Genomic DNA, 72,089 nt, shown 5'->3' on the forward strand with positions numbered 1-72,089 from the left:
TAATCCGAATTGAACATTGAAATATTCACTCATCTCTACTTATGACACACCTTTCACTACAGGCAAAATGGAGACTCAACTTTGAGTGCAGAGGTCCGTCATCTGTGTCCACTCTACTAGTGTGATTTGCATCACTTCTGTACTACATTGGCCCAGGCTATGCAAAAGGACATACTGCACCAGTGCCCATCACTGCTGGCACATTTGCTGCAACATGTACATAGTGGAATTCCAATGTGTCAGATCATCGCAAATCATTTACTGGTAGACTGTAAGACCTCTGTAGTGATGCAAGTCAATGACCTGTGGGTTGCGATCGCCGGAATTGAGCACACAGTGACTATGCATTCTGCATCAGTGCATCAAGGCCATGATAGTGGTGGAGAAATTGCTGCTACCTCAGGTTGAGGACGTGAGCCAGGTAAGGCACGTGTGTGAGTTTGTCACCAGTTTTGTACCGTTATTGCACACGGCCTTCCATGTCTCCAGGTTTTGTGGAGACTGCTATTGCTCTATCTCTGCCTGAATAGCTGTCTACAACAAAGCCGTGGAGCTGTGTGACTACGATCTCCACTGCCTGATTGGGGTGAACTATGGCTGCATAGTACGAAGGTGGGGGGATTCTCTCTGCACTGTTGGAAGGCGTTATAGAATAACTGCAAGTATTTTTAACCCCTTCCCGACCTGTGACACAGCGTATGCATCATGAAAGTCGGTGCCAATCCGACCTGTGACTCAAATGCTGTGTCACAGAATGATCGTGTCCCTGCAGGTCGGGTGAAAGGGTTAACTGTAATTTCACCCGACCTGCAGGGACTGGGGGAGTGGTACTTCAGCCCAGGGGGGTGGCTTCACCCCCTCATGGCTACGATCGCTCTGATTGGCTGTTAAAAGTGACGTTTCACTTTCAATCAGAGCAATCGTATTATTTCACTAATGAAAATTGGTGAAATATTACAATCCAGCCATGGCCGATGCTGCAATATCATCAGCCATGGCTGGAGACCGTGATCTGCCCCTCCACCGATTCACCGCCCCGTCCTGTCATGTGCTCCGCTCTCCTCTGTCTTCCGGTCCGCTCCCCCGCAGTCCCCCTGCTCCCCCCGTGGTCCGATCCCACCCCCGCATACTTACCGACCTCCGGTGTCCCTCCCGGTGTCAGTCCGTCTTCTGCAACCATCTTCCAAAATGGGTTAGGGTTAGAACTAGGGTTAGGGTTACAACTAGGGTTAGAACTAGGGTTAGGGTAAGAACTAGGGTTAAGGTTAGAACTAGGGTTAGAACTAGGGTTAGGGTTAGAACTAGGGTTAGGGTTAGAACTAGGGTTAGGGTTAGAATTAGGGTTAGCGTTAGAACTAGGGTTAGGGTTAGAACTAGGGTTAGAATTAGGCTATGTGCATATGGTGCGGATTTGGCTGCTGATCTGCAGCAGATTGGCTGCTGCGGATTCGTAGCAGTTTTCCATCACATTTACAGAACAATGTAAATATATGGAAAGCCAAATCTGCTGTGCCCATGGTGCGGAAAATTCCGTGCGGAAACTCTGCTTTGTATTTTCCGCAGCATGTCTATTCTTTGTGCGGTTTCTGCAGCGTTTTACACCTGTTCCTTAATAGGAATCCGCAGGTGAAATCAGTACAAAAAACACTGGAAATCCACTGGAAATCACAGGTAAAACGCAGTGTGTTTTACTTGCGGATTTTTCAAAAACTGTGTGGAAAAATCCTCACACGAATCCGCAACATGGGCACATAGCCTTAGGGTTAGGGTTGGAATGAGAGTTAGGGTTGGAATTAGGGTTAGGGTAGGAAATAAGGTTTAGATTAGGGTTAGGGGTGTGCTGGGGTTAGGGTTAGGCTTGTGGTTAGGGTTATGGTTAGGGTTGAGATTAGGGTTAGGAGTGTGTTGGGGTTATGGTTGGGATTAGGGTTATGGCTAGAGTTGGGATTGGGATTCAAAAAGTCAAATGGTGCTCCCTTCTGAGCCCCGACGTGCGCCCAAACAGTGGTTTACCCAAACATATGGGGCATAAGCGTACTCAGGAAAAATTGCACAACAACTTTTGGGGTCTAATTTCTCTTGTTACCATTTGGAAAATAACAAAATGGGGGCTAAAAATGTATTTTTGTGGAAAAAAATGATTTTTTATTTTCACTGCTCTGTGTTATAAATTTCTGTGATGCACTTGGGGGTTCAAAGTGCTCACCACACATCTAGGTAAGTTCCTTGGGGCGTATAGTTTCCAATATGGGGTAACTTGTGGGGGTTTCTACTGTTTAGGCACATCAGGGGCTCTGCAAACGCAACGTGACTCCCGCAGACCATTCAATCAAAGTCTGCATTCCAAAACGCCACTTCTCCCCTTCTGAGCCCCGACATGCGCCCAAACAGTAGTTTACCCCCACATGTTGGGTATTGGCGTACTCAGTACAAACTGGACAACAAATTTTTGGGTCCAATTTCTCCTGTTACCCTTGTAAAAATAAAAAATTGCGGGCTAAAAAATAATTTTTGAGGAAAAAATGATTTTTATTTGCATGGCTCTGCGTTATAATCTTCTGTGAAGCTCTTAGGGGTTCAAAGTGCTCATCGCACATCTAGATTAGTTCCTTGGGAGGTCTAGTTTCCAAAATGGTGTCACTTGTGGGAGAGCTCCAATGTTTAGGCACACAGGGGCTCTCTAAATGCAACATGGTGTCCATTAACGATTGGAGCTAATTTTTCATTCAAAAATTCAAATGGCGCTCCGTTCCTTCCGAGCCCGGCCGTGCGCCCAAACAGTGATTTATCCCGACATGTGAGGTATCGCTGTACTCAGGAGAATTTTCCCAACAAATTTTAGGATCCATTTTATCCTGTTGCCCATGTAAAAATGATAAAATTGAGGCTAAAAGAAATTTTTTATGAAAAAAAGTACTTTTTCATTTTTACGGATCAATTTGTATAGCACCTGGGGGTTCAAAGTACTCACTATGCATCTAGATAAGTTCCTTGGGGGTCTTGTTTCCAAAATGAGGTCACTTGTGGGGGAACTCCAGTGTTTAGGCACACAGAGGCTCTCCAAACACGACATGGTGTCTGCTAATGACTGGAGCTAATTTTTCATTCAAAAGTCAAATTGCGCTCCTTCCTTCAGAGCCATGCCATGTGCCCAAACAGTGGTTTAGCCCCACATGTGAGGTATCGTTGTACTCAAGAGAAATTGCCCAACATATTTTTTGATCCATTTTATCCTGTTGCCCATGTGAAAATGAAAAAATTGAAGTTAAAACATTTTTTTGTGAAAAAAAAAGTACTTTTTCATTTTTACGGATCAATTTGTGAAGCACCTGGGGGTTCAAAGTGCTCACTATGCATCTAGATAAGTTCCTTGGGGGGGTTAGTTACCAAAATGGGGTGACTTGTGGGGGCGCTCTAATAGTTAGGCACACAGGGGCTCTCCAAACGCGACATGGGTCCTCTAAAGATTGGAGCCAATTTTTTATTCAAAAAGTCAAATAGCGCTCCTTCCCTTCCGAGCCCTGTCGTGCGCCCAAACAGTGGTTCCCCCCCACATATGGGGTATCAGCGTACTCAGGACAAATTGTGCAATAACTTTTGGGGTCCAGTTTCTCCTTTTACCCTTGGGAAAATAAAAAAATTGTTGCTAAAAATCATTTTTGTGACTAAAAAGTGAAATGTTCATTTTTTTCTTCCATGTTGCTTCTGCTGCTGTGAAGCACTTGAAGGGTTAATAAACTTCTTGTATGTTGTTTTGAGCACCTTGAGGGGTGCATTTTTTAGAATGGTGTCATTTTTGGGTATTTTCAGCCATATAGTCCCCTCAAACTAACTTCAAATGTGAGGTGGTCCCTAAAAAAATGGTTTTGTAAATTTTGTGGTAAAAATGAGAAATCGGTGGTCAAATTTTAACCCGTGTAACTTCCTAGCCAAAAAAATGTGTTTCCAAAATTGTGCTGATGTAAAGTAGACATGTGGGTAATGTTATTTACTAACTATTTTGTGTCACATAACTCTGGTTTAACAGAATATAAATTTGAAAATTGCTAAATTTTCTAAATTTTCGCCAAGTTTCTGATTTTTCACAAATAAACGCATAAATTATCGACCAAAATTTACAAGTAATATGAAGCCTAATATGTCAGGAAAAAACAGTCTCAGAGTCGCTAGAATCCGTTGAAGTGTTCCTGAGTTATTACCTCATAAAGGGACACTGGTCAGAATTGCAAAAAATGGCCAGGTCAATAAGGTCAAAATAGACTTGGTCATGAAGGGGTTAAAGGCAGTTCAGAAACTATAATACATAATACAAATTTGAACAATCGGCATAGGTGCAAAGGATCTACAGCCCCAGGCAAAAATTATGGAATCACCGGCCTTGGAGGATGTTCATTAAGTTGTTTAATTTTGTAGAAAAAAAGCAGATCACAGACATGGCACAAAACTAAAGTCATTTCAAATGGCAACTTTCTGGCTTTAAGAAACACTAAAAGAAATCAAGAACAAAAAATGTGGTAGTCAGTAATGGTTACTTTTTTAACCAAGCATAGGGGAAAAGTTATGGAGCCTGTGGAAAAAATTATGGAATTACCTTGTAAATTTTCATAACCAAAACTAACACCTGCATCAAATTAGATCTGTTTGTTAGTCTGCATCTAAAAAGGAGTGATCACACCAATTTTTGCCAAGGGTTGTAACAGGAAGAGAGAAGAGATCCATATTAAATTTTAATGTTTATGAAATACCAAAATGTTAAAATAGAATGGCTGATTGCCATTATAAAAGATTCTCCTGTGGGTCAATTGATCAGTCAACAACCTGTATTACTTTCCTTAGATTTTTCTATCATTCATCTTTGAAACTGAAGTTGATGCCAGCTGAGTGTCGCTGGGAAAAAAAAATTGGGCTGTTGCATGAGGTATCTATGCTCCCACAAAGAAGGCTTACACTGCTCCCTTGACCACCAGGTCCTCATTGAAACTTGAATTCAAAGGTCTAAATGCTGGCCCAGACCCTGATACCTCATGCATGGCTCATGGCTGACTCCTTCTGTGCCATTATAAAACATGCTGCTGTGTGTCAATTGGTCACTCAACTACCTCTTTTACTTTCCTTAAATTTTTCTACCAATAGTACACTATAAAACGGATGTTTGTGCCATCTAATTTGGTCGTGATCTGCAGTAGCAGCCATTTTAATGGCTAGCTACCGGCCTCGGTGCTTTTGCACCCTGCTCCCTCATTTGCAGTTGGGGCAGAGTGACCATGACCTTTTTCTCCAAAGTGCCCACATCACTCGGATAGCTGTAACTCCATGTAGGGTCTAGGAACTCAACATCCCTGATCTCATCATCACACCTCTCCAGTCTGACCATTACTCTGCTGCCCCACTAATCCACTTCTGTTGTAGCTATTACTCTGCAAATCCCTTCATTGTATCCCAATTTCACAGCATATTGTTAGGAATACCTACCGTGGATGCAATTGTCTCCCTGTCCAGTTTCCAGACTGTTATGTGGGTCAGCCAGTGCTGAAGGCAGAGCTAGCGCACACATGAGTAGTGAGAATAGACACGGTGATGCCTCTTGTGTGGAAGTGGGGAGCACTGTGGGAAAACACAGGATGCTGTGCTTCTGACTGGTTTCACAGCCCGGAAGACAGACATCTAAGAAGGGCTCCGTTCGGGAGTGGGTGAAAAATATCCTGGCCTGTAATGACATGCTTTGCAGTGGTGGCTTGCAAAAAGTTGGTTAATGACTGCGCTTTTGCTGATCCAAAGCAAGTTGCTACAGTGTAGCTTTTCCTGCGCATAGCAGTATTCACTTCAAGATACTAACACTGACATACTGTTTGTGCTAGCGGAACGCACCAAGAACATTGATACGAGGTGCGTTTGCAGTCCGTGGTCCACCGTGCAGAGATACCTGCTGCAAAGTAATGGCGGATGGACACTAAGCTCACAAGTGGGTTAAACTTCATCCCGTGTGAAATGAAAACGAGCTCTGTTGCCTCACAGAGCTGCGCTATACACAGAGATAAATACCCTAACAAGGGTTGTGCTGGCTCTGGAACTCCAATCTAACCAAAATAACAACTGTTGTATGGTATTGTAAAACAAGGTTGAAGGTGTATATAAACTTGTTGAGAATTTAAATCTCCCTTTTTTTGAGAGCCTGAACCAAAACTCAGGCCCAGTGTATAACACTACACAATGTAAGTGGCAGAACGTGGCTGGCTGATGTACGACAAACTAACAGAACTGACATAGATCCACTTTGTGACAATTTAAATCTCCCTTTTTTGGGTGGAGACTGCACCAAAACTCAGGCCCAGTGTATAACACTACACAATGTAAGTGGCAGAACGTGGCTGGAAGATATACGACAAACTAACAGAACTGACGTAGATCCACTTTGTGACAATTTAAATCTCCCTTTTTTAGGGGGAGACAGCACCAAAACTCAGGCCCAGTGTATTACACTACACAATGTAAGTGGCAGAACGTGGCTGGCTGATATACGACAAACTAACAGAACTGACGTAGATCCACTTTGTGACAATTTAAATCTCCCTTTTTTGGCTGGGAGACAGCACCAAAACTCAGGCCCAGTGTATAACACTACACAATGTAAGTGGCAGAACGTGGCTGGAAGATATACGACAAACTAACAGAACTGACATAGATCCACTTTGTGACAATTTAAATCTCCCTTTTTTGGGGGGAGACAGCACCAAAACTCAGGCCCAATGTATTACACTACACAATGTAAGTGGCAGAACGTGGCTGGCTGATATACGACAAACTAACAGAACTGACGTAGATCCATTTTGTGACAATTTAAATCTCCCTTTTTTGGGGGGGAGACAGCACCAAAACTCAGGCCCAGTGTATAACACTACACAATGTAAGTGGTAGAACGTGGCTGGAAGATATATGACAAACTAACAGAACTGACGTAGATCCACTTTGTGACAATTTAAATCTCCCTTTTTTGGGGGGGAGATTGCACCAAAACTCAGGCCCAGTGTATAACACTACACAATGTAAGTGGCAGAACGTGGCTGGCTGATGAACGACAAACTAACATAACTGATGTAGATCCACTTTGTGACAATTTAAATCTCCCTTTTTTGGGGGGAAGACTGCATCAAAACTCAGGCCCAGTGTATAACACTACACAATGTAAGTGGCAGAACGTGGCTGGAAGATATACGACAAAATAACAGAACTGAGATAGATCCACTTTGTGACAATTTAAATCTCCTTTTTTGGGTGGAGACTGCACCAAAACTCAGGCCCAGTGTATAACACTACACAATGTAAGTGGCAGAACGTGGCTGGAAGACATACGACAAACTAACAGAACTGACGTAGATCCACTTTGTGACAATTTAAATCTCCCTTCTTTGGGGGGGGAGACAGCACCAAAACTCAGGCCCAGTGTATTACACTACACAATGTAAGTGGCAGAACGTGGCTGGCTGATATACGACAAACTAACAGAACTGACGTAGATCCACTTTGTGACAATTTAAATATCCCTTTTTTTGGGGGGGAGACAGCACCAAAACTCAGGCCCAGTGTAAAACACTACACAATGTAAGTGGCAGAACGTGGCTGGAAGATATATGACAAACTAACAGAACTGATGTAGATCCACTTTGGGACAATTTAAATCTCCTTTTTTGGGGGGAGACTGCACCAAAACTCAGGCCCAGTGTATAACACTACACAATGTAAGTGGCAGAACGTGGCTGGAAGATATACGACAAACTAACAGAACCGACATAGATCCACTTTGTGACAATTTTAACCTCCCTTTTTTGGGGGGAGACTGCACCAAAACTCAGGCCCAGTGTGTTAGGGGTCGAGTTCCCACTTCTGCACAGGAGGAATCTTGAACCATCTCCGCTTCGGTCTCCCATTCTTCTCCAGCCGCAGTGGAGTCTGCTCAGCGGAAACGTCGGTCCCAGCATCTTGCTCAGTCTCACTCTGTTAATAGAGTTACTGCTGCATTTCCTGCTTCTGTCATTATGGTCAGTGCTGGGCAGCGGCGAGCAGACGCTTTTGGGACTAAGTCCTGCTTTTCGCGTTCTGAGCATGCCCAGAGTGAGATCTCTCAGTGGAGATCGAGGGTCACATGATCAGATACTGCAGCTAGCTCATTGGTCCTTCTTGGAAGGTCCTTGTGGGTGCTAGGACTAAGTCCTGTTTTGTACTCTGAGCATGCCCAGGGCAAGATCTCTCAGTGGAGATCAAGGGTCATATGCTCAGGTACTGCAGCAAGTCAATTGGTCCTTCTCTGAAGGTCCTAAACGTGCTGCAACTATTTAAGGCTAGCATGGCCGCACGGCCATGCGCTAGTATAGTCTTCATAATGTGTGTGTGTTGATGGATGTATGTCGATGGATGAAAGTCGTTCTTTAAAATCCCCTCCCTATTGTATGACTGCTCGCGGAAGGTGGATGATTGCTACCTAGCGCCCGACTTAACCATCAGCACGTTGCACACATTACAGCCTCTAATTGCTGTGACCGCCAGTGTGGCGCCGTGCGCTTTCACAGCGCTTTCCTGACCCAAGCCTGAGTGGTTAGTGGCATTCGCCAGTGTGGCACCGCATGCACTCTCGTGCTTCTTTATTATAATTATTTCAGTCACTCTGACACCTCAGTAGCGGTGTCAAGCGCATGAGGTCTATATGTACTCAAATCCTGTGTCTTGGGATTAAGTTCTAAGACTCCTTGCTTGCGCTTTTGGTGCGGTACCGCAGACCTGTGACGCAACAGGGTTCTCTTCCTTCACACAGGGTGAGGTTAACTCGTGTGTGTAAAAAATATAAGAAAAAATGTATACATCTGCACTGCTAGATAAGTTGGACCCTAGTGCTTTCCTTGCGCTGTAAACATATACCGCATAGAGCCTAGAGAAGCCAGATTCTACCGCCCGGGGTGCTGCTGTTACCACAGTTCAATGAAAATCCAAATAGTAGAAAAAAAGAAAAAAGACAGCGCACTCACCGGTGATGCTTTGGTAGCTTTATTCGGACATCATAACAAACATTGCAGGGAGGGTAGTGAAACACACGCAGACGACGGCCGTTTCGTGCTGATAGCACTTCAACAGGTCCTGTGACGGAAGGAAGCAGGGCGGGCATATATGCACAGAGAAATCTCATAACCCCTCCTACCTCCTAAAGCGTCACCATGGCTACATGGCCACGATCGGAAAAACATGTGAAAAACAAAAAAACACAATGTGCAATAAAAAAAGAAATTTAAAAACAATTACAAAGCCACGAAATACCTAACTGGTTTGTACAAAGGAGCAATGTCATAAATTGTTACAGAAAGACCGACATATCAATTTTCTCATTGAAACCAATTGGTCCCGAGGCACCAGCGCGCAAAATCCATCTAGCCTCATGTCTAAGCAAAAGACGATCAAGGTTCCCCCCCTGTTGAGGTAAGAAAACTCTCTCCAGACCAGCAAAACGTAAAACCTGCGCATTACCCGCATGTACTTCTCCTAGATGTTGAATTAAACGGGGCACCCCTTTCCCCGTACGCATGGAATTAAAGTGTTCTCTAACACGAACAAACAAAGGACGAACTGTCTTACCAATATAGAAGAACCCACACGGGCAAAACAAAACGTAGACAACGTTCTTAGTCCTACAGGAGATGAAGTGCCGAACTGTGTGAGAAATTGGGCCCACTCTAATGGAATTCCCTGTTAAATGGTAAATACAGAAGTTACAATGACCACACTTGTGATTGCCTTTAGGTACCCCTGTCTGTAACCAATTGCCTGATGGAAACACGATCCTATTACGGACCAGACAATCCCTGATGTTCCTGCTACGCCGACAGGCGAATAGTGGTCCTCTCTCAATGATATCTTTTAAGTCGGGGTCTTGGGCTAATATTTGCCAATTTTTTCTGACCGCAGACCTAATCAAAGTGTCCATTGGACCGTACTTAAAACTAAATATAAATTTTTTCCCTTTTTTCTCTTTGTTCGCTTTATATGGGACCGTGTTCGTTGCTCTTTCAAGAGCTGTATTTAATAAAGACCGGGGGTAACCTCTCGTTTCAAATCTGCTGTATAAATCCTGTGATTGCTCAAGGAAACCAGTAGCACTATTGTTTATTCTTCTAACCCTCAAAAACTGGCTGTAGGGTAAAGCCAATTTGGTATAAGGGGGATGGGCACTGTTGAAGTGAAGGAGGGAATTGGACGCGGATGGCTTACGGTATACTTCTGTTATCAATTCACCAGCATTAACCCTTAAGCTCACGTCCAAAAAAACTAATTTGGATTCTCCAAAACAAGAAGTGAACTTCATGTTCATGGTGTTGGACAGCCCCAGGTGCCCCACAAACTTTGTGAAAGACTCCCGGTCCCCATCCCACACCATGAACATATCATCAACGAACCTAACATAGAACTTGATGTGCTTTAAAAAGGGGTTATTAGAGGAGTAAATATACCGATCCTCAAATACAGACAGATAGAGGTTAGCCAGGGTACATGCGACCGGAGTACCCATGGCTGTACCCTCTATCTGTCTGTACCACGTGTTATCAAATTTAAATGTGTTGTTTTTTAAAATAAATGACAAACCCTCACATATAAAAGAGATGGTGTTCACGTCTGTAGGAGTATTACTAAGTACCTCTTTAATTGATTCTGTGCCTAGGTCCTGTGGTATCCTGGTATACAGGCTTTCAATGTCGATCGAAGCCAAGGAAAAGTTCTCCTGCCAATCAAATCCCCTTAGAGCTTTTAAGAAATCCTTCGTATCTTTTATATAAGAAGGTACATCACGCAAAAGGGGCCGTAGCAGCCAGTCTAAATATGCTGACAAAGGTTCTGTGATAGAGCCAACCCCGGACACAATGGGGCGTCCCGGGGGCTCTACCAGGGATTTATGTATTTTTGGTATGTGATACCAATGAGGTTTTCTGGGAAATTCTGGATACAATTTTTCCGCTTGTTTAGAAGACAATGTACCTCTTTCAACATAGCCCCTTAAAAAAGAGCGTAACGAGGTCTGAATCTTAAATGTGGGATCTTCTGTTAACATTTCATACGTACTGATGTCTAATAATTGTCTCTTAGCCTCTTGTATATAATAATCCCTGGTGAGTAACACTATATTTCCACCCTTGTCAGCCCCACGCACTATTATGTCTGAGCGTGCCTGTAACTCTTTCAAAGCTTTAAACTCAACCGGTTTCAAATTACTCAAGGGTTTTTTATATATTAAGGCTTCTACATCTTTTATGACTTGAGCCTCAAAGATGTCTACGAGGTTGCTGGGGACACAGGGGGGACATATGTAGATTTAACACCTCTCATAAAGGGTGCAGGAGGGGCAGTATTCTCAACGTTAATAGACAAGGGAGTATCTGTGAGGCTCAACAACAATTCTACATCCTTCTGTATGTCATCCGAAGGATCTTTTGACAAGGTGAAACCCAGGGGGCCAATTTTGCATGGTTTTTCTCCTGGATAATCTACCAACCTGTCTTCTTGCGTTTTATTTAAACGTGCAGATACCGCAAATGATTTACACAGATGGATCTTCCTGACTGCCTTATACAAATCCACCTTGAAATCGACAATGTTAAATTCCTCAGGCAAACAATAATTGAGACCCTTAGATAAAACAGATAAATGCACCTCATTTAGAACAAAGTCAGTTAAATTAACCACCGTATTGCGCATATCGTCTATTGTAATGGTCTCCAAGAGACCTGTTTCCTTTTTCGACTGTTGTAGCCTGCCGTTTCTCCTACCCCCCCGACGCGTCCTGCGTCTAAAGGGGATGAGTTTATCCGGGATAAATGTGATTTTGAAACCGGCAGAGTGTTCACTTGGAACAAATATGCTCAATCACAGAACACACAGCAATATCCAAAAAGAAAGAATTCTAAAAGAGGACCCACATGGAAGAAAAACCGTTATAACAACAAAAAAGATTATTTGACAACGGATTCCGATTCCAGTGCCACAGAAGATTTGGGAGGACCATCTGGATCCATGACTTCTAATCACCATTCAGACAATGTAGCATCCCCTTTAGACGCAGGACGCGTGGTTAATTTAACTGACTTTGTTCTAAATGAGGTGCATTTATCTGTTTTATCTAAGGGTCTCAATTATTGTTTGCCTGAGGAATTTAACATTGTCGATTTCAAGGTGGATTTGTATAAGGCAGTCAGGAAGATCCATCTGTGTAAATCATTTGCGGTATCTGCACGTTTAAATAAAACGCAAGAAGACAGGTTGGTAGATTATCCAGGAGAAAAACCATGCAAAATTGGCCCTCTGGGTTTCACCTTGTCAAAAGATCCTTCGGATGACATACAGAAGGATGTAGAATTGTTGTTGAGCCTCACAGATACTCCCTTGTCTATTAACGTTGAGAATACTGCCCCTCCTGCACCCTTTATGAGAGGTGTTAAATCTACATATGTCCCCCCTGTGTCCCCAGGCAACCTCGTAGACATCTTTGAGGCTCAAGTCATAAAAGATGTAGAAGCCTTAATATATAAAAAACCCTTGAGTAATTTGAAACCGGTTGAGTTTAAAGCTTTGAAAGAGTTACAGGCACGCTCAGACATAATAGTGCGTGGGGCTGACAAGGGTGGAAATATAGTGTTACTCACCAGGGATTATTATATACAAGAGGCTAAGAGACAATTATTAGACATCAGTACGTATGAAATGTTAACAGAAGATCCCACATTTAAGATTCAGACCTCGTTACGCTCTTTTTTAAGGGGCTATGTTGAAAGAGGTACATTGTCTTCTAAACAAGCGGAAAAATTGTATCCAGAATTTCCCAGAAAACCTCATTGGTATCACATACCAAAAATACATAAATCCCTGGTAGAGCCCCCGGGACGCCCCATTGTGTCCGGGGTTGGCTCTATCACAGAACCTTTGTCAGCATATTTAGACTGGCTGCTACGGCCCCTTTTGCGTGATGTACCTTCTTATATAAAAGATACGAAGGATTTCTTAAAAGCTCTAAGGGGATTTGATTGGCAGGAGAACTTTTCCTTGGCTTCGATCGACATTGAAAGCCTGTATACCAGGATACCACAGGACCTAGGCACAGAATCAATTAAAGAGGTACTTAGTAATACTCCTACAGACGTGAACACCATCTCTTTTATATGTGAGGGTTTGTCATTTATTTTAAAAAACAACACATTTAAATTTGATAACACGTGGTACAGACAGATAGAGGGTACAGCCATGGGTACTCCGGTCGCATGTACCCTGGCTAACCTCTATCTGTCTGTATTTGAGGATCGGTATATTTACTCCTCTAATAACCCCTTTTTAAAGCACATCAAGTTCTATGTTAGGTTCGTTGATGATATGTTCATGGTGTGGGATGGGGACCGGGAGTCTTTCACAAAGTTTGTGGGGCACCTGGGGCTGTCCAACACCATGAACATGAAGTTCACTTCTTGTTTTGGAGAATCCAAATTAGGTTTTTTGGACGTGAGCTTAAGGGTTAATGCTGGTGAATTGATAACAGAAGTATACCGTAAGCCATCCGCGTCCAATTCCCTCCTTCACTTCAACAGTGCCCATCCCCCTTATACCAAATTGGCTTTACCCTACAGCCAGTTTTTGAGGGTTAGAAGAATAAACAATAGTGCTACTGGTTTCCTTGAGCAATCACAGGATTTATACAGCAGATTTGAAAGGAGAGGTTAACCCCGGTCTTTATTAAATACAGCTCTTGAAAGAGCAACGAACACGGTCCTATATAAAGCGAACAAAGAGAAAAAAGGGAAAAAATTTATATTTAGTTTTAAGTACGGTCCAATGGACACTTTGATTAGGTCTGCGGTCAGAAAAAATTGGCAAATATTAGCCCAAGACCCCGACTTAAAAGATATCATTGAGAGAGGACCACTATTCGCCTGTCGGCGTAGCAGGAACATCAGGGATTGTCTGGTCCGTAATAGGATCGTGTTTCCATCAGGCAATTGGTTACAGACAGGGGTACCTAAAGGCAATCACAAGTGTGGTCATTGTAACTTCTGTATTTACCATTTAACAGGGAATTCCATTAGAGTGGGCCCAATTTCTCACACAGTTCGGCACTTCATCTCCTGTAGGACTAAGAACGTTGTCTACGTTTTGTTTTGCCCGTGTGGGTTCTTCTATATTGGTAAGACAGTTCGTCCTTTGTTTGTTCGTGTTAGAGAACACTTTAATTCCATGCGTACGGGGAAAGGGGTGCCCCGTTTAATTCAACATCTAGGAGAAGTACATGCGGGTAATGCGCAGGTTTTACGTTTTGCTGGTCTGGAGAGAGTTTTCTTACCTCAACAGGGGGGGAACCTTGATCGTCTTTTGCTTAGACATGAGGCTAGATGGATTTTGCGCGCTGGTGCCTCGGGACCAATTGGTTTCAATGAGAAAATTGATATGTCGGTCTTTCTGTAACAATTTATGACATTGCTCCTTTGTACAAACCAGTTAGGTATTTCGTGGCTTTGTAATTGTTTTTAAATTTCTTTTTTTATTGCACATTGTGTTTTTTTGTTTTTCACATGTTTTTCCGATCGTGGCCATGTAGCCATGGTGACGCTTTAGGAGGTAGGAGGGGTTATGAGATTTCTCTGTGCATATATGCCCGCCCTGCTTCCTTCCGTCACAGGACCTGTTGAAGTGCTATCAGCACGAAACGGCCGTCGTCTGCGTGTGTTTCACTACCCTCCCTGCAATGTTTGTTATGATGTCCGAATAAAGCTACCAAAGCATCACCGGTGAGTGCGCTGTCTTATTTCTTTTCTTTTTTTCTACTATTTGGATTTTCATTGAACTCGTGTGTGTATTCATATTGTACCGCCATATAGTCCGTCATTACTTGGCAGCAGGTTCCATCTCTGCACGGTGGACCCCGGGCTGCGAACGCACCTTACTCCATCTGTCTTATTATTTGGTGCGTTCCGCTAGCCCTAACACAGTGTATAACACTACCCAATGTAAGTGGCAGAATGTGGCTGGAAGATAAACTACAAACTAACAGAACTGACGTAGATCCACTTTGTGACAATTTAAATCTCCTTTTTTGGGTGGGAGACTGCACCAAAACTCAGGACCAGTGCATAACACTACACAATGTAAGTGGCAGAACGTGGCTGGAAGATATACGACAAACTAACAGAACTGACATAGATCCACTTTGTGACAATTTGAATTTCCCTTTTTTTGGGGGGATAATGCACCAAAACTCAGGCCCAGTGTATAACACTACACAATGTAAGTGGCAGAACGTGGCTGGAAGATATATGAAAAAATACAAGGACTGTAGTACAATTTCAAACTCCCTACAATGATCTCAGGTCAAGTTTGGCATCAATAAAAAGGACTGCTGCACACAAAAGTGTGGACAAATAAACAAGATAACTGTGCAGAAAGGAGCAACAGGATTTTTGCTTTTAAAAAAGCAGTTGGTTTGCACAGCAGCGTATAAACAGCAATGCAGCTATCAGGGAGCCTTATAAGGCAGCCTAATAAGCTGCAGAGCTGATGCACAAAAATATAAACTCCACTGTCCCTGCAAACAAATGGTGGTGTTGGACAGTGGAAATCGCTACAGCACAAGCAGTTTCGAGACTTAAGCTTCCCTCCCTAACTACATCCCTTCTTCTGATGCAGCTGCGGCAACCTCTCCCTATGCTACGATCGGCAGAAGTAAGATGGCGGTCGGCGTGCACGCCCCTTTATAGCCCCTGTGACGCCGCAGAAAGCAAGCCAATCACTGTCATGCCCTTCTCTAAGATGGTGGGGACCAAGACCTATGTCATCACGCTGCCCACACTCTGCGTCCTCCTTCATTGGCTGCAAAATGGCGCTGAAAGCATCATACGAAACGTAACTTTGGTGCATAGATCGCCGACCTCACACTAGAATCGGGTCGGGTTTCACAAAACACGTCTTTGCCTAAAGTCGGAGATTTTTGAATTTGTCCGATTTGTTTTGCTCAACCCTACTCTCCACATGTACAGCATCATGGACTCAATGGTGCTCTAAGAAAAATTATTAATAATAATAATTATCCTCTGCATGATGTTCATCCCAGTGCTCACCCCTGCCCTACTTGCCAGACTACACAAAGCTGAAAGTTGCAGTAGTTGGCACATGTGTTATATCATCAGCAGATATGTGCTGTGGTGGTCCGCTGACAGTTTGCACTACCCATCCCAAGTACTCATACTCCAATAAAACAAGTGGTTGGGCATCAATGCACTAAATCTTTTACAATTGTACCAGGTGGATGGCCAATGGAGCCACAGCTAGAAGAGTCATCAGAAAGCAGAAATCACTGATGCATGATTTGGGGCTCCGAGTGTTTGCCTGACTTGCAAGGGGGTGAGGTGGAAGACACATGTCCATGGGCAGCAGGTATAAATTCTGGACTTTCCGCAGGGCATCGGGTAGAAGACAAAGCAAAAGAACTGTAAGCACTCTCAGCCAACCAATCTAAAATCACCTCTACTTGTTCTGGCCTCTATATTAGTCCAGCGGTACTCGTGCAAAATAATGCATAAAATCCTGTTGCCTGCGTGCACTAGAAGAAAGTGTTTGCTTTGGGCGCATAACAGGCACAGATAGACCACATGTGTTAGGGGTCGAGTTCCTGCCTCTGCACAGGGGGAATCTCGGGCCATCTCCGCTGCGGTCTCCCATTCTTCTCCTGCCGCAGTGGAGCCTGCTCAGCGGAGACGTCGATCCCAGCGTCTCGCTCAGTCTGACTCTGTGCTAAGAGTTACTGCTGCGTTTCCTGCTTCTCCCATTGAAGTCAGTGCTGGTCAGCAGCGAGCGGACGCTTCTGGGGCTAAGTCCTGCTTTTCACATTCTGAGCATGCCCAGAGTAAGATCTCTCAGTGGAGATTGAGGGTCACATGATCAGATACTGCAGCTAAGGTCCTTGTAGCTGCTAGGACTAAATCCTGCTTTGCACTCTGAGCATGCCCAGGGCTAGATCTCTCAGTGGAGATCGAGGGTCACATGCTCAGGTGCTGCAGCACTCCATTGGTCCTTCTCTGTAAGGTCCTAAACATGCTGCAACTATTTAAGGCTCGCATGGCCGCACGGCCATGCGCTAGTATCAAGTCATATGTGCTTTGCGCCAGTGTGGTTATGCATAAGTGTGTTCAGGGACCCGGCTGAAATAAGCCCCTATAATACCGGCACCTCCGGTGAGGAGATTGTATGAGAGTGTTCAGGGACCCGGCTGAAATAAGCCCCTAGAATACCGGCTTCTCCGGTGAGGAGATTGCATGTTGAATAACCACAGACTGCTATCAGCTAGGCAGTAAGCTTGTGCTCCTGTGAGGCTAACAGGGCGCAGTGCTTTCCTCTCGCGGCTGCTCTGTGAGGTAACAGAGCTAGTCTATACCGCCAAACAGTGCCACCATTCACTAGCAGCAGGTTCTCCCTGCACGGTGGACCCCGGGCTGCGAACGCACCATTTATAATAAATATCTATTTCTACTCGGTGCGTTCCGCTAGCCCTAACAGTATACTAGCGCCAGGGTCTGGCTAGTAAATGGCGGACGGTCAGTGTTTACAGCGGTACATCCAGCAGCTGGAGGGTAGGTTGGCGGCTCTCGAGCGCACAACCTCAGCTGTGGATGTTACCGCAGTCGCTGTTCAGGCTGCAAGTGTAGCTGCAGCCAGTTTTTCCTCTGCCACCCCTGCTCCGACTTTATCCCGTCTCCCGCTTCCAGACAAGTTTGCTGGTGACAGTAAACAATGTCGGGGATTCGTGAGTCAGTGCTCCATACATCTTGAGCTTCTGGCTGCACGTTTTCCTACGGAACGGGCGAAAGTGGGATTTATTTTATCCCTTTTATCGGGCAGGGCGTTGGAGTGGGCAACGCCGCTATGGGAGCGCAATGATCGTGTGGTACAGAGTGCTCCTCTCTTCTTAGACGCTCTGAAACAGGTCTTTTTGGGACCTCGTGTCACCCACGATACCGCGCTCCAATTGTTGGCTACAACCCAGGGTTCGTCCATGGTCAGCCAGTTCGCCGTTCAATTCCGGACTCTGGTCTCGGAGCTGGAGTGGCCGGATAAAGTCCTTATTCCGGTGTTCTGGAGAGGACTGGCAGACCATGTGAAGGACACTTTGGCCACCAGGGAGATTCCCGCCACAGTGGAGGAGCTTATTTCTCTATCTACCCGCATCGACCTCCGTTTTAACGAGCGGAGGTTGGAGCGGGCCCAGTGTAGGCAGAGGTTTCGGCTGGCTCCCACCTTTGCCAGACCTCTAGAATCTTCCATTCAGGCGTCCGACTCCCATGAGGCCATGGAGGTCTCTCAAGCGGGACCTAAGTCTCGGACCGCTCGAGTACCCGTGGTTTGCAGAAATTGCCAACAAGAGGGACATTATGCCAATAAATGTCCACGGCGGTTGGGTAAACGACCGTGTCTAGTGACCCTTGGAGGAGGTTCTCTAGACACAGCGGCTTTTTCCTCCAAGCTGTCCTTCAAGAGGACAATCATATTAGTCTCTCACTCTCTGACAGTCGAGCTTTGTGTGGACTCCGGAGCTGAGGGGAATTTCATGTCCTCGGCTTTTGCTCTGCGCCATGCAATACCTCTGGTGATGCTCGCCAAACCGGTGACTGTCAGAGTAGTGAACGGGTCAACACTTCCATCTCAGATCACACACCAGACTGTCCCTTTCACGTTAGCTATGCCCCCATCCCACCAGGAGATAGTTTCCCTTCTTGTCCTTCCCGAGGGAATGGATGAGATTCTGCTGGGAATACCCTGGCTCCGTTTCCACTCCCCACATATTGAGTGGTCCTCTGGGAGGATATTGGGTTGGAGTGAATCCTGTAAGGGCAGATGTGTGAAAGAGTGCGTTCAGGTTTCCACCACTGAGATACCCATAAGAAATCATGCTCAACCCCATAGAATAAATCCCCAAGAGCAATCACCACAGAAAGTACTGGTATATATAATATTTTATTCAACATTAACAGACCATACAAAAACACTTAGATAAAAAATACAAACAAAAATGTTTAATATATATATATGTGTATTTAAAATTCTGTTAAAATATATTTGAATAATTGAATCTATAAATATAGCTAATTATAGCAGTGCCTGTGGCTCTTAGTTGCCCCTATAATATAATTGATGTGTCCATATATAAAAATACAAAAGGTCCAATATGACCAGATCAGCAACGCTGATGAGGAAAAAGGGAACTGTGAAAAAGTGTGGAAATTATAAATTATATAAATAGTGCATGATAAATTTGTGCTTAATTATAATTAACAAAATTACGTGTGGTAAATATAAAACCTAGAGGACCATATAGGAGGACACTTACTTGTATAAAAATAAATGATGACAGCGGGGACCAACCGTAGCACACCAGGGCACCCCGACGCGCGTTTCGGATGCGTGTTCCTTCGTCAGGGGGTGACTAGTTGCTAAATTGCGGGCTTTAAATAGTGTGGAACGCTAATGATTGCAGCCGCAATGTAGGCGGCGCATGCGCAGTCAGAGGACCCGGAAGTCAACGCCGGAGACGCCACGTGACCGGACGCACAGGGTGATTCCCGGCGTTGCCAAGGCCACAATGACGCTCCCGACGCGATCCCCGGACCCCAACAGCGCATGCGCACCACCGCGGCAGCAACATGGGCGTGTGATGCAGGGAATATGTAACATGTGATCAATGATTATAAGGAGGTAGTGTCGTCAAATGGCTGAATCCTGATAATCAGATCCGCCACTCATCAGGGCAATACAAAAGAAGGTGGGATAAGCCTGAGGCAAAAAATGGATACTATATGCCACAGCAAGTATATAGGGGGAGAATAGATAAAACTAAATTATATGACGCAAAACATGGGGAGGGGGAGTTGGAAAAAATATATATCAATATGTGAGTGAATACGGACAGTGTCCGGGACAATATCAATGTGATATATATATATGCACTGTGATAGTGAGCAAAGTGACATAACCTAAGTGGGGTACAATTGGGAAAATTTTTCTATGAGTATAAATGCCCAAAAAATTTTTTAAATTGTGACCATATTAAGTGATCTACTTTGCCCAATGCCCCTGTTCCCTAATATATATTGGGATGACGACACGCCAGCTTAAAATTCGTGTTCGTGAACACATCTTGGGTATACAAGCTGCCAAGGATATTGCTGATGTCAATTTATTGAAGACAATACCCAAACATTTCAAATTGTACCATAATTGTGATGCATCCCTTTTGCATGTATTTGGTATTGATAAGATTGTAACTAATGAAAGGGGTGGTAAGATCAATAAACCACTATCACAACTTGAAACGAAATGGATTTGGCTATTAGACACTGTGTCCCCTAACGGGTTAAATGAAAATTTAAGTTTTGCCCCATTCCTATGAATATTTATGTCCTTTTGAAATTTATCACTTTTAGCGGAGTTCTCTATATATGTATGTATGTGAGTGTATGTATACATATATATGTATATGTGTGTATGTATGTATGTTATTTTATTATTTTAATTTTTGTGGTTTTAGATTTTTGTGTGTGTTATGTTTAGATTCTAATTTTAATTTTTTATATACTATAGGTATACCTTAATATGCTATATATCTGATACTTACCATTGATTGATGTGATCTGATGACCTGGAGGTGGACTGCGGTGGCCTCACCCCTTGGATACCCAGAATTGGATGGATGGACATGATTTTGTCCCCTCGTCGAAGAAGCCGGGTTTATCCGTGGTGGGATTGCTGATATATTGTGGAGGGACCTCTTTGATTGGGGAGCCGACTGCCATTTTTGCAGGTCTCATGTTTGGAGATGACTATGGACTATTTGTAATGTTCTTCCCTGTGGAATGGAACAAGCAATTGTTATTCATTGATCTATATATATATATATATTTTTTCTCCTACATGCCCCCAAATATTGATAAAACATATATATATGTGCCAAATAATCCATAATAACCCCCAGTATAACTTATTTTATATACTTTGGTATGATTTCACTTTACTGTGACTTAATATGGTCACAATTTAAAAATTTTTTGGGGCATTTATACTCATAGAAAAATTTTCCCAATTGTACCCCACTTAGGTTATGTCACTTTGCTCACTATCACAGTGCATATATATATATCACATTGATATTGTCCCGGACACTGTCCGTATTCACTCACATATTGATATATATTTTTTCCAACTCCCCCTCCCCATGTTTTGCGTCATATAATTTAGTTTTATCTATTCTCCCCCTATATACTTGCTGTGGCATATAGTATCCATTTTTTGCCTCAGGCTTATCCCACCTTCTTTTGTATTGCCCTGATGAGTGGCGGATCTGATTATCAGGATTCAGCCGTTTGACGACACTACCTCCTTATAATCATTGATCACATGTTACATATTCCCTGCATCACACGCCCATGTTGCTGCCGCGGTGGTGCGCATGCGCTGTTGGGGTCCGGGGATCGCGTCGGGAGCGTCATTGTGGCCTTGGCAACGCCGGGAATCACCCTGTGCGTCCGGTCACGTGGCGTCTCCGGCGTTGACTTCCGGGTCCTCTGACTGCGCATGCGCCGCCTACATTGCGGCTGCAATCATTAGCGTTCCACACTATTTAAAGCCCGCAATTTAGCAACTAGTCACCCCCTGACAAAGGAACACGCATCCGAAACGCGCGTCGGGGTGCCCTGGTGTGCTACGGTTGGTCCCCGCTGTCATCATTTATTTTTATACAAGTAAGTGTCCTCCTATATGGTCCTCTAGGTTTTATATTTACCACACGTAATTTTGTTATTTATAATTAAGCACAAATTTATCATGCACTATTTATATAATTTATAATTTCCACACTTTTTCACAGTTCCCTTTTTCCTCATCAGCGTTGCTGATCTGGTCATATTGGACCTTTTGTATTTTTATATATGGACACATCAATTATATTATAGGGGCAACTAAGAGCCACAGGCACTGCTATAATTAGCTATATTTATAGATTCAATTATTCAAATATATTTTAACAGAATTTTAAATACACATATATATATATTAAACATTTTTGTTTGTATTTTTTATCTAAGTGTTTTTGTATGGTCTGTTAATGTTGAATAAAATATTATATATACCAGTACTTTCTGTGGTGATTGCTCTTGGGGATTTATTCTATGGGGTTGAGTATGATTTCTTATAAGTAATGTAGTGGTTTCACTACACCTGTGGCATACTGGGTTTTTCAGGGTGGATATTTATATTTATTATATATATATTTTTAGGATTTCTTATAATTTTTTATATAGGTACCTCTTTTTATTTTACCCTGCTGACGATAGTGTGCTTTGTTAATTATTATATATTTACTGTGTTTTGCACAGGCCATCTTCTTGCTCTACACATGGATTTTAAGTCCAGGGAACAGTCCTGGCAGGGACAAGTAAATATGGTATTTGGGACTAACGGTGTAAGTGCTAATACTGCCGTGGGTCCACAATTCAATGATTTCTTTTATACCATCAAAAACTTGACATACAAGAGAACACGCTCATGGTGGAACCGGGCCTTTTTAGAGAACTATGTACAAAGAAACCTCATCCCTAGGGGCCTACGGATCCAAATTACACCATCATTTCCGGTCGAGGATGATGATTTTATTAATAAATGGGAAACAATATGCAATGAAACATCTATAAGGTTGATGGGTCTATTAATTCAACATAATATGAAAACCCTAACTGAGATTGATATACGGTTGGAAGAAACCCTTGGTAGAGCAAAAACAAATTTGACAAGCGATCAATTTGAATCAATTAATCCACAATTGGATAAACTAGTGGATCAGTGGGTAAAGGATATACAGGCAAGACAAACAGACAAGCTACTGAGAGATCAGAGAGACATTGCTAACGGCAGAGTATACAGATGGCGGAAGCCACCAAATAAAGAAGAAGTACGGGAGCGTACTATGTCTACCAATTCTGATATGGTTAGTGGTGATATTTCGTGTGCCTCCTCCTCCGTCTCTACATCAGCTTCAATATATTCTACTCCTAAACGGAAGCGAGAACCTCGTTATATGCCGGCCAAGAAGAACTTTAGATATTCTCCTGACAATTACAAAGGCAATAATAAGGTAATTAATTTGAGCTCTCATTGTTTCTCTCAAACTGAGATTGCTGTGTTGAACAAAGGCTTGATGTTTTGTCCTACAGCAAAATTTGATAAGTTCACTGCAGTCAAGGACTTGCATTTATTTGCAAGAAAACTTATTTTTAAACGGCATTTTCATGATGAGGACTTAATGAGACTATTCCCAACAGAGACGGAGCAGGAGACACTGAATATCTTAGAAGAATTGGCACAGGAGCATACTGAGATTGAGGAAGGTAAGATCCCAAAATCAATACAACCTTGCTCTCGTAGATTTCCACCGTTATCTTCCTGCCCAACATTGGAGGTATTCGTACAAACAGTGAGCAAGGAATTTGATAAAATTCCTTGCTATCCTAACACGGATAATCTCAGTCATGAGGAAAAGCAGAGTCTGGCTAAATTAAAAACAATGAGTGATATTTTAATTAAACCCGCGGATAAGGGGGGGAGTATAGTAATTTGGCCTAAAATACTCTATGAGGCGGAAGCATTTAAACAGTTGAGAGTCGAGGTGTGTTATAAGAAACTTACATTTAATCCTCTTGAAAAATTTGGCAAAGAATTAATGGTAATTTTAAAGGAAGCTAATAGTAAGGGAATAATAACTAAGGAATTGTTTCTGGCTTTACAGGTCACTGAACCAATTATTCCCACAATGTACTTACTACCCAAAATACATAAGAACAGTATTACACCGCCCGGTAGACCAATAATATCAGGATGTGGCAATTTCATGGAAAATATCAATAAATTTATTGATTTTAAATTAAAACCATTGGTTGAAGAATTGCCTTCGTTTGTGAAGGATACCAACGATTTCTTAAAGAAAATTGATGGACTCTACGTTGACAATGACACACTTCTTGTGTCCTGCGATGTGGAGTCGTTGTACACAAATATTCGACATAATGACGGTCTAAGAGCTGCACGGCATTTTTTAAATTCATCTATGATATCCAGTGATATGAGTAATTTTATTCTGGAACTTCTTCAATTCTCTTTGTCTCACAATTTTTTTATGTTCAAGGGGTCCTTCTACCTGCAGCTCCAGGGCACCGCAATGGGTGCATCTTTTGCGCCGGCGTATGCTAACCTTTTCCTGGGGCTGTGGGAGAGGGACCTCCTTGGGTCTGACCTTATGGCGTCAATGGAGCGCATCCCATTATGGGTGCGCTTCATTGATGACATCTTCTTTATCTGGCAGGGTTCTAGAGTGTTGCTCGATGAATTTATGGGACAGCTGAACCAGAATTCTAATAACATACATCTAACTTTTAAGTGTGACCCGAATTATATTGAATTCCTGGATGTGTGTGTGAAGCGTGGAGAGGACAATTCCTTGATCACTGATCTATATCGGAAACCTACGTCCGTAAATTCGTTCCTCCATGCTACATCATCACATCCGAGTGCTATGATAAGAGCCATACCGACTGGACAGTTTCTACGTTTGAGAAGAATATGTACCAACGAAGAGGATTTTATAAAACAAGCTGCTGACCTCAAAGCCAGATTTGTCGAACAAGGTTATAGCCATAGATCAATTAAAAAGGCGTTTAACAGAGCCAAACATACTAATAGACACCAGACCTTATATTCTACTGTATCAAAACCATCTATTCAACCAGTCAGATATATTACCCAATTCCATGGCCAATCGGAATTGATGCGCCAACTCCTTACAAAATCTTGGCCTATCCTTCAAAGCGATCCAATAATAGCAAAATACATTGGCGAGCGACCTTATATAACATTTAGGAGATCACGGAATTTGAGAGATACCCTAGTTAAAAGCCATTATGTGGGAGAATCAAAACCCTCTGTTTCCTTTCTGACTAAAATCAAACCAACACCAGGATGTAGACCATGCGGTAATTGTGTAGCCTGCCCGAATATTAAAAGGACGAATACGTTTATGAATGCGAAAGGTACAGCTACATATCAAATTAAACAATCTATAACGTTTACAACCAAAGCAGTGATCTACTTTGCCCAATGCCCCTGTTCCCTAATATATATTGGGATGACGACACGCCAGCTTAAAATTCATGTTCGTGAACACATCTTGGGTATACAAGCTGCCAAGGATATTGCTGATGTCAATTTATTGAAGACAATACCCAAACATTTCAAATTGTACCATAATTGTGATGCATCCCTTTTGCATGTATTTGGTATTGATAAGATTGTAACTAATGAAAGGGGTGGTAAGATCAATAAACCACTATCACAACTTGAAACGAAATGGATTTGGCTATTAGACACTGTGTCCCCTAACGGGTTAAATGAAAATTTAAGTTTTGCCCCATTCCTATGAATATTTATGTCCTTTTGAAATGTATCACTTTTAGCGGAGTTCTCTATATATGTATGTATGTGAGTGTATGTATACATATATATGTATATGTGTGTATGTATGTATGTTATTTTATTATTTTAATTTTTGTGGTTTTAGATTTTTGTGTGTGTTATGTTTAGATTCTAATTTTAATTTTTTATATACTATAGGTATACCTTAATATGCTATATATCTGATACTTACCATTGATTGATGTGATCTGATGACCTGGAGGTGGACTGCGGTGGCCTCACCCCTTGGATACCCAGAATTGGATGGATGGACATGATTTTGTCCCCTCGTCGAAGAAGCCGGGTTTATCCGTGGTGGGATTGCTGATATATTGTGGAGGGACCTCTTTGATTGGGGAGCCGACTGCCATTTTTGCAGGTCTCATGTTTGGAGATGACTATGGACTATTTGTAATGTTCTTCCCTGTGGAATGGAACAAGCAATTGTTATTCATTGATCTATATATATATATATATTTTTTCTCCTACATACCCCCAAATATTGATAAAACATATATATATGTGCCAAATAATCCATAATAACCCCCAGTATAACTTATTTTATATACTTTGGTATGATTTCACTTTACTGTGACTTAATATGGTCACAATTTAAAAATTTTTTTGGGCATTTATACTCATAGAAAAATTTTCCCAATTGTACCCCACTTAGGTTATGTCACTTTGCTCACTATCACAGTGCATATATATATATCACATTGATATTGTCCCGGACACTGTCCGTATTCACTCACATATTGATATATATTTTTTCCAACTCCCCCTCCCCATGTTTTGCGTCATATAATTTAGTTTTATCTATTCTCCCCCTATATACTTGCTGTGGCATATAGTATCCATTTTTTGCCTCAGGCTTATCCCACCTTCTTTTGTATTGCCCTGATGAGTGGCGGATCTGATTATCAGGATTCAGCCGTTTGACGACACTACCTCCTTATAATCATTGATCACATGTTACATATTCCCTGCATCACACGCCCATGTTGCTGCCGCGGTGGTGCGCATGCGCTGTTGGGGTCCGGGGATCGCGTCGGGAGCGTCATTGTGGCCTTGGCAACGCCGGGAATCACCCTGTGTGTCCGGTCACGTGGCGTCTCCGGCGTTGACTTCCGGGTCCTCTGACTGCGCATGCGCCGCCTACATTGCGGCTGCAATCATTAGCGTTCCACACTATTTAAAGCCCGCAATTTAGCAACTAGTCACCCCCTGACGAAGGAACACGCATCCGAAACGCGCGTCGGGGTGCCCTGGTGTGCTACGGTTGGTCCCCGCTGTCATCATTTATTTTTATACAAGTAAGTGTCCTCCTATATGGTCCTCTAGGTTTTATATTTACCACACGTAATTTTGTTATTTATAATTAAGCACAAATTTATCATGCACTATTTATATAATTTATAATTTCCACACTTTTTCACAGTTCCCTTTTTCCTCATCAGCGTTGCTGATCTGGTCATATTGGACCTTTTGTATTTTTATATATGGACACATCAATTATATTATAGGGGCAACTAAGAGCCACAGGCACTGCTATAATTAGCTATATTTATAGATTCAATTATTCAAATATATTTTAACAGAATTTTAAATACACATATACAGTGGGGCAAAAAAGTATTTAGTCAGTCAGCAATAGTGCAAGTTCCACCACTTAAAAAGATGAGAGGCGTCTGTAATTTACATCATAGGTAGACCTCAACTATGGGAGACAAACTGAGAAAAAAAATTCCAGAAAATCACATTGTCTGTTTTTTTATCATTTTATTTGCATATTATGGTGGAAAATAAGTATTTGGTCAGAAACAAACAATCAAGATTTCTGGCTCTCACAGACCTGTAACTTCTTCTTTAAGAGTCTCCTCTTTCCTCCACTCATTACCTGTAGTAATGGCACCTGTTTAAACTTGTTATCAGTATAAAAAGACACCTGTGCACACCCTCAAACAGTCTGACTCCAAACTCCACTATGGTGAAGACCAAAGAGCTGTCAAAGGACACCAGAAACAAAATTGTAGCCCTGCACCAGGCTGGGAAGACTGAATCTGCAATAGCCAACCAGCTTGGAGTGAAGAAATCAACAGTGGGAGCAATAATTAGAAAATGGAAGACATACAAGACCACTGATAATCTCCCTCGATCTGGGGCTCCACGCAAAATCCCACCCCGTGGGGTCAGAATGATCACAAGAACGGTGAGCAAAAATCCCAGAACCACGCGGGGGGACCTAGTGAATGAACTGCAGAGAGCTGGGACCAATGTAACAAGGCCTACCATAATTAACACACTACGCCACCATGGACTCAGATCCTGCAGTGCCAGACATGTCCCACTGCTTAAGCCAGTACATGTCCGGGCCCATCTGAAGTTTGCTAGAGAGCATTTGGATAATCCAGAGGAGTTTTAGGAGAATGTCCTATGGTCTGATGAAACCAAACTGGAACTGTTTGGTAGAAACACAACTTGTCGTGTTTGGAGGAAAAAGAATACTGAGTTGCATCCATCAAACACCATACCTACTGTAAAGCATGGTGGTGGAAACATCATGCTTTGGGGCTGTTTCTCTGCAAAGGGGCCAGGACGACTGATCCGGGTACATGAAAGAATGAATGGGGCCATGTATCGTGAGATTTTGAGTGCAAACCTCCTTCCATCAGCAAGGGCATTGAAGATGAAACGTGGATGGGTCTTTCAACATGACAATGATCCAAAGCACACCGCCAGGGCAACGAAGGAGTGGCTTCGTAAGAAGCATTTCAAGGTCCTGGAGTGGCCTAGCCAGTCTCCAGATCTCAACCCTATAGAAAACCTTTGGAGGGAGTGGAAAGTCCGTGTTGCCAAGCGAAAAGCCAAAAACATCACTGATCTAGAGGAGATCTGCATGGAGGAACGGGCCAACATACCAACAACAGTGTGTGGCAACCTTGTGAAGACTTACAGAAAACGTTTGACCTCTGTCATTGCCAACAAAGGATATATTACAAAGTAATGAGATGAAATTTTGTTTCTGACCAAATACTTATTTTCCACCATAATATGCAAATAAAATGTTAAAAAAACAGACAATGTGATTTTCTGGATTTTTTTTTCTCAGTTTGTCTCCCATAGTTGAGGTCTACCTATGATGTAAATTACAGACGCCTCTCATCTTTTTAAGTGGTGGAACTTGCACTATTGCTGACTGACTAAATACTTTTTTGCCCCACTGTATATATATTAAACATTTTTGTTTGTATTTTTTATCTAAGTGTTTTTGTATGGTCTGTTAATGTTGAATAAAATATTATATATACCAGTACTTTCTGTGGTGATTGCTCTTGGGGATTTATTCTATGGGGTTGAGCATGATTTCTTATAAGTAATGTAGTGGTTTCACTACACCTGTGGCATACTGGGTTTTTCAGGGTGGATATTTATATTTATTATATATATATTTTTAGGATTTCTTATAATTTTTTATATAGGTACCTCTTTTTATTTTACCCTGCTGACGATAGTGTGCTTTGTTAATTACCACTGAGATACCCGCAGATCTCTCTTCTCTCCCCAAATACTATTGGTCCTATGCAGACGTCTTCTCCAAAAAGGCTGCGGAGACCCTTCCACCTCACCGCCCCTATGACTGTCCTATAGATCTCCTGCCTGGAGCAGAACCTCCTCGGGGACGTGTCTATCCCCTCTCTCTTCCGGAAACGGAGGCCATGTCCCAATACATCCAGGAGAATTTGGCAAGAGGGTTCATTAGGAAGTCAGTGTCACCAGCAGGGGCAGGGTTCTTCTTCGTGCAGAAGAAGAATGGAGAATTACGTCCTTGCATAGATTACAGGGGTCTTAACGCCATCACCGTTAAAAATAAGTATCCGCTGCCCCTGATTTCTGAGCTTTTTGATAGGCTAAGGGGAGCTAAGGTATTTACCAAATTGGATCTGCGGGGTGCTTATAACCTGATTCGCATCCGTGAGGGGGACGAATGGAAGACGGCGTTTAACACCAAAGATGGGCACTATGAGTATCTGGTGATGCCCTTCGGGCTCTGTAATGCCCCAGCCGTTTTCCAAGACTTTGTCAATGACATCTTCCGGGATATGCTTTCCACCTCGGTCGTAGTCTATCTGGATGATATTCTCATCTTTTCTCCAGATATTGACTCCCACCGGAGAGATGTTGGCAGAGTCTTCGACCTCTTACGGGCAAATTCTCTCTACGCAAAGTTGGAGAAGTGTATGTTTGAGCAGGAGTCTTTACCTTTCCTGGGCTATATCATCTCCGCCCAGGGATTGGCTATGGATCCTGCCAAACTACAGGCTGTGATGGACTGGCAAGAACCCCATTCTCTTAAAGCGGTGCAGCGCTTTATGGGGTTCATTAATTATTACCGCCAGTTCATTCCCCACTTCTCAACTGTGGTAGCTCCCTTGGTAGCCCTCACCAAGAAGGGAGCGAATCCCAAATTGTGGTCTGAAGAGGTCTCCAGGGCCTTTTCTTCTATTAAATCCCGTTTTGCTAGCGCTCCCATCTTGCATCGTCCCGATGTTGATAAGCCGTTCATAATGGAGGTGGATGCCTCTTCCGTTGGTGCAGGAGCAGTCCTCTTCCAAAAGGATGCTCAAGGTCGGAAGCATCCGTGCTTCTTCTTCTCCAAGACCTTCACACCTGCGGAGAGGAATTATTCCATTGGGGACAGGGAGTTGCTAGCGATGAAGCTGGCTTTCTCGGAGTGGAGACATCTCTTGGAGGGGGCTCGTTTTCCCTTTCAGGTCTTCACGGACCACAAAAATTTGTTATACCTGCAGACAGCCCAGCGGCTAAATTCTCGCCAGGCCAGATGGTCCTTGTTCTTCTCCAGGTTCCACTTCACCCTTCATTATCTCGCTGGGGAGAAGAACATTCGTGCAGACGCTCTCTCTCGCTCTGTTGTGTCATCTGAGGAGGAGGAGGGGGAGCCTCGGCTTATTGTCCCTTCAGAGAGCCTGAGAACCGTAGCGCCGGTTTCGCTTGAGTCTGTGCCTCCCGGCAAGACTTTTGTGCCCATTAATTTGCGACCGGAGGTTCTCTCTTGGGCTCATTCGTCCAGGGTGGGTGGACACTTTGGGACAAAGAGGACATCTGAGCTACTGGCGAGGACGTACTGGTGGCCACATATGGTCCGGGATGTCAGAGATTATATTCAAGCGTGTGTCTCCTGCGCCAAAAATAAATCTCCTCGTCAAAGGCCAGCTGGGTTACTCTATCCCTTGCCGGTGGCAGATAGGCCCTGGGAGATGGTCGGGATGGACTTTGTTGTGGGTTTACCCAAGTCTCGCGGCTGTACCATCATTTGGGTCATCACCGATCATTTCTCAAAAATGGTGCATTTGGTGCCGCTACCACGGTTACCTTCTGCACGGGCCTTGGCAGCGTTGTTCATAAAACACATCTTCCGCCTACATGGTATGCCAGACAAAATTGTCAGTGACCGGGGTCCCCAGTTTGCGTCTCGGTTCTGGAGAGAGATTTGTCGTCTTCTCAGCATTGAGTTGAATCTCTCTTCCGCATATCATCCCGAGACGAATGGGTTGGTAGAGAGGGCCAACCAGACCTTGGTCACATACCTGCGACATTTTGTTTCAGCCAGGCAGGATGACTGGGCATCCTTGCTATCGTGGGCAGAGTTTGCACTGAACAATGCCGTAGCTGACTCCACTGGACAAACGCCATTCCTCCTTAACTATGGTCAGCATCCGCGGGTACCTGTGCCTATGCCCGTGTCTTCCGCCGACTTCAGGGTGGCAGACTGGGCTGTGGAGGCACGGGATATTTGGGACCGCACTCAGGATGCCATTCGGGCCTCCAAGGAGAGAATGAGGTCCTCCGCCGATGCACATCGGCGCCCCGATCTGACCTTTGCTCCTGGCGACTTGGTGTGGCTCTCCGCCCGTAACATCAGGCTGCGAGTTGAGTCCACTAAGTTTGCTCCTCGCTACTTGGGTCCATTCAAGGTCCTCGAACAGGTTAATCCTGTGGTATATCGTTTGGCCCTTCCACCACACCTGGGTATCACCGACACCTTTCATGTGTCCCTCTTGAAACCCGTGTATATGTCCCGGTTTTCCAAGTCATCTGCTGGGACATCGGGTTCGTCTACGGACGATTACGAGGTAAACGCTATTTTGGGGTGCAAGGTGGTACGTGGCAAAAAATTTTATTTGGTGGACTGGAAGGGTTACGGCCCTGAGGATAGGTCCTGGGAGCCTGCTGAGCACATTCGGGCTCCGCAGCTCATTGCTGCCTTCGAACGTAGCGAGGCCCAAGGAGGGGTGGGCCCTACGAGGGGGGGTAATGTTAGGGGTCGAGTTCCTGCCTCTGCACAGGGGGAATCTCGGGCCATCTCCGCTGCGGTCTCCCATTCTTCTCCTGCCGCAGTGGAGCCTGCTCAGCGGAGACGTCGATCCCAGCGTCTCGCTCAGTCTGACTCTGTGCTAAGAGTTACTGCTGCGTTTCCTGCTTCTCCCATTGAAGTCAGTGCTGGTCAGCAGCGAGCGGACGCTTCTGGGGCTAAGTCCTGCTTTTCACATTCTGAGCATGCCCAGAGTAAGATCTCTCAGTGGAGATCGAGGGTCACATGATCAGATACTGCAGCTAAGGTCCTTGTAGCTGCAAGGACTAAATCCTGCTTTGCACTCTGAGCATGCCCAGGGCTAGATCTCTCAGTGGAGATCCAGGGTCACATGCTCAGGTGCTGCAGCACTCCATTGGTCCTTCTTTGTAAGGTCCTAAACATGCTGCAACTATTTAAGGCCCGCATGGCCGCACGGCCATGCGCTAGTATCAAGTCATATGTGCTTTGCGCCAGTGTGGTTATGCATAAGTGTGTTCAGGGACCCGGCTGAAATAAGCCCCTAGAATACCGGCACCTCCGGTGAGGAGATTGTATGAGAGTCTTCAGGGACCCGGCTGAAATAAGCCCCTAGAATACTGGCTTCTTCGGTGAGGAGATTGCATGTTGTATAACCACAGACTGCTATCAGCTTGGCAGTAAGCTTGTGCTCCTGTGAGGCTAACAGGGCGCAGTGCTTTCCTCTCGCGGCTGCTCTGTGAGGTAACAGAGCTAGTCTATACCGCCAAACAGTGCCACCATTCACTAGCAGCAGGTTCTCCCTGCACGGTGGACCCCGGGCTGCGAACGCACCATTTATAATAAATATCTATTTCTACTCGGTGCGTTCCGCTAGCCCTAACAACATGTCTCTCTGCAGCAGCTTTACCACCACCAACATCAACATTGTCACTTCCCCAGTTTGATGCGCTCTGCATTGTTTTCAACCCAAAAAAGTGGGAAGTATTACATCGCCTGTATACAGAGAGACAGTGGTACAAAGATTATTACACTGCCATTTTTCAGAGTGCCCCCCCCAAAAAAAAACACACAAAACCAGTGTTTGCTACCTCCTTCTCCTATTCCTCTTCCACATATAGCTCCACATCAACTTCCTCATCCACCTCAAACTCCTCCTACACTTGGAGCTCTGCCTCCTGGTTCTAGATTATTACTTTTTTTGAAATCAATGGTATGTTCTTTTAAGTCAGTTCCCTAACAAAAACAAAAAATATAAAAAGAGTGTTGCATATATATATATGTACAGTGGGTACGGAAAGTATTCAGACCCCTTTAAATTGTTCACTCTTTGTTTCATTGCAGCCACTTGGTAAATTCAAAAAAGTTCATTTTTTTCATTAATGTACACTCTGCACCCCATCTGTACACTCTGCACCCCATCTTGACTGAAAAAAAACAGAAATGTTGCAATTTTTGCAAATTTATTAAAAAAGGAAAACTGAAATATCACATGGCCATAAGTATTCAGACCCTTTGCTCAGTATTGAGTAGAAGCACACTTTTGAGCTAGTAAAGCCATGAGTCTTCTTTGGAATGATGCAACAAGATTTTAACACATGGATTAGGGGATCCTCTGCAATTCTTCCTTGCAGATCCTCTGCAGTTCCGTCAGGTTGGATGGTGAATATTTGTGCACAGATATTTTCAGGTCTCTCCAGAGCTGCTCAATTGGGCTTAGGTCAGTGCTCTGGCTGGGCCAGACAAGAATGGTCACAGAGATGTTCTGAAGCCACTCTTTTGTTATTTTAGCTGTGTGCCTAGGGTCATTGTCTTGCTGGAAGATGAACCTTCGGTCAAGTCTGAGGTCTGGAGAACTCTAGAAGATGTTTTCATCCAGGATATCTCTGTACTTGGCCACATTAATGTTTCCTAAAATGACAACCAGTCATCCTGTTCATAGATGAAAAACACTCCATAGCATGATGCTGCCACCACCATGTTTCACTGTTGGGATTGTATTGGGCAGGGGATGAGCAGTGCCTGGGTTTCACCACACATACTGCTTAGAATTATCACCAAAAAAGTCTATCTTCGTCTCATCAGACCAGAGAATCTTATTTCTTAAAGTCTGGGAGTCCTTCATTGTTTTTTTTTTTTTAGCAAACTCTATGCGGGCTTTCATATGTCTTGCACTAAGGAGAGGCTTCCGTCTGGCCACTCTGCCATAAAGGCCCAACTGGTGGAGGGCTGCAGTGATAGTTGACTTTGTGGAACTTTCTCCCATCTCCCTACTGCATCTCTGGATCTCAGCCACAGTGATCTTGGGGTGCTTATTTACCTTTCTCACCAAGGCTCTTCTCCCATGATTGGTCAGTTTGGCTGGACGGCTAGGTCTAGGAAGACTTCTGGTGGTCCCAAACTTCTTCCATTAAAGGATTATGGATGCCGATGTGCTCTTAGAAACCCTGTGTACTGCAGAAATTCTTTTATAACCTTGGCCAGATGTGTTCCTTGCCACAATTCTGTCTCTCAGCTCCATGGCCAGTTCCTTTGACCTCATGATTCTCATTTGGTCTGACATTTACTGTGAGCTCTTATATAGACAGGTGTGTGCCTTTTAATATCAAGTCCCATCAGTTTAATTAAACACAGCTGGCCTCCAATGAAGGAGTAGAACCATCTCAAGGATGATCACAAGGAAAAGGCCAGCATGTGGTATACGTGTGTCTGAGCAAAGGGGCTGAATACTTACGACCATGTGATATTTCAGTTTTTTTTTGTAGCAATCGCAGATGGACACTGAGCTCACACGTGGGTTAAACTTAGCCAACGAAGGGCTATGTGAATTAATATGTGATATAGTGGAACTTTATCTCAAACCCTTAGTAGTACAGCTTCCGTCTTACATCAAGGACACTACAGCCGCCCTGGGACATTTAGAAAATATCCAACTGACAGAAAATATGGTCCTGGTTACGGCAGACGTTGAGGCATTGTACTCATGCATAAGACATTCGGATGGCCTACAGGCGGTGGAAAAATATCTTGCACATAGCAATATGGAGAGGGATACATCGGAATTTGTGCTTACCCTGCTCAGATTTATCCTAACACATAACGTATTCACATTTGCAGGAAAGATTTACCTGCAATTACAGGGTACAGCGATGGGGGCCTCATGTGCCCCCTCGTACGCAAATCTGTTCATGGGAGCGTGGGAATGGTCAATTTTTCAGGAATGTGAGGTTCAAGGGATGGAGCGAATCCATAATTGGATTCGCTTCATCGATGACATTTTGTTTATTTGGGAGGGGCCAGTTGAATAACTTAATACTCTCATGAACAAATTAAATCAGAACAATAAAAATATCAAATTAACGTACAAATACGGACGAGAAATTGACTTCCTGGACCTTTACATTACAACTTTACCTGATGGACACTTATCCACAACTGTATACCGCAAACCTACAGCAACAAACTCATTGCTACATGCATCCTCATTACACCCCAAATCCACCACCAACAGTATACACATCGGGCAATTCCTACGTGTCAAAAGAATTTGCTCTGAGGAAACTCAATTTGAAGTACAATCAAGAGCCCTAAGGGAAAGATTTCAGGACAGAGGATACAACCGACAAATTATCCAAAAGGGATACTGGCGAGCAAAAAACACTCCCAGACAACAACTGTTACACAAAAACCAACCTATCCCAATGGAAAAAGAACAGGAAAGTCAGGTAAGATTCATCACCAATTACAACAATGAATGGTATAAATTACGTAACATTATCCAGAAACACTGGAATATACTATTTACGGATCCTATCCTCAAAAACATTCTTCTGAAATGTCCATCTTTTGTAGCAAAAAGGGCCCCCAGCTTGAGAGACATGTTGGTGCATAGTTCATATGATCCCAAAAAAATAACTAAGGAGAAAAGAAATGCTATAAGAAAGGGGTTTTATCCATGTGGTATATGCAAAGGCTGCGCTAATATGAAAAGAAGCACCACATTCAAAAATCAGGAGGGTACACGAACCTTTGAAATTAGAGCGAACATTACATGTTCATCAAAAGGCATAATTTATTATGCCACATGCCCATGTGGCAAAATCTATGTGGGGATGACCAGCCGGGAGCTCAAAATCAGGGTTCGTGAACACTGCCTTGACATTGATAAAGCCAAAACGGCCATGGATGATACCACATTGAAAACCCTCCCCAGACATTTTAAGCATCATCATCAATGCAATTCCAGACTGCTTTCTGTTAAAGGCATCGATATGTTGGATTTGGGGAGTAGAGGGGGAGACATTGGCAGGAGGCTGGCTAAAAAGGAATGCCAATGGATCTATAGATTAGGAAAAGTGGTCCCGCTGGGCCTCAATGAAAGCTTTGGCTTTGATGCATTTTTGTAACGCTATATTATATATTTTTTGAGGTAGTAGTATGGCAGGGGGTTACACATGTTCAATTAGAGATATCATGAAAAAACTCTCTGTTTAGCATTTTTTGTTTGTATGTTGGTATTTTTTATTGACTTTTATGTTATACATTTTCATAGTACATTCATTTACCTTTATATGATCGATCGGGCATTGGCATCTCCTGGTGGCAAAGGGATGACGGGATATGGAGGAAAATCCGGAGGACTTTTTTCAGTATTGAAGTTCTTGAAAAAGATGGAACCTATAAAGAAAAAAGAAAATAGAGTAAAAAGAAGAAATCCTCTTATTAATATGAATATTCAACTCTAAAAACCATCATGCGAAGTATTTTATTATGTACTTTTGTGAGCATGTTTGTTTATTCATCTTTTATTCATAATTTTTTATTCTATATTTCCTATTATATGCTTTTTGAGCATTGTTTATTGCTGCTTACAGAGGGACTTGGCAGCGTTCATTATTATTATTTTTTTATATAGAGATTGTTCATTAGCCCTAATATTTATATAGGGTATTCTATAGTATATTTATATATACGGATGTGTATAGACACATACACATCAGACATATTTCAGACTGATTAATGTATTATTTTATTTATTGTTGTATGATAGTTTTTTCTATTTGTATAATATGATATATTTTTTATTGTTATATGCACCCACACATAGTAAAAAATATTTATAGATATTTGTGCACATACACAGTGTACGCATATCATTAGCGCACCCATAACTTACTTTTGCAATTTTGCTATCACATAGTTATTATACAGGTATATAATTAGAACACCAATATATAGTCAAATATTTGCAGATGTATGTGCACATACACAGTGGACATAATCATTAGTGCACCTATAACTTGTTTTCAAAATTTTGCTATTATATAGCTATTACACCATTTAAATGGTCCATTATCTGGGTTTATAGATAAATGGATATTATCACGGTATATTATCTTTTCATATATATTTTTTTATTATTTAGTATACTTCACAAGCAATTTCCCTGCCAATATTGTCTTTTGGGGGAGTCCATTATTCGTTACCTCCAATTTACACCCTTCAGAGGTAGTATTTTTATTTCCATGTTCACCTGGTTAGGAGTTAGGTTATTTATTATTTTTTCACTTCATTTCACCATCACTATTTAGTTATTTATTTAGGTTATTTTTCAGTTTCCGTTTTACATTATAGTACATAATCTTATTCCCCTCATTTCACCATCACCAGGAGGCTATTTATTTAGGTTAGTTTCCAAGTCCCCGCTGTATATTATATTACATCATTCTACCCTATTTTTCAGAGCTCGCTATGGGCAGTGCGCCTGCGCGGATTGCGGACCTGGGATGATCGGTGAGCGGACACCTGGGGAACGAGAGGACATGATCGCACTTTTGGACGGTCTGCCTTCTCCGACCCCATGACTGCAATCCGATTGTCCATTGTGGCAGGTCTATGCAGATCTGTGCAGGCGCCGACATGCCCATTTTACATAGCAAGTCCGCCTACCCTACCTTCACCAGGATACCACTTGACATCCGTACACCACATCCTGGGCTGTGTTGTTTTCGGTGCCCGTACGCTGCGACATGGGAGCTTCCGGTTTGGATTTTTTCCATTCTCTGGAGTTCCCCTGCCGCACTTCCGGTGTCCGTGCAGCGCAGCTTAGGAATAGAGTTTCCGGTTTCCGTATATCACAGCAGTATGGGAGTTTCCTGAGTGGGGCTCCAATGGCCACACACTATTACGCCGGGATTCGGCGTTTAGGCAATAGCGTATACAATCATCCACCGGATCCTAATTAATGTAGTGCCTCTCGCCAAATCAACATCGCGCCCACCATATTTTAATCGGCTAGCCCCCTGCCCTGACACGCCTCCCGAAGAAACAGTGCGAAACGCGCGTCGGGGCAGAGGGACGCCGAGGACTGAACCCGTGTGACTGACCTCCAGGTAATTCACCCATATCTGCACAAAACATAGGGTCCATTGCTTAGAATAGTGTGCCACATTAGGGGATGAGTATAGCCCACCTCAGAACAGTACAGGAACATGAGCACACTCCATTAGATGCTTTTTTCATCACATATACCATATATATTGGATGTTTATGTGCATATGAGATATACTGTGTTGGTGTGTCTTCATACCAGTTTGCTGTGTCAGTCCACGTTTGGGATGTAGCCTATGGCATTTGTTTGTCCCTCATTTTTTATGGTCCAGTACCCTCTTTTTCCCTTTCATGTATCTTGTTTTTAAAGAATTTCTTCTTAATAAACTGTTAGTTTTTATCAGTACCATGGTATAGGTCACCTTTTTTCCATTTGTGTGATCAAAACCTCATGTGATATAGTTATATATATATATACTGTATATATATATATATATATATATACATATATATATATGTATATATATATATATATATATATATATGTTAGGGCTAGCGGAACGCACCAAGTAATAGAGAGCTTGGTATGAGGTGCATTCGCAGCCCGGGGTCCACCGTGCAGAGATACCTGCTGCAAAGCAATGGCAGATGGACACTGAGCTCACACGTGGGTTAAACTTCACCCCGTGTGAAATGTAAGCAACCTCTGTTGCCTCACAGAGTCATGTTGTACACAGAGATAAATACCCTAACTAGGGTTGTGCTTGCTCTGGAACTCTTCTGTGCTAACCGCACACATGAAGGAACCAGATGCTAAGCCAAGGCTAATTGGCCCCACAGATGCTAGCTGCCTGCCTGAGTGTACAGCCCCAAAGCTAAACAGGCTCACACCACATATATACTGAGTGGTAGAGTATCCACTGGCAACAGCCAAACACAAATGATACTAGTGCATGGCCATGCGGCCACGCAAATCTTTTATAGTTGTAGTTCTCCAGGACCTTCCTAGTGGACCAATAGTAGCTGCTACAGGACCTGGGCATGTGACCCCAGACCTCCAATGAGAGGTCTTCCCTTGGACATGCTCAGAAGGAGAAAAGCAGGACTGAGTACCAGGTGCGCCTGCTCGCCGCCAAACAGTACTGGTTATAATGGCTGAACCTGGAAGGGCAGCAGTAACCAGACGTGCAGTATCTGTCCGAGCCAGGCGCTGGGACCGACATCTCCGCTGAGCATGTTCCACTGTGGCTGGAGAAGAATGGGAGACCGCAGCGGACATGGTTTGAGATTCCCCCTGTGCAGCGGCAGGAACTCGACACCTAACATATATATATATCAGGTTTAGGTCTGGGGTAAATTTCGAGGTCATGTTCGGACTGGAATAAGAATTTTTACTGTATAGTCGGCAAACCCGGAGACGATCACTTGTTAATTGCAGCATTTAAGAGACTAGTATCTTTTTATAGTCATCTTGTTTTTCTATTTACTTATGATTTCTATTTCAGTTCATTTTAAATTTAATGGTTAATACAGGGATATTTTATTAGAACGTTATCTCCTATTTGCCTAATAGGATTTAATGTCTATGATGAGGAACGATCATGCAGATAATATATATGCAATGCTTTAATAGTTATGGGCAAATTTCAGGCCGGAATGGGAAGAGTTTTTAGTTACAATCAAAGTTTTAATCTTTATTTCCTCCCTGCTGTCAGCTAAAATAACTTGAATGTCTTAGCAAAAATGGCAAAAGGAAGCTATGTGGAAAGAGCACATTAGTTTTGGCCTGCAGTCTAGTATAAACAGTGAGCTGTACCTCCTCAACATACCAAACATAGAAGCAGGGATCCACAACTCCAGTCCACAAGGACCACCAATAGTGCATGTTTTCAGGATTTCCTTAGCATTGCACAAGGTGTTGGAATCATCACCTGTGCAGGTGAATAAATTATCTATTGTGCAATACTAAGGAAGTCCTAAAAACTTACACTGTTTGTGACCCCTTAAGACTTGAGCTGTGCACTCTTCACCTAGATTAACCACAAACAATGAGCATGGAAAGGAAAAGTGTCACAGGAGGCACCTGAGACTCTAAGGCCATGTGCACATGTTCAGGTTTTTTCGCGTTTTTTTCCACGCTAAAAACGCTATAAAAACTCATTAAAAATGCATACATTATGCATTCTATCATTTAGAATGCATTCTGCATGTTTTGTGCACAAGGATGCGTTTTTTTCACGAAAAAAACGCATCGCGGAAAAAAATGAGCATGTTCATTATTTTTGCGGATTTTCTGCATTTTTCCCGCAATTCTATGCATTTGGGAAAAAACGCACAAAAAACGCGTCAAAAACGCATCAAAAACACGTATAAAAACACGAAAAAAACGCATGCAGATTTCTGGCAGAAATGTGCGGTTTTTGTCAGGAAAATTTCTGCAAGAAATCCTGACGTATGCACATACCCTACTTTCACTGTATATGTTCTTTAAAGGGAAGGTGCCGCAATTTTTTTTTTGTATTAAAAATAATTGTTTATATAAACAATTACTTTTAATACAAAATTATTTTTTTTTTACTTTAATATCTTTTTTATTATTAATAATTTTTGCAGCCACTGAGCGCCGCCATTTTGCTTTGCAGCAGTGTAAGAGTCCCATCACGACACTTACACTCTGCAAATACAGCAGCCCTGGACATAGGAGGCTGCGGTCGGGAGGCGACCCCATAGCTACCATTATAAGCTCAGCTGCTCTCTGCTCTGATGTGGCCACGCCCCCTGGGCTGTCTCCACATCACAGCAGAGGCAGGAGATCGGCGCCATCTTGCTTCAGCCTATAGTGGAGTGTACCTGTGAGCTCCACTGTGACTGAGAGCTGCGCTGTTGGAGGGGAAGTTACATCTGTCTCCCCTCACACTGTCAGCGGCCGTTCCCTGTCCTCTGCTGCCTGGTGTGTGGCTGTAATCTCTAGAGAGGGTGAAGGAGTGCTGCCATCTGATGTCCTCTATCAGGAGGTAACAGAGGGGGATGGGGGAGGCTCTGTGCTGCTCTGACCTCACTGCAGCTCCTCACAGGACATCAGACCGTGCATCTATCACTATATTGTGCTGAGCCGTGTATCTAATCCTCTCATGTGTGATACTATGCTGAGCCATGCATCTAATCCTATACTGTGTGATATTATGCTGAGCCGTGTATCTAATCCTCTCCTGTGTGATACTATGCTGAGCCATGCATCTAATCCTATACTGTGTGATATTATGCTGAGCTGTGTATCTAATCCTCTCCTGTGATACTGTCTGCTGAGCCGTGTATCTAATCCTCTTGTGTGATACTATGCTGAGCCATGCATCTAATCCTATACTGTGTGATATTATGCTGAGCCATGTATCTAATCCTCTCCTGTGTGATACTGTCTGCTGAGCCGTGTATCTAATCCTCTTGTGTGATACTATGCTGAGCCATGCATCTAATCCTATACTGTGTGATATTATGCTGAGCCGTGTATCTAATCCTCTCCTGTGTGATACTGTCTGCTGAGCCGTGTATCTAATCCGATACTGTGTGATATTATGCTGAGCCGTGTATCTAATCCTCTCCTGTGTGATACTGTCTGCTGAGCCGTGTATCTAATCCTCTCTTGTGTGATACTGTCTGGTGAACCGTGTATCTAATCCTCTCCTATGCAGTCCTCTCCCCCTGCATATCTTTCCCCATTGCACACACAACTCAATGCGTGCGATGACAGGAGCTGCGGGCGTCATGCTGTATTATGGCATTATGTGAGATCTATATGGCAGTATTATGTGATCTGTATGATGGTATTATGCTTGATCAGTATTGTGAGAATTATATGATGGTATTGTGAGTGATCTATATGGCAGTATTATGTGAGAACACTGGCAGCATTGTGTGTGATCTATATGGCGGTATTATGTGAGAACACTGGCAGCATTGTGTGTGATCTATATGGCGGTATTATGTGAGAACACTGGCAGCATTATGTGTGATCTATATGGCGGTATTATGTGAGAACACTGGCAGTATTATGTGTGATCTATATGGCGGTATTATGTGAGAACACTATGGCAGTATTATGTGTGATCTATATGGTGGTATTATGTGATCTGTATGGTGGCATTATGCTTGATCAGTATTGTGAGAATTATATGGTGGTATTGTGTGTGATCTATATGGCGGTATTATGTGAGAACACTGGCAGCATTGTGTGTGATCTATATGGCGGTATTATGTGAGAACACTGGCAGCATTATGTGTGATCTATATGGCGGTATTATGTGAGAACACTGGCAGTATTATGTGTGATCTACATGGCGGTATGTGAGAACACTGGCGGAATTATGTGTGATCTATATGGCGGTATTATGTGAGAACACTATGGCAGTATTATCTTCAGAAAGCGGACCCATTCTATGGTGGTTCTGGCTGAGCACCTGCACGCGGGTCTGGGGTAAGGCTACTTTCACACTGGCGTTTTTTTTAATATGTCGCAATGCGTCGTTTAGGGAAAAAAACGCATCCTGCAAAGTTGTTTGCAGGATGCGTTTTTGCCCCATAGAGTAACATTACCGACGCATTGCAATGTATTGACACACGTCGCAACCGTCGTGCGATGGTTGCGCCGTGTTGTGGCGGACCGCCGGGAGCAAAAAACGTTAAATGTAACATTTTTTGCTGCCAACGGACCGCTTTTTCTGACCACGCATGCGCGGCCAGAACTCTGCTCCCACCTCCCCGCACCTCACAATGGGGCAGCGGATGCGCCAGAGAAATGCATCCGCTGCACCCGTTGTGCGGCGCATCAAACGCTAGCATCGGAATATCAGCCTGACGCACTGCGACGGGCCGAATCCGACGCTAGTGTGAAAGTAGCCTAATAGAGGGGGCAGCATGACCTCCAGTTAGGTGTAGTCAGGGGTAGGCTGGTGAGGTAGCTGAAGAGAGGGGTCTCATTTTATCGTTACTATATGGCTACATTTCCTTCCTAGCGTCACCTCGGACTGCGCCTGTCACCTCGCTTTCACACATCGCCAGGACAGGATGGGGAAGACAGGATCTGAGGAGGGGAATGGGGTCTGCATGCAAAGTCTGGATCAGAACAGGCCATCAATCCGCAGAAATGTTTCCTGGATTTCTGTGGAGCAGATGGTCCATCCATGTGTATAAAAGACAGCGCTCTATGTACAATCCCTGGCTGCTCCGCGCACCAAACAGGGGGCCCCTATAGACCAGCACACTGCTCTCCTGAAATACTCTGTGCTGCTGTCACCCTGCTCCCTCCACCACATATCTCCCAGAATCCTTGCTGCCTGCCATCCTCGGTGACCGTCTACTTGTCAGTATAAGGCTGCTTTCACACTAGCGTCGGGCTGACGTATCGACGCATGCTGTGAAAGAAATGTCCGATGTGGGCAGCGGAAGCAGTCTTACGACGCTTCCGCTTCCCCATTGTTAGGTCTGGGGAGGATGGGGCGGAATTTCAGCTGCGCATGGGCGGTCGAAAATGGCGGACTCGACGCACAAACAAACATTATATTTAACTTTTTTTGTGGCGGCGGTCCACCAAAACATGACGCAACCGTCACACGACAGTTGCGACGTGTGGCAATACGTCGCAATGCGTCGGTAATGTTAGCCTATGGGGAAAAAACGCATCCTGCAGACAACTTTGCAGGATGTGTTTTTTCTCCTGAACGACGCATGGCAACATACAGCCAACAACGCTAGTGTGAAAGTAGCCTAAGGTTGCCATCCACGTTCAGTATTTGGTCAGTATTTTACCTCAGTATTTGTAGCCAAAACCAGGAGTGGGTGATAAATGCAGAAGTGGTGCATATGTTTCTATTATACTTTTCCTTTATTTGTTCCACTCCTGGTTTTGGCTTACAAATACTGAGGTAAAATACTGACCAAATACTGCTAGTGTGACGGCAGCCATACTCTGCAGTCACCAACAAAATGGCTGCTCACTGGGTTCCTGAATATTGTGACGCCCAAGAGACCGGGGTACCCAGCACCGGACCAATGGGGTCTGTCTCTTGAGGGGGGTGTCACGGGTGGCTTGACCCGGTGCTGTGGCCTCAGGCAATGCACAGTGTAAAGGGTATCGTGAGGGAACAGGCACTTACTTGATCAGCAGCAGGTTCTCCCAGCGGTGATGATCCCAATCCTGGATAGATGGCTATTGTCCAAATGAAAGACTGAGGCACTGAAACGTTTAACCAGTTTACTTTAACAAAAAAAGGATTTACAACCAGTCCTGTCACCGGAGTCTGTATGGGAACTCTGAGTTACTTTGACCCTGCCGGGGTCTTCGCCTCTTATTGTACGCAATATCTGTGTGGCCCTGCTGCTGTATGTGAACTGGCTGCCGGCCCAATCTGTCCCCTCCGGGTCCTGGTTCGACGGGCAAGCCGAGTCCTTTTATCGGCTTACCCCCTCCAGGAGTACCGCTGAACTCTGTGTCTGTTGCTGCGTCCGACCCTAGTGAAGCTGATATCACCTCACGTTTTTCCGGTTGCTGTATTATATGTAATGAATACAGCCACGGATCCGGTATCCGTCTTTGCGCCTGTTCTGGGTAGTGATTAATGCTACCCGGTTCTCACAATGTCCTTTTTCTCTATCCCTCTTCTCCTCAGGCCGGTGATTTAGGCCTGGTAACAGTCACAGGGCTGTTAGAGATTCAACTGTATGACCTCTCACTTTCAGCTCCTTAGCCCAACTGCCAGTTCTTCTCTCAGACCAGAATGGATCAAGGGGAGTCTCTGGAGCTCCCCCTTCTGGCCGGAGGTGGTAGTGCAGTCTTGCTATTTTAGTATTTGCATTTACTGTCAGTAACTATTTTTGTGGCAAATACCCCTAGGGGTGCCACAATATCATCCTCTCTAATCCCTTAGCAAACACCCAGAAGGGGAGGAGAGGAGACATCACACAGGTCAGCAGACTCCGCCCATATTTACTGCAGTGCAGTAATGTGAGCTAGTTGTACACTAGAATTTTTTCTGAAATTTCAGCAGCTGCTCCCCCTAGTGTTTAAAAGTGGAAATTCCAAAACTTTTCAAATTATTTTTCATATTTTACTAAATTATAAACAAATGATAATATTTTTTAAGAAAATGTAATCATTAATTCTTTACATTTTTACAATTTCTGAAAAAAAAATTTTTGGGATGTCACTTTTTTTTCTAATTTTTTACTTTACTGTTACTGAACAAAGCAAAAAACATTTTTATGCGTGGCAAATACAAATAAAATAGCAAGAGAAATAGGGTTTAGGGATTAAACTTTAACATGAGACAGAGTCCATTGTCAGAAGTGGCAGACACCCATTTTAATCAGATATTGGAAGATTTCAACTGTTAAGCTTTTTGTTATTCCTTTACATTAAAGTTTCTGGCATCTTCAATAATGCCTATATTTTGCACTAGAGAATTTTTCTCTATATGAGATAATTAGTTGGAAAGTACATATAATCAGTATTACATGTTTGTAGATGACATTTATTAATGGAGACTAATGATCTTTGTCACTTTTCTATTAGCATATTTGCAGCTTCTTTTGATCTTTGTTACATGATAATTGAAACTTGTTCATTCATGTGTTATTGTACCCAAGAGATTAGATACACATTTGGGAGCAAACATGTACTTTGCTTATTCCTATATTTCTTTTTCATTGTTAATAAAATACCACATATTTTTCCATTAAAGCATTGACAAGCAGCAGAATAATTTCAATCTTGTGTACATATGAGCTGATCTTTTCTCAAAAAATATTGTTCATATTGAATAAATTTGCAGTAAATCGCAACACTGAGAAGCCATGAATTGCATGAAAAAGAACGAAAGGAGTGAGAGGTAGCAAAACAACCCAAAAACATCTTTACATCTTCACTATGTTTGACTGCGCTCTTTTTTTGTAGGCCTCATTCAGTTTTTGTTAACAGTAGAATGATGTGCATTACTAAAAAGCTCCATGTTGGTCTCATCTGTCCACGAGATGCTTTCCCAGAAGGATTTTGGCTTACACACATACATTTTGGCTAACTGAAGTCTAGCTTTTTTATGTCTCTATGTCAGCAGTGGGGTTGTCCTGGGTCTACTGTCATAGAATTTAATTTCAATCAAATGTTGACAGTTAGTTCGCACTGACACTGATGCATCCTGAGCCTGCAGGACAGCTTGGGTCTGCTTATCTCCCATCTAATCTATCCTCCTATACAACCTTTAATCATATTTTCTCTGCCGTCAATGTCCAGGAAAAATAGCTAAAGTGCCATGGGTTGTAAACTTGATTATGCTGCGTAACATGGACAAAGGAACATCAAGATCTCTGGAGATGGATCTGCAACCTTGAGATTATTGAACAATTTTGATTTCCAAGTATTCAGAAAGTTCTCATCTCCTCTTTGTGATCCCCATGCTTAATGTGGCACACACAGACGTGCAATGCAAAAATTGCATCAACCTCTCCCCTTTTTATCTGGTTTCAGGTGTGATTTTCATATTGTCCACACCTGTTACTTTCCACAGGTCACTTTGAACAAGCATCAAATGCTTGAAGCATAGTTGATTGGAAAGGTGCCAATAATTTTGCCCGCCCATTTTTGGGGTTTAGTGTTAAATTAAGACCAATCTGCCTTTTTCTCAGTTTTTTTGTGCTGTGAAAATAAATATGTGAATAACAAAACATTTGCAATTACAATAATTTTCTGAGAGGAATAATTCATTTTCTGGAACAATTTAAAGGGTACAAACATTTTCTTAATCCGGTCTTATATTGTGCACGGAGCATGCACACCTTCTAATACAAAGGAACTCCCCTTTTTTCCTTTTCCTTTTCATATCTTCCTCCCCTGATGATTTGATAAATTGAAACGCGTCGGGAGATGATGGGGATATGGTCATCAAATGTTACCTGGATATCCTAGTGGTAGGCATTGATGTGGTAGAGGACTTGGATTTTCTTCCCCCCCTCCCCCTGGATTTCCAGGACCTTTGAACCAAACTAAAGTACCGCCCGGGTTCCTCTGACAAGAAACCGGGTGAGATCGTTCCTTACTTCTGAATGAATGTTTATACAGAAATCATAGTGGCCTTTTTGTTCCATATTGCGGTACAGTATATGTCACGCTCTCCCTTGCATAAACATATATAGGAATTGCAGTGATACAGTGACACTTTTTCTAATGTGTTATGTGCCACATATTTTCCTGCTAGTCTGTCGTCAGATAACTATGAATGATATAAGTGAGCTGGGGTGTTATAGTCCCCATCGATGCGGAGTTTGAGTTTTTCACATTGAGTCACGCTTTTTGTCTATGTGATTGTTTTGTTGTTTACTTCTTTTGCTTCATTTCACCACTGGTCTTATTAAGGAAATATTAAAAGTTACATTTTAAATTTAATTTTTTCACGGCCACCTTGCCATACACTGGCAGTACTGCAGTCTGAATGGCTGGTGTCAGAGGCATTGCTTCTGTTTCTAGCAGCTTCTATATTCTTAGCAGCCGATTGGATTTTATTTTTCCTTTTACACAACCCCATCTGTTGCCACATTATTATTTTTTTAAGATTACCCTATAATTACATTTTACTGTTATGACCTGGTGGTTAGGACAATAATGGACCTGGTGGTTAAGAGCACACGGAATGACCTGATAGTTACTAATAATATAGGACAAGCTCTGAGACGTGGGAACTCTGCTGACCGCAATCCCTAATCCTATCACACATACTAGAAATAGCCGTGGATTGCTCCTAACGCTCCCTATGCAACTCGTCACAGCCTAAGAAACTAGCTAGCCCTAAAGATAGAAATATAAAGCCTACCTTGCCTCAGAGAAATTCCCCAAAGGAAAAGGCAGCCCCCCACATATAATGACTGTGAGTAAAGATGAAAATTACAAACACAGAGATGAAATAGATTTAGCAAAGTGAGGCCCGACTTACTGAACAGACTGAGGATAGGAAAGGTAACTTTGCGGTCAGCACAAAAAACTACAAAAAGACCACGCAGAGGGCACAAAAAGACCCTCCGCACCGACTCACAGTGCAGAGGCGCTCCCTCTGCGTCCCAGAGCTTCCAGCAAGCAAGACAAAAATCAAAATAGCAAGCTGGACAGAAAAATAGCAAACAAGAGAAAAACAAGCAGGAACTTAGCTTCTGCTGAGAAGACAGGTCGCAAGAACGATCCAGGAGTGAACTAGACCAATACTGGAACATTGACAGGTGGCATGAAGCAATGATCTAGGTGGAGTTAAATAGAGCAGCCAGCTAACGAATTAACCTCGTCACCTGTGGAAGGAGACTCAGAAGCCGCAGCCCCACTCACAGCCACCAGAGGAAGCCCATGGACAGAACCAGCCGAAGTATCATTCATGACCACAGGAGGGAGCTTGACAACAGAATTCACAACAGCTTCCCAAAAAAAGGACATAATAAGAAACGCTAAATAGGTACACACATGTACAGAAAGCAAATGTGACAACAGGACACGGTATCCTTGTGGCATATATAGTTTTCAAATTAGACAAGTAAAGCAGGTATGAAAACATGCAAACACAATCAGCAGACAATGCACTAATGAGCAATTTTCAACCTATGGAATAACCCTTTAACGATTCATGTCGTTAATCTGAACAAAGGGGGTGATCAGAATAAAAACATGAAAAAAATAGAGTGATGGTAACAAAATATCATTAAAATGGCATTTTAACTGGACTTATGTTTTGCCACTATTCTAGATTTCGCTAGTTACCACTGATGGAATTCCTGATAGTAGTAGTTGTGTGCACTCATTCAGAGTTGTCATAAGTTCTGTATTATAATCAGTTCTACTGTCTCTATTACAGATTGTTTGCTTAGCATTTGTAAAATATGCCAAGACACTGGTTCATGTAAATTTCAGCTCTAATGGTAATTAGGTTTTAATTCACACAATATAATTCCCTCATTTGTTTTCGGTTGCCGAGTATCTGTAAACAAATTCTGCATTACAATCAGGGAGACTGAGAGGTATTTCCATAAGGAGCCATGATGAATAGTCCAATTGTATCACAACAAATAATTTATGGAAAATGCTGCTAACTAGATGATTGAGACAAATATTCTTCTATTTTCTGCTAATGATTGCTTCTCTTCCAATTTGGTTTATTGTGCTCAGATCATTAAAATAATGTTTGCTTGTTTTTTGTATGAAGTCAGCAGCTTCAACTTTCTTTATAGATGTCAATTCCTCCCATTCTAAAAAAAAAATAAGTTAAATAATTTGCATATAAAGAAATGCATACTTTTTATTACAGTGAAATAAGACCTTTCAATGTAAATCAATCATTTTTATAACAAATGCATAAAACCTTCCTTCAATGATCATTTTGCATGTAATTTTGGAACTTGTGTCTCAGCAGGCAGATGATCACTGAATCCCAAAATGTGTTTTAACTCTTCATTCCTTTTTATTGTCGTACCCCACAGTTAGTTCTTGAAGAGGAGATCTAAGAGTTTCAATTTCTTTTTGAAGATTTTTTATACTACCCCTATGATCATAAATAGTTACAATATAGCCAAAATAAGTGCCAAATAGTAAGGTTTTAAAGATATATTTGCTGTTCTATAAAATAGAAAAGATGAGACCTTTTAGCAAAAATTAACAATTTTATCTACTTATACCATCACATTAGTGTACAAGAACGTCTAATGTTTGTTTTCATACACAACTAATTGTCCTTTTAAGTTTTCCCACTGAAGAGAAACTTCGATATTATTTGTGTTATGATATTTGTTAGGAATTTACTATGTCCTGTTATAATAATGCAATTTATTAAAGTTCAATAACACGTTTCAATGTCAAATATGGAAAAATGCTTCTGACTTATGCCAAAAAAAGTATTACCATTTATGAAGAAAATGGTAACGTTAAAGAGTATTGATGGTACTTGATAACTTTTAACAGCTCACTGACCACTGTTATACCAGTTTAATAATTCAAATTTTGGTTTATAGCTAATACTTTTCTTTTACAGTGAAAAATACTTAGCCTACAAAAAAGTCTCTAAACCAATATTTAGCCTGAAATTCTTTTTAATCTGTTTAATGCTGAGTGATGTCACAATGTTAGTTTTTTTGATTACCTAGAAAAATATTCTGTATTTACCCTTAGTACAATGATAAAGAAAAATCTGCATGTCTATCTTACAGGCAATTGTGAATATGTGCAGATGTACAATTGAACCTGGGAAAATACTAAATAAACAACAACAAAAAACAAAAGTTGAACTTGACTTTAACACAATCTAGGAGAAGGCAGAAAGAACATACCTGTAATGAATTTGTCAGTTCTAAAAGATTTACTATGGTAGATCTTGGCACTAGCCCCTTTGCTTCCAGGCTCCATAATGTTTATCTTTTCACTCCTATTCTAGGATTTGCGCTTTGCTATAGGGTCCCTGGATTGTATCCAATGAGAAGATGCTTACTGGTGCAGTGAATTGAGGAAAAAAAAAGACATCAACAAGCTAGGTTAGAAATAGGGACTGGGTTATAAAATATATTTTATCCAATAGCATAGGAAGGGGAAAATCCACAGATCATGCAGATGTATGAGGAAGAGAAAGTAAACAGATTGTTCAATAGTCTAAAGTACACATGGATATTGAAAGGTTAATCAGCGAAATAAATGTTAAACAAAAGCCTGATAAGTTTAGGCTATGTGTACACGTTCAGGAAATTTTGCATTTCTTTAGTGTTTTTGTTGCTATAAAACATTATAAAACGCGAAAAAAATGCATACATTAAGCATCCCATTTTTATAATGCATTCTGCATTTTTGTGCACATGCTGCGTTATTTTCCACGGCGGAATCACATTCTGGAAAAAACACAGCATGTTCATTCCTTGTGCGGAATCACAGGGATTCCGCACACATAGAAATGCATTGATCCACTTACTTTCCGTATGTGGCTATGCCCACCATGCAAGAAGTAAGCGGATCATGTGTGGTTTGTACCCAGGGTGGAGAAGAGGAGAGTCTTCTCTAGGCCCTGGGAACCAAATAATAGTTAAAAAAAAGAATAAAAATAAAAATTCATGATATTCTCACCTTCCGGCGTCCCCAGCAGTCTTCCCACTCCTCGCGATGCTTCCGTTCCCAATAATGCCTAGCGACAATGACCTGTGATGATGAAGCAGTCTCGCGAGACCGTACGTCATCACAGGTCATTCTCGCAATGCATTACTGTTAATGGGAGCATTGCGAGGAGCGGGAAGACTGCCGGGACACCAGAAGGTGAGAATATCATGATTTTTTTTATTATTATTTTTAACATTAGATCTTTTTACTATTGATGCTGCATAGGCAGCATCAATTAAAAAAAGTTGATCACACTTGTCAAACACTATGTTTGACAAATGTGACCAACCTGTCAATCAGTTTTCCAAGCGATGCTGCAGATCGCTTGGAAAACGCTAGCATTCTGCAAGCTAATTATGCTTGTAAAAGACTAGTGTTTAGCAGGAAAACGCATGCCAATTCTGCATGCGTTTTTCCCGCGTCAGGGAGTTCCAGAATTGCTGTGGAAATTTCTGCGGCATTTCTAGATGTGTACACATAACCTTATAGTCATCATCGTATATAAATGGAAGATAAAATGTAATAACTGGCACAATACAAAAACAATGTAGATTTACTGAGCTTTATACTCTAAACTGTGTTATAAAAGTGATGTAATTCTCATATTCCAGATTTTAAAATAATGTGTCCCTTTACTTTGTCTCTAATTATTGGTATAAAGTAAGCCATAAAAACATATAAAACACAGGTAGCCCGCCTGATAATACAAAGGTATCATTAATAGGCTGCAAGCCAGACACATTGCATCACACTTACCTGTGTGACTAGCATCCTACGCAAGCCATATCAATGTGCAATTTTTTCTACTAAAAGTAGAGAACGACAAGGCACTCAACAAAAAATGACATGCTCAAGTATGGTATCCAACCCGTAATCTAAGCAAAAATAAACTTGGCACTCAAATTGATGAAAGATGAGGAAATTTCATTTATTTTGCATACAGACAAAAACAGAAGAAATAACTGAACGTTTTTGGTCTCACATTGGACCTTCATCAGAGTATCTTGCTGGTTCAGAAGGATAAGACAGTGTGCTTCAAATAAGCTTGAAGGATGATTAGAGGAAAATGCCTGAATGCTGTTAAAGCAGGCAAAATTAAATGTGGCTAAATTAAATGTAGCGCGTCCATAAATGGCGACTGCCTTCGCTGTGGTAGAGTACTGGATGCTGCATGGGGAATCGGAATTCATATCCTTTATAGGTAATTACTATCGCTGTGACCAAGTGCTGATTGCTGTATATGTAGATCAGATTATGTGCAGCGCATCCCTGTGAGGCTACTGTGGTCACTGCTTCAAAGTACTGCGACCACAGTCACAGTCCTGTCCAGCACCCAGGACCTCCACACACACAGTACTTTAAAGTAGCAACCACAGTCTCCTCACATGGACTCTTCTGCTTTTGTATGGATGCAAAATAAATGAAATTTCCTAATTGTTTCTACTAGGCAGCCAACCTCTTCATAATCTGGTAGGTGTGGGGGGTGTCTGTTTTTTTCAGTAGTTTGCACCTGTGCTGCCCCTTCCCTTTATTTGTGGAGGCCTGCTGTATCCTTTTTAACAGCTATGCACACAGGTGCTACCCATGTTAAGCCATAGAGTACTTTCAAAAGCAATTATAATTTTGGATTTATTAGGATGGGTACACTTCTGGTGAGTATTTATTATAGATTTTGTGGCAACTTTTGTAGCTCAATCTTGGGTTTCTTTTGCAGATTGAAATGTCCCCTTTCAATGTGGTAATACAAAATGCAGTACCTGTCTTTGCTTTCAAGTGGAAAATGCTTCAAAGACATGTTTTGTACTGAAGCAATTTTGAAAACCATGTTAAAAGCATTGCTGTATGAATAGCATTTGATAGAGTTTTTGAACATGAGTTAACCCAAGAACGCATACCCATAGAAATCTACACATTCACGCACCTGGGGCCTTTTAGGCCTGTTTACAATTATCATGGAATAACTCAAATAAAAATACTTTCAAAGTTTATTGCAAAGTAAGGATGCATTCCCACTAGCACAGGGGTCCGCCAGGATGGGATTCCGTAATGGATCTGACCTCCTGGTGACCCCAGCTAAGGCTGGCGGACGCATACCTGGGGCCTCGCAGGCCTGCCAGGTTACTTGTTTTCTATTTTCTGTAAAATTTCTTTAGTTAGAATTTTGAAACTCTAGGTATTCCTCAGGTATATAGTTGTTAGTAATTTCCAGTTGTTCATATATTTTTATGTTATAGGCATTTCGGTATAACAACCTTTTTTTGGGACTACCCCATATTCACGCACCTGGGGCCTTTTAGGCCTGTGTGCAAATAACATGGAATAACTCAAATAAAAATACTTTTCAAAATGTATTTTACAATTGCAAGGTAAGGATGCATTACAACTAGCGCTGGGGTCCGCCAGGAGGGGATCCGTAATGGATCTGACCTCCTGGTGACCCCAGCTAAGGCTGGCGGAATCCCGCCATTCCTTCAGCCTTAGCTGGAGTTACCAGGAAGTCAGATCCATTATGGATCCCCTTCTGGCAAACCCAAGCGCTACTTGGAACACAGCCTAAGATGTGTATATTTCAAAACATAATTATGTGCATAAGACAACAAAAAAGTAAGTAAACAGGCACGCCAAGTATAGGCATTCTATATGCAATTTTGTTATGAAAGCATTTTTTGGTTGTAGCAAACTTGGTGCAGGAATATTTATTTGTAACTTTACATTTTCCGCCGACAAGTCTCGCATATTATTTTTTCGGCTGAATGTTCCTTGCATACATTTTGTCCGCAAGTAGAACAGAAACGCTCTGATTTTCTTTCCTTCTTTGCTGGACAAATATAGCAGCGCTTTCATTTTTTTTCTCTTTGCTCTGGATGTTCCAGAAAGCGTATTCCACATCGGATCATTGCCTCCGTAATTTGCCTTGATAAGCATATCATGCTGCTTCTCTCCATCATAGTAGGCATCAAAAGTTCATAACAAAGTTCTGTCAAAAATAGATGTTTCTTGTCTTTCCTGTTGGCATGGAATTCTGGATTAGTTTGACAATAAACAATGTAGCTATTGAGGGCAGACACATCAAGGATATTGGAAAAAAGGGCAACAGGACAATGTTTAGTCTGCCTTTTGCACGAATACTCTCCAATCATTTCGTCCATCTTGTCGACACCTCCTTTTGTCTTATTATAATGCAGTATGATTTCGTTTTTTATCTTCTGTCATTGGTGTCAATACCTCCATCATGATGCATTGTACTCAGTAATATCACGGATTTTTCTTTCTTGGCTTTATAAGACACCATTGTTGCTTGATTGCAGAAACCGAATACACACTCGTAGATTGCTCGCTGTGCATTGTGCTTCATGATTGGAGGAATTTTGCGGCGGTTTGGCCTCATAGTACCAACAAGTGTAAGTTGCTTTTGAAGCAAAAAGTTGGCCATTTCAAAATTGGTAAAGTAATTATCAATTGTAATATTTTTTCCTGAATTGAAAATTGGCAGAGCAAGTGTTTTTAGAGTGTTTAGAGAGTTTTTAGCGAGTGTTTTAGAGTCATAAAAGTTCTTCCCCAGCAACAATACAGACAAAAAGACTGAGTATCACATGTAAACCTAGTACAGGCCTAAAAGGCCCCAGGTGCGTGAATATGGGGTGGTCCCAAAAAAAGGTTGTTATACCGAAATGTCTGTAACATAAAAATATATGAATAACTGGAAATTACTAACAACTATATACCTCAGGATTACCTAGATTTTCAAATTTCTAACTAAAGTACTTTTACGGAAAATAGAAAACAAGTAACCTGGCAGGCCTCCGAGGCCCCAGGTATGCGTTCTAGGGTTAAATTAGTACACTATGGGTTAAATTTCATATATATTTAGTCTGGCTAGGATAGCACGGGCGCGGGTTCGTGTGTGCAACAGATTTTAAGTGCAACAGTTTAAAGTGCTTTGCAGTTAGAAAATGGCATTGAAGCTGATGTTCCTCTCTTCTCTTCTTCACACAGTTATTTTATCCATCCATCCATTTGTGTGCTGACTGCAAGTGTGAACTGAACCATGTTTAGCAAGCTTTGTACATGGTATTTTATCCATACATCCATTTGTGTGCTGACTGCAAGTGTGAACTGAATCATATTTAGCAAGCTTTGCACATGGTATTTTATCCATCACTCCTGTGTTGTTGTTTTTTTCTGTTTTTGGTTTCTGATTTAAAGTTTTCAAAGCTATTTTTTTTCCTTTTGTCCCACTGCTTTATGGCCTTGTTCAGCATTGGTTGTTTACCCTCCATAGTAATGCCTGCTCTAGCCTTATGCTAATTGGTTAATTGCTGATTGTGACCATTTGGTTCCTGATGCTAGCAGTTACTCCATTTCATATATATTTATTCTGGCTGGGATAGCACGCACGGGTTTGCGTGTGCAACAGATTTTAAGTGCAACAGTTTAAAGTGCTTGGCAGTTAGAAAATGGCAGTTAGACAGGGCAGGAGACAGGTAAGGTGCATAAGTGTTTCAAACAATCATGCTTCTTGGTCAGTCATACTACATTATGCATTAATCATATCAATCTGCTTCTTATTTGTTTTTACTTCTGCTTTCTCACAACTCGCCCACCCTTTAACACATTCTGGGCACTCTCTCTATAACCACCCCTCCCTTCTCCCCTCACCCATGGATAACTCTGAGGCTCTACTGACACTTCTTACCCACTCCAAACCAGCCACTACCGCCATGCAGCACTCAAAACGTTCATACAAATCATCCCACCACCTGCTCTTTCTGTTTTTTCTCCTTCTATTAGTTGCAGGTGACATCTCCCCCAACCCTGGGCCTCCCTCCACCAGCATACATTACTCTCATCCAGCTAAATATAGAAACCTTGCTAATCTTATTAACATTCAGTGCATGCCTTCTCATATCGCTTTCCACTGTGCTCTCTGGAATGCATGGTCTGTGTGTAACAAATCACAATCTTTTCCTCTCTAATTCCCTTAACCTTCTGGCTATTCTAGAAACCTGGATCCAGCATTCAGACACCACTGCTGCTGCCGCACTCTCATTTGGTGGGCTGAAATTTTCACATACCACCAGACCTGAGAACAGACAGGGTGGAGGTGTTGGTTTGCTCCTTTCATCACAACGTGCTTTCCAGGTCAACCCCCTGTTCCCTCACTCACATTTCCTTCCTTTGAAGTCCATGCCATCAGACTCTTTAAGCCCTTCTCCTTGCGAGTGGTTGTTTATTGCCCTCCAGGCTCCTCCCGCCAGTTTCTAGACCACTTTGCCACCTGGTTTACTCACTTTCTATCCTGTGACATCCCCGCCCTCATCATGGGAGACTTTAACATCCCCATCAGTGATCCCCTCTCCCAATCTGCCTCTCATCTTCTTTCTCTAACTTCTTCATTTGGCCTCTCACAGTTTACTAATTCTCCTACGCATGAGGACAGGAATACTCGGGACCTGGATTTCTCCCGTCCCGGCTCGCTGCATGACTTTACGAACTCCCCTCTTCCGCTCTCAGACCACAACCTTCTTTCCCTCTCTGCAAAGGATTGTCTCCTCACCCGGGACACCCACACTTACCACACTTATCGGAATACACGTACCATTAATACTTAGCAGCTTGTGGACAATCTCCACACATCTCTAGCCCCCATCTCCTCCCTCTCCTATCCAGACTTAGCATTGTCACACTTCAATAATACACTGAAGAATGCCCTAGATGAAGCAGCACCTTCTACATGCAGAAAGACCTGACACAGACAACAGCAGCCCTGGCACACTATGCAAAAACGCTTTCTTCAACATTGCCCAAGGTGTGTAGAGCAGCAGTGGAGAAAATCTCTCTTAGCAGAAGACTTCATCCACTATAATTTCATGCTCAAAACCTATAACTCTGCCCTTTATCTGGCCAAACAATCCTACTTCACCACCCTCATCACCTCACTATCCAACAACCCAAAACGACTTTTTGAAACCTTAACCCCTTTACCCCCAAGGGTGGTTTGCACGTTAATGACCGGGCCAATTTTTACAATTCTGACCACTGTCCCTTTATGAGGTTATAACTCTGGAACGCTTCAATGGATCCTGGTGATTCTGACATTGTTTTCTCGTGACATATTGTACTTCATGACAATGGTAAAAATTATTTGATAGTACCTGCGTTTATTTGTGAAAAAAACGGAAATTTGGCGAAAATTATGAAAATTTCGCAATTTTCCAACTTTGAATTTTTATGCAATTAAATCACAGAGATATGTCACACAAAATACTTAATAAGTAACATTTCCCACATGTCTCCTTTACATCAGCATAATTTTGGAACCAATTTTTTTTTTGTTAGGGAGTTATAAGGGTTAAAAGTTGACCAGCAATTTCTCATGCCCAAGTGTGACACCATTCTAAAAACTACACCCCTCAAGGTGCTCAAAACCATATTCAAGAAGTTTATTAACCCTTCTGGTGCTTCACAGGAATTTTTTGAATGTTTAAATAAAAATGAACATTTAACTTTTTTTCACAAAAAATTTAATTCAGCTCCAATTTGTTTTATTTTACCAAGGGTAACAGGAGAAAATGGACCCCAAACATTGTTGTACAATTTGTCCTGAGTATGCCAATACCCCACATGTGGGGGTAAACCACTGTTTGGGCGCATGGCAGAGCTCGGAAGCGAAGGAGTGCCATTTGACTTTTCAATGCAAAATTGACTGGAATTGAGATGGGACGCCATGTTTCGTTTGGAGAGCCCCTGATGTGGCTAAACATTGAAACCCCCCACAAGTGACACCATTTTGGAAAGTAGACCCCCTAAGGAACTTATCTAGAGGTGTGGTGAGCACTTTGACCCACCAAGTGCTTCACAGAAGTTTATAATGTAGAACCGTAAAAATAAAAAATCATATTTTTTCACAAAAATTATCTTTTTGCCCCCAATTTTTTATTTTCCCAAGGGTAAGAGAAGAAATTGGACCCCAAAAGTTGTTGTACAATTTGTCCTGAGTACGCTGATAGCCCATATGTGGGGGTAAACCACTGTTTGGGCGGATGGGAGAGCTCGGAAGGGAAGGAGCGCCGTTTGACTTTTCAATGCAAAATTGACAGGAATTGAGATGGGACGTCATGTTGCGTTTGAAGAGCCACTGATGTGCCTAAACATTGAAACCCCCCACAAGTGACACCATTTTGGAAAGTAGACCCCCTAAGGAACTTATCTAGAGGTGTGGTGAGCACTTTGACCCACCAAGTGCTTCACAGAAGTTTATAATGTAGAACCGTAAAAATAAAAAATCATATTTTTTCACAAAAATTATCTTTTTGCCCCCAATTTTTTATTTTCCCAAGGGTAAGAGAAGAAATTGGACCCCAAAAGTTGTTGTACAATTTGTCCTGAGTACGCTGATACCCCATATGTGGGGGTAAACCACTGTTTGGGTGGATGGGAGAGCTCGGAAGGGAAGGAGCGCCGTTTGACTTTTCAAAGCAAAATTGACAGGAATTGAGATGGGACGCCATGTTGCGTTTGAAGAGCCACTAATGTGCCTAAACATTGAAACCCCCCACAAATTACACCATTTTGGAAAGTAGACCCCCTAAGGAACTTATCTAGAGGTGTGGTGAGCACTTTGACCCACCAAGTGCTTCACAGAAGTTTATAATGCAGAGCCGTAAAAATAAAACAAAATTTTTTTCCCACAAAAATTATTTTTTTAGCCCCCAGTTTTGTATTTTCCTGAGGGTAACAGGAGAAATTGGACCCCAAAATTTGTTGCCCAATTTGTCCTGAGTGCGATGATACACCATATGTGGGGGGAACCACTGTTTGGGCACATGGGAGGGCTCAGAAGGGAAGGAGTGCCATTTGAATGCAGACTTAGATGGAATGGTCTGCAGGTGTCACATTGCGTTTGCAGAGCCCCTAATGTACCTAAACAGTAGAAACCCCCCACAAGTGACACCATTTTGGAAAGTAGACCCCCTTAGGAACTTATCTAGATGTGTGCTGAGCGCTTTGACCCACCAAGGGCTTCACAGAAGTTTATAGTGGAGAGCCGTAAAAATAAAACAAAAATTTTTTCCCACAAAAATTATTTTTTAGCCCCCAGTTTTGTATTTTCCCGAGGGTAACAGGAGAAATTCGACCCCACAATTTGTTGTCCAATTTGTCCTGAGTGCGCTGATACCCCATATGTGGGGGGGAACCACTGTTTGGGCGCATGGGAGGGCTCGGAAGGGAAGGAGCTCCATTTGGAATGAGGACTTAGATGGAATGGTCTGCAGGTGTCACATTGCATTTGCAGAGCCCCTAATGTACCTAAACAGTAGAAACCTCCCACAAGTGACACCATTTTGGAAACTAGACCCCCTAAGGAACTCATCTAGATGTGTTGTGATAGCTTTGAACCCCCAAGTGTTTCACTACAGTTTGTAACGCAGAGCCGTGAAAATTAAAAAAAAAAATCTTTCCCCCCAAAATTATTTTTTAGCCCCCAGTTTTGTATTTTCCCGAGGGTAAGAGGAGAAATTCGACCCCAAAAGTTGTTGTCCAATTTGTCCTGAGTACGCTGATACCCCGTATGTTGGGGGAAACCAACGTTTGAGCGCATGGCAGAGCTCGGAAGGGAAGGAGCGCCATTTGGAATGCAGACTTAGATGGAATGGTCTGCAGACGTCACATTGCGTTTGCAGAACCCCTAATGTACCTAAACAGTAGAAACCCCCCACAAGTGACCCCATATTGGAAACTAGACCCCCCAGGGAACTAATCTAGATGTGTTGTGAGAACTTTGAACCCCCAAGTGTTTCACTACAGTTTATAACGCAGAGCCGTGAAAATAAAAAATCTTTTTTTTTCCCACAAAAAATATGTTTTAGCCCCGAGTTTTGTATTTTCCCAAGGGTAGCAGGAGAAATTGGACCCCAAAAGTTGTTGTCCTATTTGTCCTGAGTACGCTGATACCCCATATGTTGGGGTAAACCCCTGTTTGGGCACACGGGAGAGCTCGGAAGGGAAGAAGCACTGTTTTACTTTTTCAACGCAGAATTGGCTGGAATTGAGATCGGACGCCATGTCGCGATTGGAGAGCGCCTGATGTGCCTAAACAGTGGAAACCCCCCCAATTATAACTGAAACCCTAATCCAAACACATCCCTAACCCTAATCCCAACAGTAACCCTAACCACACCTCTAACCCTGACACACCCCTAACCCTAATCCCAACCCTATTCCCAACCATAAATGTAATCTAAACCCTAACTGTAACTTTAGCCCCAACCCAAACTGTAGCCCTAGCCCTAACCCTAGCCCTAACCCTAATCCTAACCCTAGCCCTAACCCTAGCCCTAACCCTAGCCCTAACCCTAACCCTAGCCCTAACCCTAGCCCTAACCCTAACCCTAGCCCTAACCCTAGCCCTAACCCTAGCCCTAACCCTAGCCCTAACCCTAACCCTAACCCTAGCCCTAACCCTAGCCCTAACCCTAGCCCTAACTCTAACCCTAGCCCTAATGGGAAAATGGAAATAAATACATTTTTTTAATTTTTCCCTAACTAAGGGGGTGATGAAGGGGGGTTTGATTTACTTTTATAGCGGGTTTTTTAGCGGATTTTTATGATTGGCAGCCGTCACACACTGAAAGACGCTTTTTATTGCAAAAAATATTTTTTGCGTTACCACATTTTGAGAGCTATAATTTTTCTATATTTTGGTCCACAGAGTCATGTGAGGTCTTGTTTTTTGCGGGACGAGTTGATGTTTTTATTGGTAACATTTTCGGGCACGTGACATTTTTTGATCGCTTTTTATTCCGATTTTTGTGAGGCAGAATGACCAAAAACCAGCTTTTCATGAATTTCTTTTGGGGGAGGCGTTTATACCGTTCCGCGTTTCGTAAAATTGATGAAGCAGTTTTATTCTTCGGGTCAGTGCGATTACAGCGACACCTCATTTATATCATTTTTTTATGTTTTGGCGCTTTTATACGATAAAAACTATTTTATAGAAAAAAAAATTATTTTTGCATCGCTTTATTCTCAGGACTATAACTTTTTTATTTTTTTGCTGATGATGATGTATGGCAGCTCGTTTTTTGCGGGACAAGATGATGTTTTCAGCGGTACCATGGTTATTTATATCTGTCTTTTTGATCGCGTGTTATTCCACTTTTTGTTCGGCGGTATGATAATAAAGCGTTGTTTTTTGCCTCGTTTTTTTTTTTTTTTTCTTACGGTGTTTACTGAAGGGGTTAACTAGTGGGCCAGTTTTATAGGTCGGGCCTTTACGGACGCGGCGATACTAAATATGTGTACTTTTATTGTTTTTTTTTTATTATTTAGATAAAGAAATGTATTTATGGGAATAATATTTTTATTTTTTTTTTCATTATTTTGGAATATTTTTTTTTATTTTTTTTTACACATTTGAAATTTTTTTTTTTTACTTTTTTACTTTGTCCCAGGGGGGGACATCACAGATCAGTGATCTGACAGTTTGCACAGCACTCTGTCAGATCACTGATCTGACATGCAGCGCTGCAGCCTTCACAGTGCCTGCTCTGAGCAGGCTCTGTGAAGCCACCTCCCTCCCTGCAGGACCCGGATCCGCGGCCATCTTGGATCCGGGGCTGGAGAGAGCAGGGAGGGAGGTGAGACCCTCGCAGCAACGCGATCACATCGCGTTGCTGCGGGGGGCTCAGGGAAGCCCGCAGGGAGCCCCCTCCCTGCGGGAAGCTTCCCTGTACCGCCGGCACATCGCGATCATCTTTGATCGCGGTGTGCCGGGGGTTAATGTGCCGGGGGCGGTCCGTGACCGCTCCTGGCACATAGTGCCGGATGTCAGCTGCGATAAACAGCTGACACCCGGCCGCGATCGGCGGCGCTCCCCCCGTGAGCGCTGCCGATCGCATATGACGTACTATTGCGTCCTTGGGAAGTAAAGCCCACCCCACATGGACGCAATAGTACGTCTAATGGCAGAAAGGGGTTAAACTCCCTCCTGAAACGTAAAGTACAGGCCCCCATCACCAACCTTAGCGGTGAGGATCTGGCCACTTATTTCTTAGAAAAAATCAACCACATCCATCAAAATATCTCAGCGCAATCTCCTTAGTGCCTGGATCCCCTTCCCTGCAGCACCTCAAGCTCACTAGACATCTTTGAGCCTGTTTCAGAAGAAGAAGTTTCCAAGCTCCTCGCTTCTGCTCGGCCTACAACCTGCAACAGTGACCCCATTCCTTCACATATCCTGCAGTCTCTCTCACCAGTGGTCACCACTTACCTGACTAAAATATTTAACCTCTCTCTTGCTTCAGGTATCTTTCCCTCATTTAAACATGCCATCATAACCCCTTTACTTAAAAAGCCATCCCTGGACCACAACTGCACTGCTAACTGCAGACCTGTTCTTCATCTCTAAACTCCTGAAACGCTTGGTCCACTCCCGTCTAATCCGCTATCTCTCGGATAACTCTCTTCTTGACCCCTTACAATCTGGTTTCCGCTCTTTACACTCCACCGAAACTGCCCTCACTAAAGTCTCTAATGATCTAATAACATCTAAATCCAAAGGTCATTGCTCTCTGCTGATTCTCCTGGATCTCTCTGCCGCATTTGACACTGTGGATCACCAGCTCCTCCTCACTATGCTCCGCTCTATAGGCCTCAAGGACACAGCCCTCTCCTGGTTCTCCTCCTACCTCTCTGACCGCTCCTCCACTGTATCTTTTGCCGCTCCTCTTCCTCTCCTCGTTCCCTTACTATCGGGGTTCCGCAAGGCTCAGTCCTAGGTTTCCTCCTCTTCTCTCTTTACATGGCCCCTATTGGACAAACAATCAGCAGATTTGGGTTCCAGTATCATCTCTATGCTGATGACACCCAATTATACACTTCTTCCCCTGACATCACCCCTACCCTAATTCAAAATACCAATGATTGTCTGTCTGCTGTCTCTAACATCTTGTCCTCCCTCTACCTGAAACTAAATCTCCCCAAAACGGAACTTCTTGTGTTTCTCCCTTCTACTAACCTCACTCTAGCCAACATCAAAATTACCCTGGAGGGTTCAACCATAACTTCCAAGCAGCATGCCCGCCGTCTTGGGGTCATATTCGACACCGAACTTTCCTTTACTCCCTATAACCAAACACTCACTCGCTCTTGTCACCTGCATCTTAAAAACATCTCCAGAATCCGACCTTTTCTCACCATTGAAACTGCTAAGACTCTTACGGTCACTCTTATTCATACCCGTCTGGACTATTGCAACTCTCTTCTGATCGGTCTCCCTCTTACCAAACTTTCTCCTCTCCAATCCATCTTGAATGCTGCAGCCAGAGTCATATTTTTGTCCTGCCGCTTCACTGATGCCTCCATCTTGTGCCAGTCATTACACTGGCTACCCTGTTGTGAATTCTGTTGTCGGGCTCCCTCCTGTGGTCATGAATGGTACTTCGGCTGGTTCTATCCATGGAGTTCCTCTGGTGGCTGTGGGTGTTTCTGAGTTTCCTTCCACAGGTGACGAGGTTAATTCATTAGCTGGCTGCTCTATTTAACTCCACTGAGATCTTTGCTCCATGCCACCTGTCAATGTTCCAGTATTGGTCTTGTTCACTCCTGGATCGTTCTTGTGACCTGTCTTCACTATAGAAGCTAAGTGCCTACCTGTTTTTCTCTGGTTTGCTATTTTTCTGTCCAGCTTGCTATTTTGTTGTTCACAATATAAAGTGACTAGCACACTCCAGGGTGTTGTGATGCAAAAAAAGTGGGGATTTATTACATACAGTAAATCACAAACGTTTCGGTCGATACTGGACCTTCATCAGTGTGCTAGGTATAATTGTATACTTGTATGGCCCCAAAGACAATAGAATACTCGGATTTGCATCAATCAGACATGCTGGAAAAAAAGGCAACAAGGCTTAAAAGAGCTGTCAGTACGCCGGGACACTAGGGATAAATGCGGTATCCACCGCTAATAGAGTGTATGACACACTCTATTAGCGGTGGATACCGCATTTATCCCTAGTGTCCCGGCGTACTGACAGCTCTTTTAAGCCTCAGCGCCACCTATTATTCTGACTCACCGTCAGTTGACCAGCCTGGTTCTGTTTCTTCCCGGCTTGTTGCCTTTTTTTCCAGCATGTCTGATTGATGCAAATCCGAGTATTCTATTGTCTTTGGGGCCATACAAGTATACAATTATACCTAGCACACTGATGAAGGTCCAGTATCGACCGAAACGTTTGTGATTTACTGTATGTAATAAATCCCCACTTTTTTTGCATCACAACACGCTGGAGTGTGCTAGTCACTTTATATTGTATACATTCAGGTTTGGGCACCTATGACTGTGCACCTCCCCTATTTAGGCTGTGCTTAGCATCTTCTATATCATCATGCTATTTTGTTGTTGTCTTGCTTGCTGGAAGCTCTGGGACGCGGAGGGAGCGCCTCCGCACCGTGAGTCGGTGCGGAGGGTTTTTTTGCGCCCTCTGCGTGGTCTTTTTGTAGGTTTTTGTGCTGACCGCAAAGCTACCTTTCCTATCCTCGGTCTGTTCAGTAAGTCGGGCCTCACTTTGCTAAATCTATTTCATCTCTGTGTTTGTATTTTCATCTTTACTCACAGTCATTATATGTGGGGGGCTGCCTTTTCCTTTGGGGAATTTCTCTGAGGCAAGGTAGGCTTTATTTTTCTATCTTCAGGGCTAGCTAGTTTCTTAGGCTGTGCCGAGTTGCATAGGGAGCGTTAGGAGCAATCCACGGCTATTTCTAGTGTGTGTGTGATGGGATTAGGGATTGCGGTCAGCAGAGTTCCCACGTCCCAGAGCTCGTCCTTTATTATCAGTAACTACCAGGTCATTCCGTGTGCTCTTAACCACCAGGTCCATTATTGTCCTGACCACCAGGTCAAAACACTACCCATTCGCTACAGGGTCCAGTATAAACTCATCTCTCTCACCCACAAAGCTCTCCACAATTCTGCACCACCTTATATCTCCTCTCTCATCTCTGTCTATCGCCCCACACATGCCCTCCGTTCTACAAATGACCTAAGACTAACATCCCCTGTAATCCGAACCTCACAACTCCGTCTCCATGACTTCTCTCATGCTGCGCCAGCTCTCTGGAATGCACTTCCCCAGACGATCAGACTGATACCTAGTCCCGACCTATTCAAGCGAGCTTTGAAAACCCATCTCTTCAAACAAGCCTACCACATCAACTACTCAGTAAACTAACTTTGCCCTGTTCCCTCCTTCCAAATATTACTCTGAATCTGCACCCTACTATTCATCTGTCTCCACACCCTCCATACACATGATAACTGCACTTGATACTTGACTATTGCACTTAAACACATGGGCTGATGACCGGATCAAGCAGCTTTGTATGAAAATCCCTATTTATTATAATTGCCAAACCTGAAATAACAATTACTTTTCACCTGTTGTGTCCCCCTATTTCCTTGTAGATTGTAAGCTTGCGAGCAGGGACCTCACTCCTAATGTCACTGTTTAAATTGTCTTAACTTGTACTGAATTTATTGTCTGTACATGTCCCCGCTTAATTGTAAAGTGCTGCAGAATATGTTGGTGCTATATAAATAAAATTTAGTATTATTATTATTACACTGACCTCTCTGCAGGGGAGAGGAACTGCAGGCAGAGATGCTGACGCTATACCTTTAAGAGATGACATCTGCTCTATTAATTATTTATGGGTACAGAATTCAACTATTTCTGGTTGTCCGCTAGAGAATGAAGTGGAGATCAAGCGTGTGCAATGCATTTAAGATGGGACATTATAAGGCGGCTCCAGAACATCATTTTAGGGATCATTGTAGGTCCTAGCAATCAGACCTCTAGAGAATGGTAAGTTATTCTTTAACATATGGACTGGAGTTAACACACCATCGTAGGAATAACACTTCTAGTGAACATTCTATTCTCAAGATCCTTATATATTTAACATAAATTAGTAACCTAAAGAGTTGTTTTAAGGCTTTTAAAAATGGACCCCAAAAGTAGGGAAAGTTCCAGATGTATCAACTGCTAACATACTTTCATAGTTTTTAAGGTTGAAGGAATACTTAAGTTCACCAAGTTCAACCTATAACCTAACAGGATGACTATGTCACGTAATGGCGATAGTGTAACATTTGAAGAAGACAATCTACAAACTTTTCTGCATATAGTGGTCAAACAATGTAGAAAAGCTTTCTATAAAAGAAAATAATCAAAAGCCATATTTTTCAAATTCATATCTACTAATGCCCACCTTTTAGGACTTTATCCATTATCCACAATACAAGCACAAATTGGATAAAAGGAGAGAGACAACGCATCAAGTGAACAAAGCAGGATTAAAGAAGCATTCTGCTTAGGAACTCCTTAAAAGTTCTGTGTTTTACATTAACCACTGAAGAAAATCGAGAATAAACAATTCACTTTCCATTTTCCTAAGTATAGCAATGAACAAACAGTGTGTTAATTAAGTTAAGCTAATGAAATCAGTAAGTGCCTAACCCAATTCGCTTTTCATTCTTTTAATATTTGTCTTCTTCCTAATTAGCAATATAGTTATAGCCTAAAATAACATGCAAGGCACCTCTCTAACTTCTATTAACCTTAATTATCAGAAATAGTTTATGCTACTACTAATGCTCTTTCTGCTTCGCCTAAAGTTCTTTGATTTTTATTAAGTGACTGATCCTTGATCACAATATTAGATACAACCAGGAAATGACTGGTGTTCAATCAATTGAAATAATTAATGGGTGCTTTGTACAAAAGGTGCTTAATTATTACTATTTCAAACAGTGACTTAATCATTGATCGACATTGCTACAAATTGTGCCATGGTGTTGGAATTAATCGATAGCGCATCCTTGTATGACAAGAATTCACAGCTGGTTGGAGGCAATGTAATTATCTTCAAGATGAAAAACTAAACTAGACTGGATCCATTAGCAAAAAAAAGTATGGTAGATGTTTCTAGTGACTTGCATGAAACATGCACTTATTGATAAAGTTCAAGCTATCAGCATGGCTTAAAACACATCATTGATAACAATTAGAGATTATATTACTACATGTATAACTATGGTGTCATTAATGTGCAAATTACTAAATTGATTATAGATGGTGTCACCACGAATTTAGCAACACTGATAAATTGATCCCTTATTTAATTAACATTTTACCTTTCTTCAAGTAAATGCAATTAAGTTTACATTAATTGTCCAACAAAAGGGTAAGTATACAGTGTATACTACAGTTAAACCTTTATAAGACCACTCAATATTGCATTAAAACGTAATTTTCTATTGAAGATCTGGTCTCCTTAAGAGGGTGGTCTTCTACTGATGCATCAAAAGTAGAACTAGGGGACTGTTATGTCTGCTAATGACAGGTGTTATGAAGGCAATCCAGAAACACAGTGTGCTTAGCGATCAGAGCGCACACAGTGATCTGACAAATACCCAAAAATACAAGAACGAGCTCTGAGACGTGGAAACTCTGTAGACTGCACACCTGATCCTATCCTAAACACAACTAAAAGCGGCTGTGGATTGCGCCTAACAACTACCTAGGCAACTCGGCACAGCCTAAGAAACTAGCTAGCCTGAAGATAGAAAAATAGGCCTGACTTGCCCCAGAGAAATTCCCCAAAGGAAAAGGCAGCCCCCCACATATAATGACTGTGAGTAAGATGAAAAGACAAAACGTAGGGATGAAATAGATTCAGCAAAGTGGGGCCCGATATTCTAGGACAGAGCGAGGACAGTAAAGCGAACTTTGCAGTCTACAAAAAACCCTAAAGCAAAACCACGCAAAGGGGGCAAAAAAAACCCACCGTGCCGAACTAACGGCACGGCGGTACACCCTTTGCGTCTCAGAGCTTCCAGCAAAACAAAAGACAAGCTGGACAGAAATAAAGCAACAAAAAAAAACAAAAAGCACTTAGCTATACAGAGCAGCAGGTCACAGGAACAATCTGGAGAAGCTCAGATCCAACACTGAAACATTGACAAGGAGCAAGGATAGCAGCATCAGGCGGAGTTAAGTAATGAAGCAGTTAACGAGCTCACCAGAACACCTGAGGGAGGAAGCTCAGAGGCTGCAGTACCACTTGTGACCACAGGAGTGAATTCAGCCACAGAATTCACAACAGTACCCCCCCTTGAGGAGGGGTCACCGAACCCTCACCAGAGCCCCCAGGCCGACCAGGATGAGCCGCATGAAAGGCACGAACAAGATCGGAAGCATGAACATCAGAGGCAAAAACCCAGGAATTATCTTCCTGAGCATAACCCTTCCATTTAACCAGATACTGGAGTTTCCGTCTAGAAACACGAGAATCCAAAATCTTCTCCACAATATACTCCAATTCCCCTTCCACCAAAACCGGGGCAGGAGGCTCAACAGAAGGAACCATAGGTGCCACGTATCTCCGCAACAACGACCTATGGAATACATTATGTATGGAAAAGGAGTCTGGGAGGGTCAAACGAAAAGACACAGGATTGAGAACCTCAGAAATCCTATACGGACCAATAAAACGAGGTTTAAATTTAGGAGAGGAAACCTTCATAGGAATATGACAAGAAGATAACCAAACCAGATCCCCAACACGAAGTCGGGGACCCACACGGCGTCTGCGATTAGCGAAAAGTTGAGCTTTCTCCTGGGACAAGATCAAATTGTCCACTACCTGAGTCCAGATCTGCTGCAACCTATCCACCACAGAATCCACACCAGGACAGTCCGAAGACTCAACCTGTCCTGAAGAGAAACGAGGATGGAACCCAGAATTGCAAAAAAATGGAGAAACCAAGGTAGCCGAGCTGGCCCGATTATTAAGGGCGAACTCAGCCAACGGCAAAAAGGACACCCAATCATCCTGGTCTGCAGAAACAAAACATCTCAGATATGTTTCCAAGGTCTGATTGGTTCGTTCGGTCTGGCCATTAGTCTGAGGATGGAAAGCCGAGGAAAAGGATAGGTCAATGCCCATCCTACCACAAAAGGCTCGCCAAAACCTTGAAACAAACTGGGAACCTCTGTCAGAAACAATATTCTCAGGAATGCCATGCAACCGAACCACATGCTGAAAGAACAAAGGTACCAAATCAGAGGAGGAAGGCAATTTAGCCAAGGGCACCAGATGGACCATTTTAGAAAAGCGATCACAGACCACCCAAATGACTGACATCTTTTGAGAAACGGGAAGGTCAGAAATGAAATCCATCGAAATATGTGTCCAAGGCCTCTTTGGGACCGGCAAGGGCAAAAGCAACCCACTGGCACGAGAACAGCAGGGCTTAGCCCTAGCACAAATCCCACAGGACTGCACAAAAGTACGTACATCCCGTGACAGAGATGGCCACCAGAAGGATCTAGCCACTAACTCTCTGGTACCAAAGATTCCAGGATGACCAGCCAACACCGAACAATGAAGTTCAGAGATAAGTTTATTAGTCCACCTATCAGGGACGAACAGTTTCTCTGCTGGACAACGATCAGGTTTATTCGCCTGAAATTTTTGCAGCACCCGCCGCAAATCAGGGGAGATGGCAGACACAATGACTCCTTCCTTGAGGATACCCGCTGGCTCAGATAAACCCGGAGAGTCGGGCACAAAACTCCTAGACAGAGCATCCGCCTTCACATTTTTAGAGCCCGGAAGGTACGAAATCACAAAGTCGAAGCGGGCAAAAAATAACGACCAACGGGCCTGTCTAGGATTCAAGCGCTTGGCAGACTCGAGATAAGTCAAGTTCTTATGATCAGTCAATACCACCATGCGATGCTTAGCTCCTTCAAGCCAATGACGCCACTCCTCGAATGCCCACTTCATGGCCAGCAACTCTCCATTGCCCACATCATAATTACGCTCAGCGGGCGAAAACTTCCTGGAAAAGAAAGCACATGGTTTCATCACTGAGCAATCAGAACCTCTCTGTGACAAAACCGCCCCTGCTCCAATCTCAGAAGCATCAACCTCGACCTGGAACGGAAGAGAAACATCTGGCTGACACAACACAGGGGCAGAACAAAAACGACGCTTCAACTCCTGAAAAGCTTCCACAGCAGCAGAAGACCAATTAACCAAATCAGCACCCTTCTTGGTCAAATCGGTCAATGGTTTGGCAATGCTAGAAAAATTACAGATGAAGCGACGATAAAAATTAGCAAAGCCCAGGAACTTTTGCAGACTTTTCAGAGATGTCGGCTGAATCCAATCCTGGATGGCTTGGACCTTAACTGGATCCATCTCGATAGTAGAAGGGGTAAAGATGAACCCCAAAAATGAAACTTTCTGCACACCGAAGAGACACTTTGATCCCTTCACAAACAAAGAGTTAGCACGCAGGACCTGAAAAACCATTCTGACCTGCTTCACATGAGACTCCCAATCATCTGAGAAGATCAAAATGTCATCCAAGTAAACAATCAGGAATTTATCCAGATACTCACGGAAGATGTCATGCATAAAAGACTGAAACACAGATGGAGCATTGGCAAGTCCGAACGGCATCACTAGATACTCAAAATGACCCTCGGGCGTATTGAATGCAGTTTTCCATTCACCTCCTTGCCTGATTCTCACCAGATTATACGCACCACGAAGATCTATCTTAGTGAACCAACTAGCCCCCTTAATCCGAGCAAACAAGTCAGATAACAATGGCAAGGGATACTGAAATTTAACAGTGATCTTATTAAGAAGGCGGTAATCAATACACGGTCTCAGCGAACCATCCTTCTTGGCTACAAAGAAGAACCCTGCTCCCAGTGGTGATGACGATGGGCGAATATGTCCCTTCTCCAGGGATTCCTTCACATAACTGCGCATAGCGGCGTGTTCGGGCACGGATAAATTAAATAATCGACCTTTAGGGAATTTACTACCAGGAATCAAATTGATAGCACAATCACAATCCCTATGCGGAGGTAGAGCATCGGACTTGGGCTCTTCAAATACATCCTGATGATCAGACAAGAACTCTGGGACCTCAGAAGGGGTGGATGACGAAATCGACAAAAATGGAACATCACCATGTACCCCCTGACAACCCCAGCTGGATACCGACATGGAATTCCAATCCAATACTGGATTATGGGTTTGTAGCCATAGCAACCCCAACACGACCACATCATGCAGATTATGCAACACCAGAAAGCGAATAACTTCCTGATGTGCAGGAGCCATGCACATGGTCAGCTGGGCCCAGTATTGAGGTTTATTCTTGGCCAAAGGTGTAGCATCAATTCCTCTCAATGGAATAGGACACCGCAAAGGCTCCAAGAAAAACCCACAACGTTTAGCATAATCCAAATCCATCAGATTCAGGGCAGCGCCTGAATCCACAAACGCCATGACAGAAAACGACGACAAAGAGCATATCAAGGTAATGGACAGAAGGAATTTGGACTGTACAGTACCAATGACGGCAGACCTAGCGGACCGCTTAGTGCGCTTAGGACAATCAGAAATAGCATGAGTGGAATCACCACAGTAGAAACACAGACCATTCAGACGTCTGTATTCCTGCCGTTCAACTCTAGTCATAGTCCTATCGCACTGCATAGGCTCAGGTTTAACCTCAGGCAGTACCGCCAAATGGTGCACAGATTTACGCTCGCGCAAGCGTCGACCGATCTGAATGGCCAAAGACAAAGACTCATTCAAACCAGCAGGCAT

Source organism: Ranitomeya imitator, chromosome 4 (genome assembly GCF_032444005.1).
Source record: "Ranitomeya imitator isolate aRanImi1 chromosome 4, aRanImi1.pri, whole genome shotgun sequence".
Classification (NCBI taxonomy): Eukaryota; Metazoa; Chordata; class Amphibia; order Anura; family Dendrobatidae; genus Ranitomeya; species Ranitomeya imitator.